Source organism: Lepisma saccharinum, chromosome 2, assembly GCF_977018435.1.
Source record: "Lepisma saccharinum chromosome 2, izLepSacc3.1, whole genome shotgun sequence".
NCBI lineage: Eukaryota > Metazoa > Arthropoda > Insecta > Zygentoma > Lepismatidae > Lepisma > Lepisma saccharinum.
Genome location: NC_139230.1, coordinates 14,476,106 through 14,548,194, shown reverse-complemented (window position 1 = coordinate 14,548,194; position 72,089 = coordinate 14,476,106). Strand labels below are relative to the sequence as shown.

General features: G+C 37.9%; 1 protein-coding gene across 1 annotated transcript; it reads right to left on the bottom strand.

The window, feature by feature from the left end:
* Positions 1–23,679: 23,679 nt before the first annotated feature.
* On the bottom strand, positions 23,680–70,412 carry LOC145983922 (V-type proton ATPase 21 kDa proteolipid subunit c''-like). The gene is made up of 7 exons (XM_083117075.1): positions 70,251–70,412; positions 60,201–60,249; positions 45,743–45,826; positions 44,725–44,872; positions 40,219–40,354; positions 33,745–33,860; positions 23,680–27,374 (listed from the first exon to the last, which is right to left on the bottom strand). Exons 1-7 carry the CDS (start codon positions 70,315–70,317, stop codon positions 27,342–27,344), a joined length of 633 nt encoding a protein of 210 aa, XP_082973201.1. The 5' UTR covers positions 70,318–70,412; the 3' UTR covers positions 23,680–27,341.
* Between the last annotated feature and the right edge of the window lie 1,677 nt (positions 70,413–72,089).

Sequence of the window (72,089 nt, the reverse complement as noted above, 5' to 3'; positions counted from 1 at the left end):
AGGGACATTCTCTTTCAGGTGAAAGTACAGTTGACAAGGGAAAGCCACCTTTTAGATTGCTCCAGAACTACTTTCCAATAGTCTGGAGGGGAGTATTTTTGTGTATATATATATATATATCATCCTTTGTGTACCTGGTTACATTTGTACTTGGTACAGAGTCTGAAGAAGACCTTGCTAGAAGGTTGAAATGTTATGTTTAGTTTATGTTTTATAATAAAATAAATTTCTGCCTTGGTCAGCATATTTAGTTTTTATATCATGGAAACAAGGCTTAATGGTGTTATAAATGGAACTTTGTTTACTAAAATTGCAGACAAAGATTTAGAATTAATAAGATTGGTTTATTTTACTTTGCATTTGTAATACTTTTGGCTAATCACAAAGATAAGGATGAGTGAATGAACCCTCACAAAGAACATGCATGCCCAGGCCGGAATTCGATCCCCTGATTCCTGGCATAGTAGCATGCTGTGCACGGAGGTCCGCCAGAGTTTCTAGGAAATAAATGCAACTATTAAATATTCAACGCCTGCCACCTTTACCACTTTTTTAAAAATAGAATTGTTGTTTATATCTAGTGTGGGACAGCCAAATTGTTTAACTATTAATTTAACATTGTACAGTATCTTGGAAAACGGTGTATGTAATAATGCTCTAATCTGACTCATCTTCACTCACTACCCTTCCTTTCACATACCATCGGACACTTTCACTTCACTAAAAAGAAAAACACTGAACAATTAGAGACACAGAGTCGAACACGGTATTCTCACCTTGCTTTGTTTATAATTTGCAACCCCAGCACAGCAGACAGTACATCAACAATCGGTGTTATTAACAACTAAAATATGATTATCTGCTAAATGAACTGTGGATCTACAATTTTTAAAATTCAATACAAGAAATTGAATTATATCTCCAAGTTAAATTCTTATACTGATAGATTTTTTACAAACATTAAAGTAAAAAATCCCCTGGTGAAGCAAATTCCCTTTGATATTTAGAAAATTCTTTTTTACAAAAGATTTCTTCAATATTGTCAATGTCAGTTGCAACACGTGTGTGCCTGTGTGTGTGAGAACAAGGGATGTCTCTTTTCTTAAGGAAGAAATCGATAACAAGAAAGTCTGGGTGGCTCTTCAGATGCATCTATCTAAATGGTTATATAAATTTGGGAAAATACCGTATTTACGTGTGTATAATGCGCACTCTAGTTTTGGATGGGTAAAAGTGACAAAAAATTATATCTCGTATATAATGCACAGTACAATCCAGTTTCAAGAAATGGTTTTCTTAGTTGTAGGTTGTAAATCTGTTGCTAAGCTGATGAAGAGTGAATGACGTCATACCTATTCAATTGCTCATTCCTTCTTTTTCAAAATATATACTTTTTCTTTCCGTGACTAATGTAACATTTATACGTAGCACATTCAGGACCTTCCAAATAGCAGTTAGAAGCACAAGATTTCTTCCATTAAGGAATTCGCACACTCCATGTGTGTCATATTTTTTGGCCAGTAATACATTTTAATTTTTATTATCTTTTTCCTTGTGTTTTCTTTCATCCAAAGTACAGTGCGTTCAATTTAAAAGCAGTATGGAGAACAAATATACAATATACAAAATATACAAGTAATATTCTTAAAGCAAATGTTGAAAATGATGACCTTGTTCTTGAATACACATGTTAACACGTTTTTCCAAATTTCTTGCATAATTATGGAGGACATCTACAGTTATACTCCTAATTTCCTCAGTGATGTGGTGCCTCAGCTCTTCTAAGGTGCGTGGATTCTGCCTGTATACTTTTTGCTTCAAAACCCCCCACAAGTAGTAGTCCGGACTTGAAAGATCTGGGGATCTGGTTGGCTACAGTCCCTTTGAAATAATCCTGAGTCCAAAGAAATCTCTTAACATAACCATAGTCTCATTGGAAGTATGCGGAGTTGCAACGTCCTGATGAAACCAGCTTTGACGTTCCTCTGGTTCCAACATTGCAACAAACTGCATTATAATGTTTTGGTAAATTTCACTATCTATTGTGTTTTTTTAAAAAAATGGACCCTACCACTCACCGCCTGGATATGGCACACCAGACACCAATTTTCTGAGGGCGGAGGGGGGAGTCCACGAAAAAATGGGGATTTTCAAAGCTCCATGTTCGATAATTTTGTAAAGACAAGTAATGTCATTCTCAATGAAGTCCAAGCATTGACAGTAGTGTACAATATTAGGGTAGTCAATTTGTTTTAATTCTTGAAAAACTTGAATTCGATATGGATATAATTTCGACATTTTCCTCACTGCTGTATGGGCTTATCCTACAGACATTTGCGTCTCCTGGCTTAGGCGTCGTAAAGGTTTGTGGGGAGATCTTGTCATTATTTCATTAACATTAGTCACTGCCTCTTGTGTTAGTACAGTCCTCCTACGTCGGTGTTTCACGTTACATACAGATCCTGTCTCATGGACAGTAACATAACATAACGGACGACAACAACAAAAACAAGACTCAAATATACCTTACGTACCGCTTTTAAATTGAACGCACTGTACCATAAAAATCAGAACGTTTCTTCATTTTATGATGAACTTATTTCAACTGCATTTCACATTAGTGTCGTTATCTTGTATGGAATACTGTTTCCATATGCAGAAACTGCAGGATTCAAGCTTTACGATATATAACATGATAGGGTTCCGTAAACATGAAAAATCAATGCAAGTGTCCCAAAATCATGGAATGACCCTGTATGGTTTCATGTTGGCTGTCTGAATTATTCCGTGCATAATATGCACCACAGCTTTCGGGGGCAAAAATTTTGGAAAAAAGTGCGCATTATACATGAGTAAATACGGTTTTACGTTCGTTCTTCCCAAGTATGCAGGAAAGTATCTTTCTCACGAATTACTTCTCAGAGTATTACAAATTGGTCAGTATTAGCCACTTCTTTATGAAGTTTGCAACTATGTCCACACTATGCAAAAGCTCTCACGTCGTGCTTCGAACATAGGGTCTCCGGTTTCATGGAGCAGTATGCAAAAAGCACTTGGTCATGGAGGCCCTTCATTGAAATAATATTTGCAACAGAAAACCTCATATTAGAGTATTTTAAGTTTAGGCAGATTAACAATTCACATCTACCAACAATAATTTCACCTGAATTGTGTGATTTTTGGTTCTGCCCTAACAATTGAATGTGCTCTTGCCATAATAGTTACACATTTCCGGTTTGCAAAACACAACCTTGACTCAGCTCGATATGTGCATTCTCTAGTCTCGGTTCTTTATTTTTTCTAGGATATATTACATTGCCTCTTGGTTATCCATGGTGATGAGGATGAATGAGCAACTGATGACATCGATGTGATGGGGCAAACATAGATACACCACTGCCTTAATGATGGTTTGAACTTAAGACCTCTGGCTTTGAAGCACGTTCACTCTGCCATGTGTGATTTTTCATCTCTAATCATTATTAATTTCAAGAGGTAGAAAACGACGATACTCAGTACTCAAGCAAATTGTATAAACAAACACATGCACGTCATGTATAAATATTTTGTGTGAACTGAACAATGTTGTGATCTCGCCACTCAGCATAAGGGGAGATGGGTTTCTTTATCAGCATCAGTTCCATCCAATCATCACTCATTCTCATGGTCGTGACTAGCCAAAAATAACAGAAAACCAACACTAAATAACAATAATACAAATAGAATACAGTGTACAAAGTCACAATTAGCACATTTTGTATTTTCATTTGCTATCTTTTATATTGTCACTTTTCTCTCATTTGTCTAATTGCAACCTTGAAGATTTCACCCCATCATTCACTATGGTTCTGTATGTGCAATTGAGTGAGAAACAATTCCAACCCTCCCCTGAAAAGTGATGATTATGAGAATATTATATGTATTTCATGAATGCATTTAATTTCAATCAAGCTGCATTGAATTAATTATTATAAGACATGCACACGAACATAGACCAACACAAAACATGGTTATTGTAACAATGTATAGTCACACCCGGCCATCTTCCATAAAAAGGATAATAATATCCATCACCATAGGTATATTTTGCATTTGATGATGAGACAATTCATACACTTCTAAGTGTTACAAGTAGACGTTGACTGGCTGATATTCCGGGAACACTTCCTATCACAGTGTACACAAATTTTAAGACTGAATGGTTACTAAAGTAATAGAAATGTGCATCCACATTTCCATTTATTATTCACTATTCGTAAATTTTGTGGTCACAGTAGTTTTGTAGTTTCGTGATTTTTCAGAACATTTTTATACCTCTCTAGGTTAATCGTGATGGCAAGGAAAAGTGTTGAATGGGTAAAAGATGTAAGCATGATGGAACAAACACAAAACCTATACATGCATTAGGTCTACAGCTAATTCAAACCTACGACCCTACCTACCTACGAAGCTACACTCTGCCACAAATGCTGCTATGCCAACAAAGTACAAGGGTTGCTCTGAAAGTAATGCCTCCAATTTCTTTTTCTCATTGCATGTAGGTGTAGGTGGTTGTTGGTGATACAATAGTGGAGGCTGAACCATCCTGAAAATATACCTGGTAGTTCATTGCTGTGCGACAGATGGCAGCACAGAGGCAACCCACAGATGTGAGGTGTGACTTGGATGTCTGTTTGAAGCAACGGTGTGGGATTGAATTCCTTCACGCAGAAAAAGTTGCACCTATTGATATCCATCGATGCTTGCTGCAGTTCTATGGAGATCAGACAGTAGATGTTAGCACATTTCAGCAGTGGGGAAAGTGAAGTGAAAGACTGACCACGTTCTGGTTAGCCATGCACAGCTGTCACACCAGGAAATGAGATGCGCCTTGAGCTTATCCATTCGAATTTGCAAATAACGACCAGGGAACTATGCATAGAGCTGAATATTGGCTTCTTTCAATCTTTTCAGCCAATGAAAGATGCATTCTGTGGGCAACATTTCCCAACAGATGAGGCCGTCATCATAGCTGTGAAACAGTGGACTAAATCGGTCGGTGGTGATTTTTACCAGCGTGACATACAGGCTCTTATTCATCACTGGCAAAAATGTGTAGAGTAGAGAAAGGTGGTGATTACATAGAAAAATTGTGTCTTGCAGCTGAAACTGTGCTTTATTCAATGGTGTATAGTGATCTTTTGTAACTGCTGTGGTTTGTCCGATAAAAAATTGGAGGCATTACTTTCGGAGCAACCCTCATAATTACTCTATTTTATTATCTTAATATTTGGTAAAGGCACATTTAGCCCTTCAGCTATTTTTTTTAAATGTTCAATTTCGATTATTTTCCTTCGCTTTTCTGTCACTATTGGCTAATCGCAGAGATGAGGATGAGTGATGATATGATGAACAATGAACACCCATGCCAAGGCCGAGATTGAAACCTGGGACTTGTTGTGTTGAAGTGCACTGTGCTATCCACTCTGCCATGGAGGCCAGAATCTTTTTAATGTATAGGAGAAATTTGTTCCTTGACATCGAACTATAACAGTTCATATGCGTTGATTTCACTAAGGGCAGGCAGTGCAGAGCATCACTTAGGGTCAGCCTATGCTCTAAGGCAGTGGTTCCCAAAGTGTGCACTGCGGCACCCCGAATTGTTCCAATATTTTCACTGAAATTATATGATTGTTCTAAATATGTGCTTATTTAGTACTTTTTACACATAACATGTTTCTGAATTTGAAATGTGTTTATTTTTTTAACTTAAGGCAAGCAACCTAACCACACTAACTGAGTGTTGCAAGTGTTAAATAGGCCTACATTCTGCCTTGGGCACCATGGGAAAATCTTGAAACACTAAGGGTGCCGTGAAACGAAAAATGTTTCGGAACCCCTGCTCTAAGCACATGATGATGATGGAAAATAATTCACATGACTATAGTGATGTATTAGCTATATCTGTGGAATATTGTCTTTCGATCAGAGAAATAAAAGTGAAAAACACAGCTAGACACTGATTGATCTGACTTGATTTTACTATGCTTATCTGCAACTTTCAAGTAATCACAAAGATTAGGAATAAAGGTGACGAAATTTGTTAAATGAGAATCACAAACAAATATGGATAAGATACAACACAAGCTCCATTGCATGAGTGTCCAGATGCCAGAGTCTTAGTCGTTAGTCTGCAAAATGTAGTTAAGGGACACAATAACAATCATTCATAGAATAGATTTGCATACCATTCTTTCTTTCTACAAGAAACGAGAGCAAATCTATTGTGCATTCTGTGACTTTATTTCCTCGTTACTTGACAGAAATCACTTGCCATCTAGCGCCATGAATGAATATGGCTTCAACAAGTTTTATCTTTCAAAATACTGAGGGATAAGGGTTAATAGATACTCCCAACACAACATCCAAAGAATACTGCCACATACACAGAATATAAAACATTTATATTTTCTTTTCTTCGACAAGAGTAGAGAAGAGGAAGGGGCTCCCTGTTGTTGCCTTGTACACAAAAGTGGACTTAAAACCCAAACTAAATAAAAAAAATTAGAATAGAAAAAAAAACCTCATGTCAGGAATTTTGGTATTTTTTTTATCCTTCCATATTTATTCATTGCTAACCTGGTTCATTCCCATCACAGCAATTAATTGATGCAATAAATATACGTGAAACTTAAAAAGAATGAGGTGTTCGTGCACACACGCACTCTCACAGACAGAGGAAGGAACACACAAAATTCTTCCATAAACTCCGCAGTTGATGTCTGATAACTCCAAGAGAAAACTTCCAGGAAACACGTTTATGTGAATATAGCCTATCTACATCTCATGTTCAGTGACTCAAGGTACGGGTAGCCTTATCTGCAATGATGTTCCTCCCCTTCACTCTCATCAAAATACTGGAGTAATGAAGTGTTTCCAACTCCCTTGTGAAATAGGGATTATTTTTCTTTGTAAGAGGTGAGGCCTTACATTTGAATTACCCTGTACATGTATATGGGTAAAGAGATTATAAAATTGGTTGGTTGATTTGAAAACCTGACCCCTTTCTCCCCCCCCCCCCCTATGAGAAGCTCCACACATCCCTGTCTTCCCTACATTGTTATAAAGTCCACTGTTTTTCCTTTGCATGTTGGAAATTGAAAAATTATTTTTCACTTATAAATAATTTATTTCATCTGTTTCAAATAATTTATTGTAAACTAATTTACACTGCCTATCCACAACTGTATAGTACAATATTTACAATTCATGGTTCAGTAATTTTATACACAATGTACAAAAATAACACAGTACCATATCCTTAAACAATATGGAATAATGTATTCTAACAAACTGAAAGTACAATGAAGCGTTCTGATAAAAAATCTACATGAACACCAAGTTCAAATGCCTGGGATCCAATACAACCTCAAGTTATACATACGCTACACTGTGCTACAGGGCTTTGAAATGCAATGCTCGCACATCACATGCAAGATATGGCCAACCAATGCGTGAATCCACTTGTTGAGAGATCATTACTCCCAGAGGAATGTGATAGGTTTTTAGTGGTGTGTCCATCCAACACTTCTGAATTCTGTCATAAAATGTGGGTGTTCACAGTAGACATGACACTAAAGTCAGTTGGAAATCTGTAATTTGATTAACATGTGTGGTGTGTGTATGTATGAGTAATTTATTACATTGTGTGCATCTTAAAATAGCTACAAGGCTTTGAAGTGCAATGCTTGCACATCACATGCAAAATACGCAACATAGAGCTTATTACTCCCAGAGGAAAGTGATAGGTTTTTAGTAGTGTGTCAATCCAACACTTCAGATCTGTTATAAAATGTGGGGGTTCGCAGTAGACTTGACACTAAAGGAAGAGTACTGTCAGTCGGAAATCTGCAATTTGATTAATATGTGTGGTGTGTGTGTGTGTGTGTGTATGTGTAATTTATTACATTGTGTGCATCTTAAAATAGCTACAAGGCTTTGAAGTGCAATGCATTCACATCACATGCAAAATACGCATCAGCGTCAGAGAGATCATTACTCCCAGAGGAACGTGATAGGTTTTTAGTAGTGTGTCAATCCAACACTTCAGATCTGTTATAAAATGTGGGGGTTCGCAATAGACTTGACACTAAAGGAAGAGTACTGTCAGTTGGAAATCTGCAATTTGATTAACATGTGTGGTGTGTGTGTGTGTGTATGTGTAATTTATTACATTGTGTGCATCTTAAAATAGCTACAAGGCTTTGAAGTGGAATGCATTCACATCACATGCAAAATACGCATCAGCGTCAGAGAGATCATTACTCCCAGAGGAACGTGATAGGTTTTTAGTAGTGTGTCAATCCAACACTTCAGATCTGTTATAAAATGTGGGGGTTCGCAATAGACTTGACACTAAAGGAAGAGTACTGTCAGTTGGAAATCTGCAATTTGATTAACATGTGTGGTGTGTGTGTGTGTGTATGTGTAATTTATTACATTGTGTGCATCTTAAAATAGCTACAAGGCTTTGAAGTGGAATGCATTCACATCACATGCAAAATACGCATCAGCGTCAGAGAGATCATTACTCCCAGAGGAACGTGATAGGTTTTTAGTAGTGTGTCAATCCAACACTTCAGATCTGTTATAAAATGTGGGGGTTCGCAATAGACTTGACACTAAAGGAAGAGTACTGTCAGTTGGAAATCTGCAATTTGATTAACATGTGTGGTGTGTGTGTATGTGTAATTTATTACATTGTGTGCATCTTAAAATAGCTACAAGGCTTTGAAGTGGAATGCATTCACATCACATGCAAAATACGCATCAGCGTCAGAGAGATCATTACTCCCAGAGGAACGTGATAGGTTTTTAGTAGTGTGTCAATCCAACACTTCAGATCTGTTATAAAATGTGGGTGTTCGCAGTAGACTTGACACTAAAGGAAGAGTACTGTCAGTCGGAAATCTGCAATTTGATTAATATGTGTGGTGTGTGTGTGTATGAGTAATTTATTACATTGTGTGCATCTTAAAATAGCTACAAGGCTTTGAAGTGGAATGCTTGCACATCCCATACAAAATACGCATCAGAGATATCATTGCTCCCAGAGGAACGTGATAGGTTTTTAGTAGTGTGTCAATCCAACACTTCAGATCTGTTATAAAATGTGGGGGTTCGCAATAGACTTGACACTAAAGGAAGAGTACTGTCAGTTGGAAATCTGCAATTTGATTAACATGTGTGGTGTGTGTGTGTGTGTATGTGTAATTTATTACATTGTGTGCATCTTAAAATAGCTACAAGGCTTTGAAGTGGAATGCATTCACATCACATGCAAAATACGCATCAGCGTCAGAGAGATCATTACTCCCAGAGGAACGTGATAGGTTTTTAGTAGTGTGTCAATCCAACACTTCAGATCTGTTATAAAATGTGGGGGTTCGCAATAGACTTGACACTAAAGGAAGAGTACTGTCAGTTGGAAATCTGCAATTTGATTAACATGTGTGGTGTGTGTGTGTGTGTATGTGTAATTTATTACATTGTGTGCATCTTAAAATAGCTACAAGGCTTTGAAGTGGAATGCATTCACATCACATGCAAAATACGCATCAGCGTCAGAGAGATCATTACTCCCAGAGGAACGTGATAGGTTTTTAGTAGTGTGTCAATCCAACACTTCAGATCTGTTATAAAATGTGGGGGTTCGCAATAGACTTGACACTAAAGGAAGAGTACTGTCAGTTGGAAATCTGCAATTTGATTAACATGTGTGGTGTGTGTGTGTGTGTATGTGTAATTTATTACATTGTGTGCATCTTAAAATAGCTACAAGGCTTTGAAGTGGAATGCATTCACATCACATGCAAAATACGCATCAGCGTCAGAGAGATCATTACTCCCAGAGGAACGTGATAGGTTTTTAGTAGTGTGTCAATCCAACACTTCAGATCTGTTATAAAATGTGGGGGTTCGCAATAGACTTGACACTAAAGGAAGAGTACTGTCAGTTGGAAATCTGCAATTTGATTAACATGTGTGGTGTGTGTGTGTGCGTATGTGTAATTTATTACATTGTGTGCATCTTAAAATAGCTACAAGGCTTTGAAGTGGAATGCATTCACATCACATGCAAAATACGCATCAGCGTCAGAGAGATCATTACTCCCAGAGGAACGTGATAGGTTTTTAGTAGTGTGTCAATCCAACACTTCAGATCTGTTATAAAATGTGGGGGTTCGCAATAGACTTGACACTAAAGGAAGAGTACTGTCAGTTGGAAATCTGCAATTTGATTAACATGTGTGGTGTGTGTGTGTGTAATTTATTACATTGTGTGCATCTTAAAATAGCTACAAGGCTTTGAAGTGGAATGCATTCACATCACATGCAAAATACGCATCAGCGTCAGAGAGATCATTACTCCCAGAGGAACGTGATAGGTTTTTAGTAGTGTGTCAATCCAACACTTCAGATCTGTTATAAAATGTGGGGGTTCGCAATAGACTTGACACTAAAGGAAGAGTACTGTCAGTTGGAAATCTGCAATTTGATTAACATGTGTGGTGTGTGTGTGTGTGTATGTGTAATTTATTACATTGTGTGCATCTTAAAATAGCTACAAGGCTTTGAAGTGGAATGCATTCACATCCCATACAAAATACGCATCAGAGATATCATTGCTCCCAGAGGAACGTGATAGGTTTTTAGTAGTGTGTCAATCCAACACTTCAGATCTGTTATAAAATGTGGGGGTTCGCAATAGACTTGACACTAAAGGAAGAGTACTGTCAGTTGGAAATCTGCAATTTGATTAACATGTGTGGTGTGTGTGTGTGTGTATGTGTAATTTATTACATTGTGTGCATCTTAAAATAGCTACAAGGCTTTGAAGTGGAATGCATTCACATCCCATACAAAATACGCATCAGAGATATCATTGCTCCCAGAGGAACGTGATAGGTTTTTAGTAGTGTGTCAATCCAACACTTCAGATCTGCTATAAAATGTGGGGGTTCGCAATAGACTTGACACTAAAGGAAGAGTACTGTCAGTTGGAAATCTGCAATTTGATTAACATGTGTGGTGTGTGTGTGTGTGTATGTGTAACTTATTACATTTTGTGAATCTTAAAATAGCTACAAGGCTTTGAAGTGGAATGCATTCACATCACATGCAAAATACGCATCAGCGTCAGAGAGATCATTACTCCCAGAGGAACGTGATAGGTTTTTAGTAGTGTGTCAATCCAACACTTCAGATCTGTTATAAAATGTGGGGGTTCGCAATAGACTTGACACTAAAGGAAGAGTACTGTCAGTTGGAAATCTGCAATTTGATTAACATGTGTGGTGTGTGTGTGTGTGTATGTGTAATTTATTACATTGTGTGCATCTTAAAATAGCTACAAGGCTTTGAAGTGGAATGCATTCACATCCCATACAAAATACGCATCAGAGATATCATTGCTCCCAGAGGAATGTGATAGGTTTTTAGTAGTGTGTCAATCCAACACTTCAGATCTGTTATAAAATGTGGGGGTTCGCAATAGACTTGACACTAAAGGAAGAGTACTGTCAGTTGGAAATCTGCAATTTGATTAACATGTGTGGTGTGGTGTGTGTGTGTGTGTGTGTGTATGTGTAACTTATTACATTGTGTGAATCTTAAAATAGCTACAAGGCTTTGAAGTGGAATGCATTCACATCACATGCAAAATACGCATCAGCGTCAGAGAGATCATTACTCCCAGAGGAACGTGATAGGTTTTTAGTAGTGTGTCAATCCAACACTTCAGATCTGTTATAAAATGTGGGGGTTCGCAATAGACTTGACACTAAAGGAAGAGTACTGTCAGTTGGAAATCTGCAATTTGATTAACATGTGTGGTGTGTGTGTGTGTGTATGTGTAATTTATTACATTGTGTGCATCTTAAAATAGCTACAAGGCTTTGAAGTGGAATGCATTCACATCACATGCAAAATACGCATCAGCGTCAGAGAGATCATTACTCCCAGAGGAACGTGATAGGTTTTTAGTAGTGTGTCAATCCAACACTTCAGATCTGTTATAAAATGTGGGGGTTCGCAATAGACTTGACACTAAAGGAAGAGTACTGTCAGTTGGAAATCTGCAATTTGATTAACATGTGTGGTGTGTGTGTGTGTGTGTATGTGTAATTTATTACATTGTGTGCATCTTAAAATAGCTACAAGGCTTTGAAGTGGAATGCATTCACATCACATGCAAAATACGCATCAGCGTCAGAGAGATCATTACTCCCAGAGGAACGTGATAGGTTTTTAGTAGTGTGTCAATCCAACACTTCAGATCTGTTATAAAATGTGGGGGTTCGCAATAGACTTGACACTAAAGGAAGAGTACTGTCAGTTGGAAATCTGCAATTTGATTAACATGTGTGGTGTGTGTGTGTGTGTATGTGTAATTTATTACATTGTGTGCATCTTAAAATAGCTACAAGGCTTTGAAGTGGAATGCATTCACATCCCATACAAAATACGCATCAGAGATATCATTGCTCCCAGAGGAACGTGATAGGTTTTTAGTAGTGTGTCAATCCAACACTTCAGATCTGTTATAAAATGTGGGGGTTCGCAGTAGATTTGACTCTAAAGGAAGAGTACCGTCAGTCGGAAATCTGCAATTTGATTAACATGTGTGGTGTGGTGTGTGTGTGTGTGTGTGTGTGTATGTGTAACTTATTACATTGTGTGAATCTTAAAATAGCTACAAGGCTTTGAAGTGGAATGCATTCACATCACATGCAAAATACGCATCAGCGTCAGAGAGATCATTACTCCCAGAGGAACGTGATAGGTTTTTAGTAGTGTGTCAATCCAACACTTCAGATCTGTTATAAAATGTGGGGGTTCGCAATAGACTTGACACTAAAGGAAGAGTACTGTCAGTTGGAAATCTGCAATTTGATTAACATGTGTGGTGTGTGTGTGTGTGTATGTGTAATTTATTACATTGTGTGCATCTTAAAATAGCTACAAGGCTTTGAAGTGGAATGCATTCACATCACGTGCAAAATACGCATCAGCGTCAGAGAGATCATTACTCCCAGAGGAACGTGATAGGTTTTTAGTAGTGTGTCAATCCAACACTTCAGATCTGTTATAAAATGTGGGGGTTCGCAATAGACTTGACACTAAAGGAAGAGTACTGTCAGTTGGAAATCTGCAATTTGATTAACATGTGTGGTGTGTGTGTGTGTGTATGTGTAATTTATTACATTGTGTGCATCTTAAAATAGCTACAAGGCTTTGAAGTGGAATGCATTCACATCACATGCAAAATACGCATCAGCGTCAGAGAGATCATTACTCCCAGAGGAACGTGATAGGTTTTTAGTAGTGTGTCAATCCAACACTTCAGATCTGTTATAAAATGTGGGGGTTCGCAGTAGATTTGACTCTAAAGGAAGAGTACCGTCAGTCGGAAATCTGCAATTTGATTAATATGTGTGGTGTGTGTGTGTGTGTGTGTGTGTATGTGTAACTTATTACATTGTGTGAATCTTAAAATAGCTACAAGGCTTTGAAGTGGAATGCATTCACATCACATGCAAAATACGCATCAGCGTCAGAGAGATCATTACTCCCAGAGGAACGTGATAGGTTTTTAGTAGTGTGTCAATCCAACACTTCAGATCTGTTATAAAATGTGGGGGTTCGCAGTAGATTTGACTCTAAAGGAAGAGTACTGTCAGTTGGAAATCTGCAATTTGATTAACATGTGTGGTGTGTGTGTGTGTGTGTGTGTATGTGTAACTTATTACATTGTGTGAATCTTAAAATAGCTACAAGGCTTTGAAGTGGAATGCATTCACATCACATGCAAAATACGCATCAGCGTCAGAGAGATCATTACTCCCAGAGGAACGTGATAGGTTTTTAGTAGTGTGTCAATCCAACACTTCAGATCTGTTATAAAATGTGGGGGTTCGCAATAGACTTGACACTAAAGGAAGAGTACTGTCAGTTGGAAATCTGCAATTTGATTAACATGTGTGGTGTGTGTGTGTGTGTATGTGTAATTTATTACATTGTGTGCATCTTAAAATAGCTACAAGGCTTTGAAGTGGAATGCATTCACATCACACGCAAAATACGCATCAGCGTCAGAGAGATCATTACTCCCAGAGGAACGTGATAGGTTTTTAGTAGTGTGTCAATCCAACACTTCAGATCTGTTATAAAATGTGGGGGTTCGCAATAGACTTGACACTAAAGGAAGAGTACTGTCAGTTGAAAATCTGCAATTTGATTAATATGTGTGGTGTGTGTGTGTGTGTGTGTATGTGTAATTTATTACATTGTGTGCATCTTAAAATAGCTACAAGGCTTTGAAGTGGAATGCTTGCACATCCCATACAAAATACGCATCAGAGATATCATTGCTCCCAGAGGAACGTGATAGGTTTTTAGTAGTGTGTCAATCCAACACTTCAGATCTGTTATAAAATGTGGGGGTTCGCAATAGACTTGACACTAAAGGAAGAGTACTGTCAGTTGGAAATCTGCAATTTGATTAACATGTGTGGTGTGTGTGTGTGTGTATGTGTAATTTATTACATTGTGTGCATCTTAAAATAGCTACAAGGCTTTGAAGTGGAATGCTTGCACATCCCATACAAAATACGCATCAGAGATATCATTGCTCCCAGAGGAACGTGATAGGTTTTTAGTAGTGTGTCAATCCAACACTTCAGATCTGTTATAAAATGTGGGGGTTCGCAATAGACTTGACACTAAAGGAAGAGTACTGTCAGTTGGAAATCTGCAATTTGATTAACATGTGTGGTGTGTGTGTGTGTTTATGTGTAATTTATTACATTGTGTGCATCTTAAAATAGCTACAAGGCTTTGAAGTGGAATGCTTGCACATCCCATACAAAATACACATCAGAGATATCATTGCTCCCAGAGGAACGTGATAGGTTTTTAGTAGTGTGTCCATCCAACACTTCAGATCTGTTATAAAATGTGGGTGTTCGCAGTAGACTTGACACTAAAGGAAGAGTACTGTCAGTCGGAAATCTGCAATTTGATTAATATGTGTGGTGTGTGTGTGTATGAGTAATTTATTACATTGTGTGCATCTTAAAATAGCTACAAGGCTTTGAAGTGCAATGCTTGCACATCACATGCAAAATACGCAACATAGAGCTTATTACTCCCAGGGGAACGTGATAGGTTTTTAGTAGTGTGTCAATCCAACACTTCAGATCTGTTATAAAATGTGGGGGTTCGCAGTAGATTTGACTCTAAAGGAAGAGTACTGTCAGTTGGAAATATGCAATTTGATTAACATGTGTGGTGTGTGTGTGTGTGTATGTGTAATTTATTACATTGTGTGCATCTTAAAATAGCTACAAGGCTTTGAAGTGCAATGCTTGCACATCACATGCAAAATACGCAACATAGAGCTTATTACTCCCAGAGGAACGTGATAGGTTTTTAGTAGTGTGTCAATCCAACACTTCAGATCTGTTATAAAATGTGGGGGTTCGCAGTAGATTTGACTCTAAAGGAAGAGTACTGTCAGTTGGAAATATGCAATTTGATTAACATGTGTGGTGTGTGTGTGTGTGTATGTGTAATTTATTACATTGTGTGCATCTTAAAATAGCTACAAGGCTTTGAAGTGCAATGCTTGCACATCACATGCAAAATACGCAACATAGAGCTTATTACTCCCAGAGGAACGTGATAGGTTTTTAGTAGTGTGTCAATCCAACACTTCAGATCTGTTATAAAATGTGGGGGTTCGCAGTAGATTTGACTCTAAAGGAAGAGTATTGTCAGTTGGAAATATGCAATTTGATTAACATGTGTGGTGTGTGTGTGTGTGTATGTGTAATTTATTACATTGCGTGCATCTTAAAATAGCTACAAGGCTTTGAAGTGCAATGCTTGCACATCACATGCAAAATACGCAACATAGAGCTTATTACTCCCAGAGGAACGTGATAGGTTTTTAGTAGTGTGTCAATCCAACACTTCAGATCTGTTATAAAATGTGGGGGTTCGGAATAGACTTGACACTAAAGGAAGAGTACTGTCAGTTGGAAATCTGCAATTTGATTAACATGTGTGGTGTGTGTGTGTGTGTATGTGTAATTTATTACATTGTGTGAATCTTAAAATAGCTACAAGGCTTTGAAGTGGAATGCTTGCACATCCCATACAAAATACGCATCAGAGATATCATTGCTCCCAGAGGAACGTGATAGGATTTTAGTAGTGTGTCCATCCAACACTTCAGATCTGTTATAAAATGTGGGTGTTCGCAGTAGACTTGACACTAAAGGAAGAGTACTGTCAGTCGGAAATCTGCAATTTGATTAATATGTGTGGTGTGTGTGTGTATGAGTAATTTATTACATTGTGTGCATCTTAAAATAGCTACAAGGCTTTGAAGTGCAATGCTTGCACATCACATGCAAAATACGCAACATAGAGCTTATTACTCCCAGAGGAACGTGATAGGTTTTTAGTAGTGTGTCAATCCAACACTTCAGATCTGTTATAAAATGTGGGGGTTCGCAATAGACTTGACACTAAAGGAAGAGTACTGTCAGTTGGAAATCTGCAATTTGATTAACATGTGTGGTGTGTGTGTGTGTGTATGTGTAATTTATTACATTGTGTGCATCTTAAAATAGCTACAAGGCTTTGAAGTGGAATGCATTCACATCCCATACAAAATACGCATCAGAGATATCATTGCTCCCAGAGGAACGTGATAGGTTTTTAGTAGTGTGTCAATCCAACACTTCAGATCTGTTATAAAATGTGGGGGTTCGCAGTAGATTTGACTCTAAAGGAAGAGTACCGTCAGTCGGAAATCTGCAATTTGATTAACATGTGTGGTGTGGTGTGTGTGTGTGTGTGTGTGTGTATGTGTAACTTATTACATTGTGTGAATCTTAAAATAGCTACAAGGCTTTGAAGTGGAATGCATTCACATCACATGCAAAATACGCATCAGCGTCAGAGAGATCATTACTCCCAGAGGAACGTGATAGGTTTTTAGTAGTGTGTCAATCCAACACTTCAGATCTGTTATAAAATGTGGGGGTTCGCAATAGACTTGACACTAAAGGAAGAGTACTGTCAGTTGGAAATCTGCAATTTGATTAACATGTGTGGTGTGTGTGTGTGTGTATGTGTAATTTATTACATTGTGTGCATCTTAAAATAGCTACAAGGCTTTGAAGTGGAATGCATTCACATCACATGCAAAATACGCATCAGCGTCAGAGAGATCATTACTCCCAGAGGAACGTGATAGGTTTTTAGTAGTGTGTCAATCCAACACTTCAGATCTGTTATAAAATGTGGGGGTTCGCAATAGACTTGACACTAAAGGAAGAGTACTGTCAGTTGGAAATCTGCAATTTGATTAACATGTGTGGTGTGTGTGTGTGTGTATGTGTAATTTATTACATTGTGTGCATCTTAAAATAGCTACAAGGCTTTGAAGTGGAATGCATTCACATCACATGCAAAATACGCATCAGCGTCAGAGAGATCATTACTCCCAGAGGAACGTGATAGGTTTTTAGTAGTGTGTCAATCCAACACTTCAGATCTGTTATAAAATGTGGGGGTTCGCAGTAGATTTGACTCTAAAGGAAGAGTACCGTCAGTCGGAAATCTGCAATTTGATTAATATGTGTGGTGTGTGTGTGTGTGTGTGTGTGTATGTGTAACTTATTACATTGTGTGAATCTTAAAATAGCTACAAGGCTTTGAAGTGGAATGCATTCACATCACATGCAAAATACGCATCAGCGTCAGAGAGATCATTACTCCCAGAGGAACGTGATAGGTTTTTAGTAGTGTGTCAATCCAACACTTCAGATCTGTTATAAAATGTGGGGGTTCGCAGTAGATTTGACTCTAAAGGAAGAGTACTGTCAGTTGGAAATCTGCAATTTGATTAACATGTGTGGTGTGTGTGTGTGTGTGTGTGTATGTGTAACTTATTACATTGTGTGAATCTTAAAATAGCTACAAAGCTTTGAAGTGGAATGCATTCACATCACATGCAAAATACGCATCAGCGTCAGAGAGATCATTACTCCCAGAGGAACGTGATAGGTTTTTAGTAGTGTGTCAATCCAACACTTCAGATCTGTTATAAAATGTGGGGGTTCGCAATAGACTTGACACTAAAGGAAGAGTACTGTCAGTTGGAAATCTGCAATTTGATTAACATGTGTGGTGTGTGTGTGTGTGTATGTGTAATTTATTACATTGTGTGCATCTTAAAATAGCTACAAGGCTTTGAAGTGGAATGCATTCACATCACACGCAAAATACGCATCAGCGTCAGAGAGATCATTACTCCCAGAGGAACGTGATAGGTTTTTAGTAGTGTGTCAATCCAACACTTCAGATCTGTTATAAAATGTGGGGGTTCGCAATAGACTTGACACTAAAGGAAGAGTACTGTCAGTTGAAAATCTGCAATTTGATTAATATGTGTGGTGTGTGTGTGTGTGTGTGTATGTGTAATTTATTACATTGTGTGCATCTTAAAATAGCTACAAGGCTTTGAAGTGGAATGCTTGCACATCCCATACAAAATACGCATCAGAGATATCATTGCTCCCAGAGGAACGTGATAGGTTTTTAGTAGTGTGTCAATCCAACACTTCAGATCTGTTATAAAATGTGGGGGTTCGCAATAGACTTGACACTAAAGGAAGAGTACTGTCAGTTGGAAATCTGCAATTTGATTAACATGTGTGGTGTGTGTGTGTGTGTATGTGTAATTTATTACATTGTGTGCATCTTAAAATAGCTACAAGGCTTTGAAGTGGAATGCTTGCACATCCCATACAAAATACGCATCAGAGATATCATTGCTCCCAGAGGAACGTGATAGGTTTTTAGTAGTGTGTCAATCCAACACTTCAGATCTGTTATAAAATGTGGGGGTTCGCAATAGACTTGACACTAAAGGAAGAGTACTGTCAGTTGGAAATCTGCAATTTGATTAACATGTGTGGTGTGTGTGTGTGTTTATGTGTAATTTATTACATTGTGTGCATCTTAAAATAGCTACAAGGCTTTGAAGTGGAATGCTTGCACATCCCATACAAAATACACATCAGAGATATCATTGCTCCCAGAGGAACGTGATAGGTTTTTAGTAGTGTGTCCATCCAACACTTCAGATCTGTTATAAAATGTGGGTGTTCGCAGTAGACTTGACACTAAAGGAAGAGTACTGTCAGTCGGAAATCTGCAATTTGATTAATATGTGTGGTGTGTGTGTGTATGAGTAATTTATTACATTGTGTGCATCTTAAAATAGCTACAAGGCTTTGAAGTGCAATGCTTGCACATCACATGCAAAATACGCAACATAGAGCTTATTACTCCCAGGGGAACGTGATAGGTTTTTAGTAGTGTGTCAATCCAACACTTCAGATCTGTTATAAAATGTGGGGGTTCGCAGTAGATTTGACTCTAAAGGAAGAGTACTGTCAGTTGGAAATATGCAATTTGATTAACATGTGTGGTGTGTGTGTGTGTGTATGTGTAATTTATTACATTGTGTGCATCTTAAAATAGCTACAAGGCTTTGAAGTGCAATGCTTGCACATCACATGCAAAATACGCAACATAGAGCTTATTACTCCCAGAGGAACGTGATAGGTTTTTAGTAGTGTGTCAATCCAACACTTCAGATCTGTTATAAAATGTGGGGGTTCGCAGTAGATTTGACTCTAAAGGAAGAGTATTGTCAGTTGGAAATATGCAATTTGATTAACATGTGTGGTGTGTGTGTGTGTGTATGTGTAATTTATTACATTGCGTGCATCTTAAAATAGCTACAAGGCTTTGAAGTGCAATGCTTGCACATCACATGCAAAATACGCAACATAGAGCTTATTACTCCCAGAGGAACGTGATAGGTTTTTAGTAGTGTGTCAATCCAACACTTCAGATCTGTTATAAAATGTGGGGGTTCGGAATAGACTTGACACTAAAGGAAGAGTACTGTCAGTTGGAAATCTGCAATTTGATTAACATGTGTGGTGTGTGTGTGTGTGTATGTGTAATTTATTACATTGTGTGAATCTTAAAATAGCTACAAGGCTTTGAAGTGGAATGCTTGCACATCCCATACAAAATATGCATCAGAGATATCATTGCTCCCAGAGGAACGTGATAGGATTTTAGTAGTGTGTCCATCCAACACTTCAGATCTGTTATAAAATGTGGGTGTTCGCAGTAGACTTGACACTAAAGGAAGAGTACTGTCAGTCGGAAATCTGCAATTTGATTAATATGTGTGGTGTGTGTGTGTATGAGTAATTTATTACATTGTGTGCATCTTAAAATAGCTACAAGGCTTTGAAGTGCAATGCTTGCACATCACATGCAAAATACGCAACATAGAGCTTATTACTCCCAGAGGAACGTGATAGGTTTTTAGTAGTGTGTCAATCCAACACTTCAGATCTGTTATAAAATGTGGGGGTTCGCAATAGACTTGACACTAAAGGAAGAGTACTGTCAGTTGGAAATCTGCAATTTGATTAACATGTGTGGTGTGTGTGTGTGTGTATGTGTAATTTATTACATTGTGTGCATCTTAAAATAGCTACAAGGCTTTGAAGTGGAATGCTTGCACATCCCATACAAAATACGCATCAGAGATATCATTGCTCCCAGAGGAACGTGATAGGTTTTTAGTAGTGTGTCCATCCAACACTTCAGATCTGTTATAAAATGTGGGTGTTCGCAGTAGACTTGACACTAAAGGAAGAGTACTGTCAGTCGGAAATCTGCAATTTGATTAATATGTGTGGTGTGTGTGTGTATGAGTAATTTATTACATTGTGTGCATCTTAAAATAGCTACAAGGCTTTGAAGTGCAATGCTTGCACATCACATGCAAAATACGCAACATAGAGCTTATTACTCCCAGAGGAACGTGATAGGTTTTTAGTAGTGTGTCAATCCAACACTTCAGATCTGTTATAAAATGTGGGGGTTCGCAGTAGATTTGACTCTAAAGGAAGAGTACTGTCAGTTGGAAATATGCAATTTGATTAACATGTGTGGTGTGTGTGTATGTGTAATTTATTACATTGTGTGCATCTTAAAATAGCTACAAGGCTTTGAAGTGGAATGCATTCACATCACATGCAAAATACGCATCAGCGTAAGAGAGATCATTACTCCCAGAGGAACGTGATAGGTTTTTAGTAGTGTGTCCATCCAACACTTCAGATCTGTTATAAAATGTGGGTGTTCGCAGTAGACTTGACACTAAAGGAAGAGTACTGTCAGTCGGAAATCTGCAATTTGATTAATATGTGTGGTGTGTGTGTGTATGAGTAATTTATTACATTGTGTGCATCTTAAAATAGCTACAAGGCTTTGAAGTGCAATGCTTGCACATCACATGCAAAATACGCAACATAGAGCTTATTACTCCCAGAGGAACGTGATAGGTTTTTAGTAGTGTGTCAATCCAACACTTCAGATCTGTTATAAAATGTGGGGGTTCGCAGTAGATTTGACTCTAAAGGAAGAGTACTGTCAGTTGGAATTATGCAATTTGATTAACATGTGTGGTGTGTGTGTATGTGTAATTTATTACATTGTGTGCATCTTAAAATAGCTACAAGGCTTTGAAGTGGAATGCATTCACATCACATGCAAAATACGCATCAGCGTAAGAGAGATCATTACTCCCAGAGGAACGTGATAGGTTTTTAGTAGTGTGTCAATCCAACACTTCAGATCTGTTATAAAATGTGGGGGTTCGCAATAGACTTGACACTAAAGGAAGAGTACTGTCAGTTGGAAATCTGCAATTTGATTAATATGTGTGGTGTGTGTGTGTATGAGTAATTTATTACATTGTGTGCATCTTAAAATAGCTACAAGGCTTTGAAGTGCAATGCTTGCACATCACATGCAAAATACGCAACATAGAGCTTATTACTCCCAGAGGAACGTGATAGGTTTTTAGTAGTGTGTCAATCCAACACTTCAGATCTGTTATAAAATGTGGGGGTTCGCAGTAGATTTGACTCTAAAGGAAGAGTACTGTCAGTTGGAAATATGCAATTTGATTAACATGTGTGGTGTATGTGTGTGTGTATGTGTAATTTATTACATTGTGTGCATCTTAAAATAGCTACAAGGCTTTGAAGTGGAATGCATTCACATCACATGCAAAATACGCATCAGCGTAAGAGAGATCATTACTCCCAGAGGAACGTGATAGGTTTTTAGTAGTGTGTCAATCCAACACTTCAGATCTGTTATAAAATGTGGGGGTTCGCAATAGACTTGACACTAAAGGAAGAGTACTGTCAGTTGGAAATCTGCAATTTGATTAATATGTGTGGTGTGTGTGTGTGTGTGTGTGTATGTGTAATTTATTACATTGTGTGCATCTTAAAATAGCTACAAGGCTTTGAAGTGGAATGCTTGCACATCCCATACAAAATACGCATCAGAGATATCATTGCTCCCAGAGGAACGTGATAGGTTTTTAGTAGTGTGTCCATCCAACACTTCAGATCTGTTATAAAATGTGGGTGTTAGCAGTAGACTTGACTCTAAAGGAAGAGTACTGTCAGTCGGAAATCTGCAATTTGATTAATATGTGTGGTGTGTGTGTGTATGAGTAATTTATTACATTGTGTGCATCTTAAAATAGCTACAAGGCTTTGAAGTGCAATGCTTGCACATCACATGCAAAATACGCAACATAGAGCTTATTACTCCCAGAGGAACGTGATAGGTTTTTAGTAGTGTGTCAATCCAACACTTCAGATCTGTTATAAAATGTGGGGGTTCGCAATAGACTTGACACTAAAGGAAGAGTACTGTCAGTTGGAAATCTGCAATTTGATTAATATGTGTGGTGTGTGTGTGTGTGTGTGTGTATGTGTAATTTATTACATTGTGTGCATCTTAAAATAGCTACAAGGCTTTGAAGTGGAATGCATTCACATCACATGCAAAATACGCATCAGCGTCAGAGAGATCATTACTCCCAGAGGAACGTGATAGGTTTTTAGTAGTGTGTCAATCCAACACTTCAGATCTGTTATAAAATGATGGGGGTTCGCAATAGACTTGACACTAAAGGAAGAGTACTGTCAGTTGGAAATCTGCAATTTGATTAATATGTGTGGTGTGTGTGTGTGTGTGTGTATGAGTAATTTATTACATTGTGTGCATCTTAAAATAGCTACAAGGCTTTGAAGTGGAATGCTTGCACATCCCATACAAAATACGCATCAGAGATATCATTGCTCCCAGAGGAACGTGATAGGTTTTTAGTAGTGTGTCCATCCAACACTTCAGATCTGTTATAAAATGTGGGTGTTCACAGTAGACTTGACACTAAAGGAAGAGTACTGTCAGTCGGAAATCTGCAATTTGATTAATATGTGTGGTGTGTGTGTGTGTGTGTGTGTGTATGTGTAACTTATTACATTGTGTGAATCTTAAAATAGCTACAAGGCTTTGAAGAGCAATGCTTTCACATCACATGCAAAATACGCATCAGCGTAAGAGAGATCATTACTCCCAGAGGAACGTGATAGGTTTTTAGTAGTGTGTCAATCCAACACTTCAGATCTGTTATAAAATGTGGGGGTTCGCAATAGACTTGACACTAAAGGAAGAGTACTGTCAGTTGGAAATCTGCAATTTGATTAACATGTGTGGTGTGTGTGTGTATGTGTAATTTATTACATTGTGTGCATCTTAAAATAGCTACAAGGCTTTGAAGAGCAATGCTTTCACATCACATGCAAAATACGCATCAGCGTCAGAGAGATCATTACTCCCAGAGGAACGTGATAGGTTTTTAGTAGTGTGTCAATCCAACACTTCAGATCTGTTATAAAATGTGGGGGTTCGCAGTAGATTTGACTCTAAAGGAAGAGTACTGTCAGTTGGAAATATGCAATTTGATTAATATGTGTGGTGTGTGTGTGTGTGTGTGTATGTGTAATTTATTACATTGTGTGCATCTTAAAATAGCTACAAGGCTTTGAAGTGGAATGCTTGCACATCCCATACAAAATACGCATCAGAGATATCATTGCTCCCAGAGGAACGTGATAGGTTTTTAGTAGTGTGTCCATCCAACACTTCAGATCTGTTATAAAATGTGGGTGTTCACAGTAGACTTGACACTAAAGGAAGAGTACTGTCAGTCGGAAATCTGCAATTTGATTAATATGTGTGGTGTGTGTGTGTATGTGTAATTTATTACATTGTGTGCATCTTAAATTAGCTACAAGGCTTTGATGTGCAATGCTTGCACATCACATGCAAAATACGCATCAGAGATATCATTACTCCCAGAGGAACGTGATAGATTTTTAGTAGTGTGTCCATCCAACACTTCAGAATTATGTTATTGAGAATTATAAGAGTGGTTTATGGAGAGAACTACTGATACACATACTGTGGGTGTCACAGTGGACTTCACAGTACAGGAAGGGTAGTGCCTGTTGGATGTAATAACATGTGAACTGAAGTAGAAGGTACCTTTTTTTGTGAACTACTGACCAGTGTCTTTCAGTTCGATATGTGCAGTTTGCTCATTCTGTTCTGTGTGTGCTTCATTATACTTATTTGGTTATTTTTATGACTTTCGAAGACTGATGATATGACGTCAAATCACACATGAGACTATGATTTGTTTGGAATGCAATGTTTGGAAGTAATGTACATTATTTTGTTTTACTTATAAAATAAATTAATACTGAATGTTTGAGATGGAATGTTCACTTACATAAAATCCCTGTAATACTACTAGTGGTTCTCACTTTCAAAAATTGATAGGAAGGATAAATGTATTGAAGAGAACCATTTATTTTTAGAAGATTTTCAGCAACTATACATACATGTACATCATATTTTGTTCACGTCAATGGACAGGTTACCATTCTATATCACAAAAATGTTCGTTAAACAAAGTGCCCAGGCCAATGTATTAATAAGTATAAAACAATAGACAAACAGTTTACAGTAAGAACACATCAACATTTTCTTTATATACTGAAAATTTTTGTGCCATACCACACATCATTATAAAGCTATTGAACCTACAACTACAATTCTCAAGTTTTCAAAGAATTTCTCCTGGCAAATACTTCTACCAATATTCAAACCTGTTTCATTTGAATAATGAACATTCTGACAAATATGCTATTAGGCGAATCTTACTTACATTGAAAGTCTTAGACTATTGTTCAATTATCCCGTACATGAAATTAGGGAATCACCAACATGTGTGATTATGGTTCCTATAGATCCTGCCAGGAATTTGGAAGAGGAGATTCAGTACCCTGCAAGATCTACTCCAGCTCTTGTAATGTCCTTCCTTAAGCCACTGCACTACTGATCATAATACTTTCTATTACTTTTACACCTCTGACAGTTATCTGACAAATCAAATGTTAAACATACCTTATCCTTAATACACGCAAAACAAGTACTCACTTTAACCATGGATAAAGTATGCAGTCTGGCAGGAATATGGGGGCACAGGAATACATTGTACAGTCATGGACACTTATCAGTTGCAGTGATCTCGCTGACTTTTAATAGGATTAACACATCATAAGTGTCCACGACTGTACCTCCCCATATTTTTTGGAGAGGGATACAGTAATCTTATCTTTCCAAATTGTACATGCTTCTGAATTCATACTCTGAGCTTATTTAAAAAGAAGGGAAATTTAGGCTGAGGAATTTGAAATTCAGAATATGGTCCCTAAGCTTCGCCTGTTCCCAAGTTATATCGATATTTTGAAAATTGAAATTAAGTAAATTTAAAAAATACCAAAGATAGCAGAGTTGAGGAGGGAGGTGGAGAGGTTGAAGATCAATTGTGTTCTGGTCCTTATCTCTAGTCTCACCATGCATTTGCAATTTTTTTTTTACAATAAGCATAGGCTGCTTTGTAAATAGATCTATATATAAAATGTATAAATATATAGTCTTTGAGCAAAAGCTACTGCAGTCACCTGGTTATCATTATTAATGAAGACAGTTCTATACAGGTTATTCAAGCAATGTTTGCAAATTTATATCAATTGGATTGGTAGAGTAACCTGTACTTCAAATATTGAATGTGAACTTTCTAACCCTCTCTTTCCCAATTTTAGATATTTTACTGTGCCACCGAAAACAAGAACCTGTTTCAGATATACTGATGATCAAAATTTCCAGCCTTTGAAACATGAATACTTCTTCCTATTTGCTGATGCGCCTTTGTCACATTATTCACATAAACAGATTCATGTAATACTTTTCATGATTAACAATTGTATTTGCAGCTAGTGCAAATTGTCGGTATGATGTTACAGCAGTAGCAGTATCACTGTTTTATTTACCTTTATTTCTTGCTTTGTGGATATCAATAGCACTGTCAAAGAATTGAACATTCATAGGTGGCAATACAGATTTTAATGGAGGTCTTGTCATCTATCAAGCTATTTCAGTTCAGTAAAGAATGGCTGATGCATTCAGCAATTACAGTATATGTGATACTAATAGCATTTTTATTTTATTGAGTTGACAGCACTGAAAATCTAGTGGATGACATATCACCACAATTCCTGCTTTACTAGGCTTAAACAGAGTGGAAATTAAAGAACACAATTTGTTTCCACTGCAACAAAAAAAAAAAAAAAAAAAAATTACAAGGTGTACATATCATCACTTGCCTTTAAGAGAAAACAGGGCAAAATGTTTAAATTATGAAAAATAATTATGAGTATTGAGATAAAATACAAATACTAAACAAAAAATACCTCACTGGTTCAATACATTTTTGTTAAATATAATATCAAATATGCAAGATCTATAATCCAGGCTAAGGTGGAACCTTATTTAAAGTTTACCTTATTCATTAAATTCATCAAACATCAACTGTGACATGATGATCAGGTACTGGATATTATTCATTATAGGCAGTTCCAAATAATCCAGAAAAACATGGAAATAACTTGCAGGAAAATTCCAAGTCAATTATAAAAGTGACTAATTTCTATCATGTCCTTTGTGAATGAAGGCTTTTGGGTGAAGAAAACTTAACAGGAGACAGCCTACTCATTAGCACAAGTATAAATGAAACAAAGTCTTCAATTATTCTACTCTTAAAAGTAAAGATATTAATATAAATACAGATCATCACCAATTCTCAAGCTCCTTCAAAAAGATTCACTTGTAACACACTAACCATCACCAATTTATAGTCATTTATGCTTCATTGACTTTCCTCTACAATCTATACAATTCTAGCAACTAGTAGGAATTTAGGCTTTGTCTCCCATCTTCACCTTTGAAGTCTGAAATTAAATAAGAGGAGAAAAACAACATACAACACACAGCAAATGACACAAGCATACAAACATAAGAAATTGAAATAAATCTGACATAAAAATTAAACAACATAATAGCACTACTTTCTGCAATTCTTAGAATGTTATGATACTTTTTAACATACTGTAACTTGGATAATGATCAGAGATATATGTTTTGAGTTCTGCATGAGTCTAGAGATATATAATTAGCAATTAGTAAAGTTAATTCCATTGTTACTATTTGAGGGGGATGTCCAAAAAAATGGTGATTTTTTTATAGATTTATTTTCATTGGTTTTGAAAACATTGCTTCTTTCTCAATTTTGGTGTTTCAAAACACACTTTCGGCAATAGAAGTATGACCTTCTGACATTCCTGGTGCCAAAAGCATGGGTGGGGGCAGCAGGAGGGGGAAGGGAGAGAGGCACCTCTCCCAGGCCCACTCGAGGTACCATGTCCGGTAGGAGGTACATGGCAGCCAGGCAGGGTCAAGGTAAGATAACAAATTATTTTTTGTAGCTTCAGAATTTTTTCTTCTATATTGAAAAATATTCCTTTTCTCAGACAGTATTACAAATTAAGTGTGTAAATTTTTTCCACATCAACGGCAAACAAACCAGGCATTACGCGGGTACCTTTTGGAAATTCACATACTGGCGTAGCCTGCATGGGGGTCCGATGAATTTTGAATTTCATGTAAAAGAATAGTTACTTCCTTTTTTTCTTCTTCTTCTAACTGATTTTGGAATTTTTTTTTTTTTCCCATCAGGATTATAGCCCAAAGTATAGTGAACAAAACAAGGTGGAGATTCACTTCCTATCATAGCCTGCATGGGGGTTCGATGAATTTCAAATTTCATGCAAAAAAATTGTTACTTTCCCTTTTTTCTTCTTTTTCTAACTGATTATGGAAAAAAATCATCAGAATTATAGCCCAAAGTATACTCAACAAAACGAGGTACCTCTTAGTCCCAGAAATATAAATTTTCATTTAGAAGCAAGCAGAATTTCAAATTTCACACTGAAAACATGCTTGACGTTAGTGCAAATACCTGGAAAATCAGCCTCGGCGTCTAAGGGTTAAGAAGAGGAAGTAACTGACTAGCTCTGGTCTAGAAAGACTAACAGATTTCCAATTTGTGTAGCTTTCTATTCCAGAAACAATTGTGTGGTAGATTGCAATTGAAAGTGATATAGCATATGGCAGATCCCATCTGGAAACTTGCATCTTCTGAGAGTTGGAATTACCACATTTGCTACCGTATAAGACACCTTATTTTTCACACACATTTGTGAAGAAAAAGTTCTATCACTGATTTTATAATTAATTTACAGTGTTTCAAATATAAAGTGATATCTAGGTCTACTTTAAACAAATAGCGTACCTCATCTAGGAAAGAATACATTTGAATCTTCTTCTTCACACCCCGCAAGAAAGCAAGAAAGATATTGCCTAATTCAGAACAGAGAAAGTTTCCAGAAATGAAGGTAATCAAAAATTGGGTATCGACATATAAGACACATTGTTTTTCAGACCCCTTTTTAAAGGATAAAAGTGCATCTTATAGCCCGGCAAATATGGTATGTGCTTTGCTGGGCACTGGTATTCTTTCCCTTTTGTGTTCTCTCACATGCAGCCAACCTAAACAATTAACACCTAACTGCTGACAACCAACAAGAGATTAAGGACTTGAGGTATAAACCCTATTGCTACATCCCTAACAAAATGAAAGAAAGGGCTCCAAAAAGAATGATAATGATCCTTAATATAAAAGCAATTTTTTTACTCTATATCTGAATATATATATTTGTAAATGGAAATTAGTAGGGATGGAACAAATATTACTTTATCAGTATCAGGTCAATGTGGGTATATCCGTATAACATTATATAAGTTGCCAATAACTTTATCAACAAACTATCTTATACACAACCTGTATTTGTTGTTGCCTTGACACCCAGTGGAGACACATTGCACAGTGGTTCAGATCCCACTTTAAACAGTAGGTTCAGCTGTGATTAGCCTATCTGTGCATTAACACATTGGGGTCTCACGACGGGCATAGACCGCAGTGCACTTAAAGTCAATGTGGACGAACAACGGGCATAGCCCATCCTGCAGTATGTAATCGCTTTGCCGATTGAACTACGGGCTATGTTCGTACTTCGTCTCATGTGCGTGTTCATTCAAGCCCCTCTGTTGAAATTCCGACCTCTAGGTGACTCATGTGCTATTTTTATCTCGCACCTGCAACTGTTTGTTGTCGGGTTGATGAACCTTGCATTGTTTAGAATGGCGTCCTTAGATCCAGACTGCATAGCGAAAATTCTGCATGAGGATTCCGCCTCAGAGTTTGAAGTTAGCGACGATTTTGATGATGCAGATGAATTTGAAGATTTGGAAGGTAGGTTATATTCGTAATAATTAATTGTTGACAATATAAACAGTGTTGCAAACTCTAGTATTTTATGAATGAAGTGAGAAGAGGTAATTTTTTTTGGGTCTATTCATCTTGCCTCTTGCTTGATTCTCCTACATGCACTGATGTATTTTTAGTTTTTTCATTTATTATTTTGTATAGTGCATGTCAAATGAAAATTTATTTTATTTATTTATTTGTTTAATTTTTACAGGTGACGCAGAACCAACTGATACATCGTCTGGTCCTGTCCCGCAGCCACTTTTTCATACAAAAGCTAATTACCTGTAATTTGTAATTATTTTTTGTTATGTGCACAAGAAGTATTCTCATGCAAGATTCAAAATATGTATTGATAGTTTATGTAGTTAATTATTGAAATTTCCAGATTACGAACTTAAAATATATCTATATTAACATTTGTTACAATGTTGTACTTTTCATTTTTCACAAAACATTGCTGAAAAAAATATTCAAAAATGTCTGAAAATGAAAAGAAAATTTAACAAATTTTTGTTAAGTGAAAAGAGGAAGTTTTGTCGATTTAAGAAATGTGTGATAAATAAAAACAAATTAAAAATATTTTTTCTAAGATTTTTTGAAAAACAACCAAAAACCACTGACCAGAGGTAAAAATGCTGTATTATGAGGCCAGACCTGAATGTGTTAAGTGGGCTTAACACAGCAACTCAAACAATCTGTATTTGAGTTCACAATTCTGAAATTTTATTGTTCTTAAGAATACAGAGGCTGTTCAGAGTATATTTGACCAAACGCGATTCCTTCTCCCTGCACTCAGAATGAACTCGCCCAACCTTGGTTGGGAATGTTTGTCAGTGTAGTGTGTGAGCTGTAAAAGAGTGGTTGTGTTTTCTCACTGTATAAATGTTTTACATTCACTGACTCTGTAAAATATTGTAGATCATTAATATGAAGTTTCTAATGAAAGATTCATCAGCCACGTAAGCTTTTGGTTTCTTCCTTATGCACACATCTCCTCAGCATGGCACAAGGATGAGAAGGAAACCAGGCAAATTTTCACTCATCTTAATGCTTTGCACCCTTCTATCCCCAAGAGATAGAAAAAAAAAAAGGATAGTCTGCACTCCAGACAGATATGATGGTAACTATTACATTTACACGACTTAGCTCCAAAGATTCTAATAGAAAATTTTATCAACCTACTTGAGTTTAGTTCCATGTCAGATGGTACATTTAAAATTATTTTAATAAATTCCAAAATAGGTCAAAATTCCAGACCAAAGAATGATTTTTTTTTTCAATACTGACAGAACAACCACCCAATGAGATGCAATCTCATCTCATTTCTCCTTTCATGTGAAAGGACCTTGCATTTTTTAACCTTGAAAAGGTATTAGAACACTTATCTTGTAATTAAATTCACTATGCAAATTAAACTGATTACTGGTAAACATTCATGTTTTCCTGCTGCATTAAAATGAAGGATATGTTTGGTTCATCTAACTTGCACAATAATAGTTAACCTGAAATTTACTAATAGGAAGTAACACATTCAGCATCTGTAATGTCTACAGTGTTACCTCATAGTACAGAGTGTCTATAAAAGAACCCTGGGGTATTGAAGCTAAATATTTTATTAGAAACTGAAACTCAGGAAAAAGTAAATACATGTTTTTGAAGGTAATGTTATCAAGTTTTGTTTACAATTTAGTAAATTTCAATGTGTGCCCAGGGCCTCCTGATGGCGCAGTGGTAGCGTCGTCGCCTTGTAATCAAGGGGTCCCGGGTTCGATACCCGGTGGAGGCACAAGTGGTTCGGATCCCACTTTAAACTGTAGGTCCAGTCCCAATTAGCCTTACTGTGCATAGAGTGGACTTAAAACAACAAATCAATCAATCAATCAATGTGTGCCCCTTTTATAACACGGCACACATCCAAACGATAATAGACTTCTTGCCACATCCTGGCCAGCATATCTGGGGTGATGGTTGCCACTGAAGCAATAATTCTTTGCCTTAGATGGTTGACATCTTGAATTTTCTCCACATAAACCATGTTCTTCACATGATCCCCATAGGAAAAAAGTGTAAGGGAGTAAGGTCCAGACTTCTTGGAGGCCATGGAATAGGCCCTTTCCTTCCAATTCACCTGTTGCCTAAACAATTGTTGAGTGCTTCTCGCACACGCAAGCTGAAGTGGGGCGGAGCTCCATCTTGCTGATAGTACAAGAAGAGCCCCTTCTCTGTCTCAATATCACCCAACTGAGGAAAAACAGAGCTCTAGCATGTCACAGTACACATCACCATTCATGGTTCTTTCGGCAAAAATGAAGGGTCCAATAACACGGTCATGGATAAGACTGCACCAAACGTTCAACTTGGGCATGTCACGTTGATGCGCAATGAACTCATGAGGCGGCTGTGAGTCCCAAATGCGACAATTGCATCGGTTAACAGTACCACAAACATGAAAAGTGGCCTCATTGGTAAAAATAACATTGTTTAGAAAATCATTGTTTTCTTCAACCTTGTTCAGCATAGAAACAGCAAACTGTGATCTCTTAGTCTTGTGTGTAGGCTTAATTTCATGCAAAAGTTGTACCTTGTAAGCTGTTCGATGAAGCCTTTTGTACACCACTTTATGAACAGTCGATCTTGGTATCCCCAACTGAAGACTGCGTCGTGTCAAGTATTTTTTTGGGTCTTTGTACGCATGAAGTGCAAATTCTTTCCACGTACTCTTCAGAAACACGTGGCCTCCCTGGCGACTATTGTTTCAGAACACTTCCAGTTTCTTTAAACACCTTAAGCCATTGATGAATGGTTTTGTCCAAAGGCGCAACACCACCATACTCCCATGAACAGTTCCCCTGTGCAGTAATAACAGCCATATCACATTGCACCTTCTGTTGTAGTGTTGCCATTGCACTGAAGTGCACTGACTGGGTTCGGCTCAGCTTGGCCACTTCAAGGTCAACACTGCGCAGCATTGCCAACCTTTGTTGGAACAAACTCCAAATGGTGTGAATAAAACTTGATGAGCTACTGATTTCCAAATAATTAACTAACCTGAGTTACCTAATTCTGTTTGCACGCTATGATTGTTTAAAATCCCGGAGTTTTTTTATAGACACACTGTATATTTTGATTCTGAAATTCAGTAGACACACAAACACACACTGTAGTGAAATAAATTCAGCTTTCATCATTTCAAGGCTGAAATATTCAATCATTTCTTTTTAACACATACACATATATAATGCTGCCCAGGAAATTCTTTTTACCATGGAAGAAGACCATGCTAATATTGACAATGATGATGAGTTTTTCTCAGGATGTCAACCAATGTGATTTCAGGATAGGCTTCCGATCTTTCCGGAGCTGTCATTCTCATCTTCAGGGATTGAAGCCTATCCAGAAATCACCTGGTTCATATCCCAAGAAACCCTCTTCATCATTCGCTGTCAGGAAAGCTTCAAGAAATATTTTGCATGCAAATATTATTCCGTTCTGCACAAAAATCCCATAATTGGTACTGTCTGTTGGAAATCACAGATAAGCTAAGAATGGTTATTATTATTTTTTTCTTTTCACATTATAATCACACTATTAAAGTAAATCAAACAATTATATGATCATAGACAATATTAATTACAACTTGCACTTTAAAAATTCCATCGTAAAGCAACTCTTTCATTATTTTAAAAAGATATGAACTGTTTGCATCCAGCATTTTCCTTGTTCCTGAATTCAAAATCAAAAATATTCTGTGATCATATCAGAAACATGGCATTGAATCTATCCAATTTCTATAAAATGTAACCATTTTGCTACTACTGACTTCCCTAATTTCTAATCACCATAATCATTGGTTTTCAAAATCTGTTTCAACTTCGAAGCATTTAAAAACAAAATTTTCAACGTAAACATTGAATAATGTTAAAAATACATACCATATAAATCCCAACAATAAGTCCAAATAAACCAATAGCACTGCCAAAGATCTCAACTATTAGAATTTTGACGAAGAGGTTTGCATTGGCAGCATCTGCCAAAGCTGCTCCGGAACCTGTAATAGAAATATCTCTATGTAACATGGATGGAGTAGATAAATAGAATTAAATATGTAAGAAAATGGTGCAATTATGCACGTTACATGGGGGATTCACAAATCCATAAGATTATCAGGTATCAGGGTGAGTAGTATTCAGTTTTTCTATCCAGGTCAGGCAAATTACAGTCCACGGAGATAGTTTTATATGCAATTTATTTATACTCTTCTCCCCTTTTCTGTATATGCAAGGTACGAGTACAGATTTGGTGCATAATGCTCTAGGTTGACTTTGGCTCTACTCCAAGAAATGCACTTTCAAGGACTTTCATTCTATGAGTGCACTATTTATCATAGCGCTAACCCACCCCCCAACGTTATCAAGTCTTCTAGTGTGCGAAAATATAGCTTACACTCTCTGACCGTATATAACAGAGAAACTATTAAAGTTAACGTAATTGGACTTTTTGTATTTGAAGCTGCAGTGTCTAAGTTGAGTGAGTGTGAGCATGTCTAGGTATTCTGTGGTTTTTATTTCCTTCACAGCCCACCAGGCTGTAGGGATTAGTGTCCACAGAATGGCAGAGGTAAGCAATTTTTCTTTGGAGCAACGTTAAGTATTGAATATTCACCCAAATCTCCCCAATTTCACTGTTAGGTTTGTACCTCTGGAGAATGGTGAACAATGATGCATACGCCATAAAGCCACAAACACTGGAGGACATGTGACATGCGAGTGAGGCTACCTGCGAAAACCATATCTGTTTGTTGATCTGTCCATATGATCTATATCATTGCAGAAAATGTAATTCTTCCAATGATCATCTGTAACATTAAGGTATGCGACATCAAAAAAGCTCATACTTACTGCTATTAGTGTTTTTGTATTAACATTCAAAGAGTGAAAACACTATTTTTGGATGCTCTGTATGCTCCAATTTCTATGTGCTTCAGAACCTCTTTCATACATACATTTAAATTACATGAAGAATTCAAAACATTCCTAGGTATATTTAAAAAGGAAGAACTTCATGCAGCTATTACAAAAGGCAAGTGCTTCCACAATGGATTCACAGAATTCTTCTATCTGAGAAGGTTGGCAGAATGTCACATTATGAACAGAACACAATTCCATGAACCTTGCCTTAAGTTTGATGAATTTAGATTGTTTTACTTCTCTATTCTTCCACGTTTGGCTAATTGCAAAGATGAAGATGAGTGATGATGTAATTAAATTGATGGATACTCAAAAATAGCACCCACGCCCAGGCTGGGATTTGAACCAGGGACCTCTGGCATCATAGTGTCCTCTGCTAACCACTCTGACCTCACCTCTGAGGTATGCACAATATTGATGGACAGCTTAGAGAGTTCAAAAACATTAAAACGTGCGCTGATCAGAGACAGATACCAGCAACAGTTCAAGTCACGAAAAACTGCCCATACTTTTACCGTGAAAATTGCAGAGTGCAGGGAATTTTGAATTTATATTATTTTGGTAGATTTATGTTACACTGGCAGACTGATTACTGGAAACCAGATCTTAGGCAAAATGCCTATACTTGTTTGCTACAGATGTCATAAAAATGACAATATAAATGCAAGTCAGGGTATTAGGGGTTCATACACAAAAGTTTATGTTGGCTATTTCTGCATATTTTCTGTATGATGTCTATTTACTCAATTTGCAGAATTAACTTTGCATTCTATTAAAACTAGTCCAATATACCAGTGGTATCGATAAGTATAAGTTCAAATTTTTACACCGATACCATTGTTTTTGAGTCACTAGAACCAAAATCATGAGCAACATTAGTCTGTTTCAAAAGTTCATTCACCATTCTTTGTGACAGGTTGGAAGGCCAGCACAAGTTCCCCATGTAGTTTTTCCGAGAAATGCTGGACAAATCCCCATCCTCCTGGGAGCAGATGATTGACAAGATTAAAGCCAGGGCAAAGTGAAAGGTGCACCAAAACTTCTAGAAGGCATGCAACTATGGTAAAAGCTATGTGGAAATAAAAGAAATCATCCATTTCAAATTCCTGATGCAAACTCGTGGGGGTTAGAAAGATGGGCACTTTTAAAACTGGCATTACCATCATGCTGGGCTGTTTCCAGGCCAGATGTTTGTAGAGTTCTTGGGAAAGATGGATTAAGGTAGCTGTGGAATTTATTTTGTTTTATCTACATTCAAGTGGAGAGGAAGCAATTTCTTCTTTGCAAGTCTTTCATGTAACTGTTGGTATTGGTCAACACAACAGCGACTTGTTTTTATTACAAATGACAGAATGAAGGACAGCATAGCATAAACAGAACTGGCCAGATGAGCATTATTTTAATAACTGTATATAAACACATATATTTACATCACTTTTCCTCCTCTTTAGGTTAACCCAAATAACAGGAATGAAGGAATGTGTTGTGATGAGTTAGTGTGACTCAGTAACTAGCCTTTGTTATCTTAAACTCAAATTATGCAGGTATCTGTATTGGTGGAAATCTGTGAGAGTATTTGTATCCGTTAAAATTGGTATCAGCTCAGCCTTAGTTCTAAGTCAACTTTATGCACAGAAAGGCTAATCAGGACTAGACCTACAGTTTAAAGTGAGATCTGAACCACTGGTGTCAAATCGGAACCCCTGAATTTGGTTCCACATCTACATATGTATGCTGTTCTAATTAGTGTGATTTAAAGATGTATTTTACTTGGTAGCAAGTTTTTAGAGCACCTTTCTGCATGTCTACTTTGATTTTTTTTAAGTGTGCTTAACATCCGGTCTCTACTGATTACAGTGGTATAGTTTCAACAGAATGGTTACATATTGGGCTGTATGAATAAAACCAAGTGCCTACTCATTTCTCAACTCACTGAGAGCATCTACTCCATACCAGATGGATGAAGAAGGTTGAGATCTTGCAAAAACAAGGAGCACCAGCTCCAGTTATGACTATGCACTCACATTTTGATGTGAATAAAAATAGCACATTCTTAGTAAGAGTATTTATGCATGAATGTACTGGGGGTGCAAAAGTAGGTAGGTATGCAGTTGTTACTTGCACATTGTACAGGAATGTATTAATGCTGAAGGCAAACAATTTGAATATGGAATAGATAGTTGTTGTCATTAATATGTATTCCTCATGGTTATTTAATAAAACTATTATACAGAGTGGGGCAAATATCAGATTACATGGAAATACAAATATGTGCATACACGCACATGGTTGATATTCAATGGTTACAGTTATAGTACATACATGTTCAATATGCACACCCTCTGCTTCAATTTGATGCTCCCAGTTGCTTAAAACGTCTACTAAGCCTCGCGTCAGGTTAAGTTTGCAGCAGGTTTTTGCATAGGTAGATCCAAACGTGCGTGCAGTATATAGTTCCGTTGAGACGGGTTCCTTTCCGGCACAACTGCATACTTGCAAGAAAACAGTTATTTAATGTGTAATATACAGACAAAATGATACATCCATTAGCAGGTATGGACTTGATCAGTTGCAATCACTCTGCAGATGAACTTGGATCCGCAGATTTGCCAACTGGGTAGTCGGTTGTGTTAAAGGAACACACTAGCTCAAGAGTGAGTCGAGTCAGACTGAATACGTTGCAAAGCACGTGGAATCAGTGATATCAGTGTTGCACATCCCGCTATTTTAACCCTATTTTTTTCATGATTCATTGCTAATCGTGCGATACAGTGGAGAGAATGGCTGAATCGAGGTCACCTGTTGAGTGCCCGGCTTTGCCTGAGTGTTATTTTGAGCCATCATCTGAAGTAAAAAGCTTCAAAGTCAAACAAGTTGTCTTAAATACATATTCCTTCTTACGGCAACAAGACCAAAATAAAACAGGGTATGAGGTGATTTGCCATCAATGTGCGAACGAAGATTTGCAGTTGAGTTTAGGAGTAGGAAACGATTGTTTGTTGTTTGATGACAAAAGAATCGCTGCAGTATTAAAATATATCACCATGAAAAGAAACATGTTCATTCTTTGGACGAAACATGCATCAATACGGGGCCGTACATTGATTCAAGCGTGCAAAACTGCCGCCAGGGCTGAAACAACTGACTGGGGAGGGGGAGGCTTATTGTTTCACACACGGGTGGCAATCAAGGCTTTATTGAAGATGCTGTTCCATGCAAAGAAAGGGAAGGGTGATTATCACCAAGAAATAGACATACCAACATTTGGCTTCTGGTTTAGTGATCAGGGGTGCCCACAGGGGGGATTCGTGATGTGCCTGCGTCATGGGAATTTTTTGGGGGGAACAACATTTTATAGTTTAACTAACATATTCTATATATCTTCACACAAAAATTGGGAGATCTTTTGCTTTTAACTTAGTGAATTTTTGTTATGGTTATTATGTAGTTTTTCTACCTACCTGTGGGTGATGGTGATCGCGGCGATGGAGTTGAAATGAACCACCACCTCTTATGACTTTAGAATCGATTTGGAAGGAGGGAATGCTGTTCGCAAGAATACAAGGTTAGTCAATCAGACAAACTGTTAAGAATAAGGTTCAGTACACCAACAGTGGCAGTGCAGTTTTGTAACATTTATGCTAGCAAACATGAAAGTGAACCGGGTGCCTTTCCATTGTTGGCTTCTCGGCCAGTGGTAAACAATGTCTGGTGTTTTCTTTGTGGTATTTCAGAGTCTGTTCAGAACTTCCGACATGCGGACTTCAGTGTTAAGTGTTGGATGATTTCAGGAACGATTGGTTTCGCTGCAGTGGCGGCGATTAGGGTTGAAGTTGCCCCCTCACTTTTTGCCACCTTTGCCCACGCACTATGCTAAACCTTATCTACAAAGGGAAGTGAACTGTCCTTGCCCCTCAGTTTTGGAACTCTTACGTATTTCAGAAAATTTAATGTTTTAAAAAATGAAATCAAATTATTGACATTCAAACAAAAATCAATTACTGCATATCCAAACTATATTTGTGTGTGTGTGGGGGGGGGGGAATTTGATGAATGACTTTGGGGGGATGGGCACCCCTGTGAAGTGATTCATAAATTGAAACCAAACAAAGTAATAGTAGCAGACAATTCAGTACATTGTATATATCACGAATAACAAATCATGCTTTTTTGTAGTATAAACTTGAAGAGCATGTATCTTATAATAACGTATGTATTGCGAACGAACAACAAAAATTTTCATAAATATATTTATTTCTAAACGAGAAACAATAACTTGTCATTTAATTCAAGAGGGGCCTGTCGTTTACTTTTACCTTTGTTGTTTTTATTTTGTGCGTGCTCTACATATAAACACATGTCCTCATGTTTCGAAGATATTTCGCGATTTATATTAAATAAGGACACGTTTATTACATAACCTATGCGCAGAAAGTACTTTAAAAAATTGTATGGTTCAGGAGACAAAAAGAAGCAAAAATGCATTCCGGTTGACATTCAAGTACGGATTTTGATGTGTTAAGGGGTTGGCAATACTGCCGATTCTCTCATTGTCTGTGAAACGAAGAGCTCGGTGGTTCAGGCTTTTATGCCCCCCCCCCCCCACAAGTAAAAATCCAGGAGTGTTAGGTCTGGTGACCGTGGTTGAAATTCACCTATGTAACCTAACTTTTGCCTCACCTTGTATTGCATTAAAAGTTACTTGTTGCTCTCACTTTTCGTAACTGTACACCTACTTTTGCACCTGTCTGCATATCGGTCAAATCATGTATTAATTTGTTTCTATGAGAATTCAATGAGTTGGAAACTATACAAGGGAGAATTTTATTCATAAAAAAATGATGGACTATATGCATGTCTTGATTGACTGAAATGAAAATTTTGGGTGCATCAGCACTTGGGCTATTTGCAACCATAGCATTATACAGGGCCACGCCCCTTACAATAATTAAAATCAACAATTGCCTCTAAGTACTAAAATCTCTCTAGCTATTAAAAGCTGAGGCTCTAACAGGCCAGTCAGCACATATAAGAACAAGACACAGCCCTGCAGAGAATTATACTGGCCATAGGTCCACATGCCAGAGCCTCCTTGCCCTCCAACTTTGGTGTACTATGTGGAATGCTCACTTCTTGAGCATCTACCCTCATCAGAGATCCTCAGCACTTACACATTTTTATTAAAGTGACCCATTAGCATTTATAAATATACTGAATACAAATTGTTACAATGTTCAAGCATCAGTACCATTGAAAACAGTGGCGTACCCAGGATTTTTTTTAAAAAGAGGAGACAAAATCAGGGGGGAATATGACCCAACCAACCTCCCTTGGGCACGCCACTGATTGGGACTTCAGCAAGGGTCATGACACTAACTGAGATTGCTTGCCGCATAATGTGTATCAAATATAAATTTTACAAATCCTTTTGTTACTTACCTACAATTCCTACAGCAAGACCACAAAACAGGTTAACCAGGCCCACACTCACGCCAGCTCCAAACAAAACATACCCTGCCATCCAATTCTGATTCCTTACACTTATTCTTGATCGAACTTCCGATTCAGTGAATTCCTAAAAAGAAGTAAATATCAAATCTATCATGATGATAGAGATGTTGATGACAAACACAAGCATTAATCATGTTACAAGTGTCTACAAGTAGCAGATTCTCTAGTAATACTAGTAGAAATGATGCCACAGAAGTAGTCTGATTTTATTCAAAATCATGTGCTCCAGTATCAAAATTTATCATGTTGGTTATTAGAGGCACATATTTATGGTAAATAAAAGATTAAGATTTAAGTACAAAGGTAAAGTTCCCCGTGCATATAGCACCATGCCATGAAGGCACATTTAGGGTAAGTGTGGGTAGGGCCCCACATATTCACAATCTCTGCCATTTTGGAGGTGATGTGACCAGCACCATGCTCTGACCCCCTATATCTCCAGGGTCCCCCCCGTATCAATCGATTTGAGGCTGGGTGAGAACCAGAGCTGTTTTATGCAGAGACAAGGCCAGTAAATTTTCGACCTTAGATCACACATCCCGGGAATTGAACCTGGAACTCCCGCATCGAAGTTGGATGTCCTACCAAGTAGACCATCGCGACACTAAATTTAGTACAAGATTGGGCACATTTCGGGATCAAAAGCACTATATAAATTAGGATTCTGGTGTTAAAATGGTGAATATAACCCTAAATTTGATTTAAAAACTTACTTATTATACAAAATAAACTTTCCCCTTCTAATAGCACATTTGTCAGAGTATTAATGTTTTAGAGTATATTTTGCATTTTGCAGTTCGTTTTGCATCATTTCATGATAAAACATGGTAGGAAAATGCACCCTCACACCTCCAAAAAACATGAAAAATAAACATTAGAGTGTGATATTTAACACTTCCGTTTTCTTGGTCAAAAATGAAATATGCATGCCCCCGCCCCCTGGGGGTGGGTTGGGGGCAACTATGAAATTTGAAATGGAAACCTCCATTTTGTATTGTAGAATCTGATTCTAAGTATGAAAATAACCAGGTTTCGGTACTACATTTCCCATAACCCAGGAAAAACGACGTGGACGTAGTAGTATTTTGTTCCCATCGGGGTGCTTGTTGTAGGTGAGTTCCCTCACCTCTCACCATCAGGGTGCTTGTTGTAGGTGAGTCTCCTCACCTCTCACCATCAGGGTGCTTGTTGTAGGTGAGTCTCCTCACCTCTCACCATTCGGTGTTCTCGCCAACCTCAATTCATTTCCTGCTCAAATTGGTATCCCACCTTTTCTTTGCACAGTCCCAACCGAAGATACACACCATTGGAAACATTCTGTAACATCTCCAGACTAATTACATTTGGCAGTGTACGAATTCTGTCTTTCAATTCCTCAACATCATTGGGTTTGGTTTCAAAAACTTTGCTTTTCAAGTATCCTCAGTAGAAATCAAGAGGTGGCAAATCAATTGACCTCGGTGGCCACTCTATGGTGCCCCTTCTACCAATCCACCTGTCAGGGAAAACGTCGTTCAGCACATTGCGAACAATTAAAGCAAAATGAACTTGAGCTCCATCTTGTTGATACCAAACATTCGCGAATGCATCCCCAACGATGGTTTGTATTTCAGGTATTATCTCATTGGTCAACAAATTTACGTACTTTTCAGATGTCAAATTGCCATCAATGAAGTATGGCCCGATAATACGATTACACAATATTCCAGCCCAAACGTTAACTTCTTGCGGGTACTGTGTACGATGCTCCCTCATCCAGTGGGGATTCTCTGTGGCCCAATACCTCATGTTATGCCGGTTGACAGGTCCGCTAACTCAAAGGTAGCTTCATCGGAGAAACAAGTCCACAACAGAAATAGATTATTTCTGTCGAATCGTAGCATCATTTCCTCACAGTATTCAAGTCTATGATCATAGTCGTCTCCGATGAGTTCTTGCACTAGTTTTATTTTGTACGGATGATACAGATGCGACTTTACAATTCTAAGGATAGAGGTTTTACTTACTTCGGTTTGTTGAGCTACTTTTAGACTCGGAGTATGGGCATTTTCTTGAAAATGCATTAGAACTTCCAAAGATTTCTCATCCTTTGTAGCAGTTTTAGGTCTTACACATTGTGGTTCATCCCTGATTGCTCCAGTTCTTTCGAAGAGATCAACGGTTCAATAAACAGTAGATTTTGAAATAGGTACACGATTCGGGAACGTATCGTTGAATAAATGCACAACGTCTCTGTATGATCGTTCCCTATCACCAAACCCCCGCATCATGAGAACTATTATCCTTTCCCTCTCTGACAATGCCATCATTGACAGAATACGAACAGTAATGGATTTTCTATTCTTTCGTAGACCAATTAATACTCGAGTATGATTCTCCTCCCCCCCCCCTTTCCTGAGTTGCAAAGAATGCACACAGGGTTACTGAAACTAAATTTGACCGCCCACTTTCACATTCTGTAAGATCTCACCTCTTACACAACGATCACCTTAAGCACTTTACCTTCACCATGGTAGAATACAGGCAGCTCCTCACGCCGAACCAACCTGGTGGCACGATGACTAAGCCCACTGTGTGTGTATCGTTGTTGGTTGGGAACTGCTCATGCAGCAAACTGTCGACGCACATCAAGGTAATCGCATGCCCACATAGTGTCACCAGAGGCAGACCAGTCGACTTCGAGTGGCCCTATGGGAGCGCAGAAGAAAAACAAATCGGGCCGTGACGTAAACAATTCAGACGTTTATGCTTTTCGACTTTGGGAACGAAGAAAAGGCGGTGGTGAGTGGGTAATTAAGTTCTGGTCATCACAGAGGCGAGGGACTCACCTAAAACAAGCACCCCGATGGGAACAAAATAACACTAGGTCCACATCGTTGTTCCTGGGTTACGCGAAATGTAGTACAGAAACCCAGTTATTTTCTTACGTAGAATGAGATTCTACAATACAAAATGGGGGTTTCCATTTCAAATTTCACAGGGGGCGGGGGTGGGAAATCAATTGTGATATCATTGAATAGCTTTCTTTCACTTATTAACACATATTTTTTCGTTTTCCGATTCGATGTGTATTTCTCATGATATTTGATCATTCTGGGATTTTTGGACCACCCGGTATATAACATATTATTTAAATGCATTACATAATCAATTCATCAATTTATTGCAAACTGAAAACAATATTAATTTAATAGGGTGCCGCATTCTCTTTTATAACGTTTTAATTTAGATTGTTCACCTCTCCCTAGCTACGGTTCTTAACTTTTACGAAAAAAAAAATTAAGAAAAATGAAATGTCATTTTACTTGCATAAAATCTGAAATCAAGAATGGCAATTTCCTCTCTCTACCTCCCCCCCCCCACCACCCCCTGGAAGTGCCCTTGGCCATCTGGAAGAAAAAATACAGAAATACATGAACACTAATTCCATCTTGAGTATCATTTTGTCCTGCTGCTCTTAGATTCTGCTCGACTTCCTTTTTTTTTACTTCAATGTTTGTCCCCCCACCCCAAATTGATTTTCAACCAAGGTTGGGGGGGGGGGATGCCACCTGTGGTTGCATCATCTTCCATCTGCCCCAGATCCCAGATGCTGCGGTGTCAGGACAAAACGTGAAGTGCACAGCAACTTCATCTTTGTTAAAATACCTTTCTGCAGCACTATCCCCATGAATAAACTAACATTTCTTCACAAACTTGGGCCTCTTTGGCAAACCCTGAAATGGTACTTTACTAAACATGTTATGTGTATCATATAGAACGTACTAACAGGTAAACTATCCATCACGATATAATCCGTGCACGTGAAGTAATTTCCTGAGCATGAAATGATGATATCTTGAAAGCACCTGAAATTTTTGTTCCAGTATCACTTGGAGAAAAGAGGAACAAGTAGATGGACAATAAAACAGTTTAACAACAATGCCAAAATAATAACTCTCTGAACTGTAGGCAAATATCGAAAAACATAAACAGGCCACTTAACACTAGAATGGCGGGAGGGATCAAAATGAGCCCCACCTTCACTGTTTCTTTAATAACTATCCAGATATTATTATTTTTTCCTATAAATTTTGGGACTTTCATAGTTCTTTGTCCTTTTTGAAATATATATTGAAATCTACAAAATATAATTTATTTCTGTGAAATTTCATTTTGTAATCCTAGAACAGCGGGAGGGGCCAATTTGACCCCTGCAAAGTTTCATTTCTGCATGCTACTATAATACGTAAAGCACAGAAAATAATATACATTAAATATATGTTCCCATTCTTTTTCAAGGCTTGGCTGTTGTATACAATAACAGCGGTCTCACTACAATAGCTAACATTCTGGTGCTCAATGTGACTATGACACTAAGAGTTACTGTTTTCAACACAGTTTTGAATAGGGGTGGGGCACTGCACCTGCCTACATATTAAGGAACAAACTTACCTCCAAAATGCCTGATAGAACAATTGCCGTTATAAGACCATAGATTGCGACAGCTTCACAGAAGATAACAGAAATGAGATTCTTTGTCTTGATCCGAGGAGTTTTCACGCCTCCGCCCACAATGCTAACTCCAGTTGTATGGATTCCCCTACAAAAAATATTTTTAGCTATTAATTAGGGCTGTACTGTTAAATACTAAAGTATCAGAATTGATATTGGTTCAAATGTAATCATTAATACACACCAATACTTTTCCTGTCTGGGTTTTTCTCGAGCAATACTTTTGAGGAATGTGTAATTTTCTTTAATTTTGACAAAACATTGCATTGTAAAAGTTAATTTCTTAGTTAAATGATTACTACTTTAATATTTTAATTATCCCTTACATAATTATTCTAATAGTTTACAACAAATAAATACATATATTCTGAACACAACTCTGTATTAAACTTAGCTCATGCCACATCATACTATTAAAAAACATGCTCACCTAGGCATATCGAATTGTTATGTCCATTATTCATTTCACCAAGGTCATGTGGCTTCTTTCGGGATATTAAAACAGGAGTTCTTAAAAACCAGTATTCATAGGAAAACAAGATACAGAGGAACATCAATTTTACGTTTTTCTGGGACAAAATTTAAAAAACAAATTAAAATGTGGGAAAATTTTATAACATCTTGTTGCAACCATCAACATTGAATATACATTGCAATGAAAATGTAAAATCTGTTAACATAAAATTGGGGTTCCACTGTACATCCCATACGCATAGAGAAAAGGTCTAAAAATTATGCTACATTTAGAATATTGTTAATTGAAAGACCAATTTTACCAACAACATGCAGGCTTAGCAATGGTGAAACCCTTCATCCTCTTTCTTAGTTAAATTAACAATGAAATTTTCCAAACCACAATCATCAGTACAAGCATCAAAGGCAATTGCAACATTAATATCTCTATGTAAATATAAAACTTAATCCCAACCTAATTCTTGTGTGTACTTAATGTACTTACATGGCAGCTCCCACTACAGACAATGCCACAGCAAGTCCAATTCCTGTAACAGCCCACATGTATGGTGATGTGTCTGTGAGGAACCTATGTATGGAAAAAACACATTAATTTCTAATGAACATATTTTGGTAACACTAATTAAAATACAAAAATTTTCGGAATTATGGCACATAAAAGTATGCTACAAGTGCTATAAAGACCCAAGTTCCTTTTGTTTTATTGAGATTACATCATGCTATGAATGCAATTCTAACATGGTTCGATTTCGATTTACACCTGTTAACACACACTGCGGAGTTTTAAAGATTTTTTTAAATATATGTTTTCGTAGTTAGGTTAGGCAGGCCAGGTTTGGTCCTCTTAGCATTACAATCAAGTCCCTAAATGCATTCTACAAAGGTTCCAATTTACTTCTACATTAATTCCCACTAGTCTACGATACTTACAATCGCTTGTCAATGGAAAATACATTGTCCATGGGAAACGTGCATGCTTGCATAAGCCAATTTTTTTTTTCAACATTAATAACTTTTTCAAAATTAAAATGGTGCTAATTAGTTTAAGGAAGGTTCATATATTGTGTGACAATGATTTCCAAAATTCTACAATAATTAGTCTTTCTGCTAGGAGAATTGAAAAAACATCATAAAACAATTAGAACCCTTACCGCTATAAATACTAGATGTTTATGACAACCACTCTAACTTGGTTTTACAAGATACAGTTTAGTCACTTAAATTTGGAATGACCACACTAATATTTATAATTAGAATGAGTATGACCAAGAATTAGCCTCGATTTATTTAACGCAGTAAAGTACCACAACAATTGGTATACTGTGATATGTGCTGCATACTAAACTATCTGAATTAATATTACTTTCATTAAAACACTTACTTTAGGTAAGTATGGTATCATGAGTCATATATAAATATTATCAAGACAATTTTAATATATCTGCTTGAATTGTAAAAAAGTGAGTTACGAACAAACAAGTATAATTCATAAATCCTGTCAAAGGTATTTACATAAACAGATATATAGTATTTCAGATTGTACAATGAATGAAAACTTACGCTGGATGCATCCCAACTCAAGATCGATGTCGTACATCAAACATGGTACCAATTAGTGAATATTACATACAAGTTTACATATGTCAATGGACAATATGAAAGTGACAATCAGCATACAACAATCAATACCAAAAAACAGATTTTCTGGATGTCAAAGTTCAATGTAGTAATATCATTTTAAATTAAATTCCAAAACCTATATTATGCTTTCCATAATCTCAATGTTTAGTAGTGATACACCAAATGAAGAACATCGACACTAGTAATGTATGTAACATCAATATTGTTGCACTTTCTCATCTTCCAAAGTCAACCAGATACGAAATTCCTAAGTTTTCACAAATAGACAAGAGTTGTGCGCTGACGATTGCTCATATTTCTTATATTATCAAGTTCGTCATTCCCATGCAAGAAATCTCATGTATACAAAAAGATGATACTTTTCCATACCTGCATTTGTGAAAACTCGATGAAAATAATATGGCCTAATCCTCGAAGGTTAAGAATGTATCATTTCTAATTATTACGGTCTTTCACATGTTTATTACATTACATGTGACCTAAAAAGTGCCAAGAGCAAAGCCAGAGAGAACAAAATCATTCAAGTCTCTCTGCAGTTGAACATGGCTAATACAAGGTGGCGCAGAGGAAAACTGGAAATGTTGTGTCTAGAATTAGCAACACTGTACCGCCAGCATTTGTTCAGGACTAATGTGACATCATTGACAAGACTTTGCATCTAGTAATGATGGTGCAGAACGTGTGTTCACTGTGAAAGTGTTTTATAAGAACAGTGATAGTGTGACTACAGCGAAAAGGGTATTTAGGCAGAATTACCAGATAGGACATCATGGTTGGGTCCCATCGGCTCACACAATTACAACCTGGGTGTGTAATTTCGAAGAAACTTGTTCAGCCTTGAAGAAGTAGTCCCCATGTGGAATTCGAACAGTATGTACCCCAGAGAATATGGAACCAGTTCACGTTGCCATTGAGAGGAGCCCTTGCCACTCCCTTCGACAACATGCATCAGAGCTACAGTTCAGTCAAAGAAATGTACAAAGAATAATGCATGCATTAGTTCCACTCCTATAAGTTACAGATTGTGCACCAATTGCGTAAGGGTTTTTGCGAACTGGTGATGGCTAAGGTTAACGAGGACACCAATTTCCTTAACAATTTGTGGATGTCAGATGAAGCCCATTTCCACTTTAGCGGCTACATTAACAAGAATAATTTTCATTACTGTGCAAAGGAAACTCTTTGTCAGCTTCCCGAGCATCGATTATATAGCACCAAGGTTACAGAATGGTGTACAGTATCATGTCATGATGTCATCAGCTCTTATTTTTTGAAAGTGAGGTGGGCATTGCAATGACAGTGACATTGTCTCGGTATGTTGCTATGCTTGAAACATTCTTTACATGATGCACATCTTGACGTCTAAAACATGTGATTTCAGCAGGATGGAGCCACATCACATACTGCTTGACAGTCGATGAAAGCCATTCACGCAAATTGTTTGCAAGGCAGGTCATTTCATGTAATGGTAATATTGCACGGCTCCAAGATTCCCTGATCTTGGTGTTTCAGATTTCTTTCTGTGGGGACATCTCCAAAGCAAAATGTACAGCACACGTCCTGCAAGTACCGCTGAACTGAAACAGAAGAAGAAATCACTGCCATTCCTCGAGACATGATAGGCCTACACCGATCATTCCAGAGTTTCCACAGCAGACTATCAGAATGTGTAAGCCAAGATGGAACACATCTTTCCGATGTCATCTTCAAGAAGAAAATTGACATATAAGTGCCATAGTTAATGCATTTCAATCATGCATATCTGTACATGCATTAAATGTATTTTTTTCCTGTGCTTATTCGTGCATTTACGTCCATCAAAAGTTTCCCGTTTCCCTGTGCTACCCTGTACCTACTTGGAAGCAGAACCTTAGAGCCAATGGCAAGAGGATTTTGTACCCGTATTTCCATAAGTGCACACTAGTATCAATATATACATATATAATTTTTCTTCTACATTTATTATTATTATCGAACATTCAGCACGTCTCCAAATCCCCATCAGTTTCAGAGAAGCCAAGGAAAGATCATTTGCCTTGCCCACAAAAGGTGAAGGCTATATTTACGCTTTCTCTCCCAGAAGCCCCTTTGTCTCCCCAACGTAAAATATTTCCATTCTTCCCTGCAACCAACCCCCTCCTCCACGCCAGCCAATATAAACTGGACATGGACAAAAAACCCTAACCCAACGGTGAATTTTGGCAGTTCAGTGTGCGTCTATAAGCTAGACAGAAGAGTCGGTGTTGGGAATTCAAGTGAAGAATCGGTGATGAGAATTCAGGTGACAAGTGTGTGTCTAGAACTTGTGCCGGAGAATCTGTTGTCGAGAAGTTGCGAATCTGTGTTGAGAATTTAAGGTGACAACTGTGTGTCTAGGAATAGTACAGAAAAGTCTGTCATGAAGAGTCTGTGTTAGGAAGCCAGTGTCCATCAGTGCCCAGAGTATTGCACATAACATTTAAGTTACGATGAACGGGATAGTTTTCGTCACAAGATAAACTATATCTTTTTACATATAAAAGTATATATGTAACTGGTCAGTGCACAGAAGACACATGTGAACTGCAGGGTGGCTACAAACAAGCAGAAATGAAATTCCCTGACATTTCCAGGTTTTCCAGGACAAAATTTACATTTTTCCCTGACAATTACAAACTAAACTAAATCGATGTTTTTGCAAATGGAAATAATAAGATGTTTTTGCAAATGGAAATAATAAGATGTTTTTGCAAATGGAAATAATAAGATGTTTTTGCAAATAGAAATAATAAACTCATACAGATCCACGTATAGTTTTCTTAAGTACCAATATTATCCTCTATGAAATTGACTTAATTTCTCTATTCTCTATGATTTGAATTCAAACTGCAAAATAGTGAATTTGGAAAATTATTACAATTCACAAGCTAGGGAAGAATTACGGAATTTTGTCATACGCAGTAAGTTTAAAGTCCTCCTCCGAAGCCGAGCGGGTTAAGGCATTCACTCGTCTTGAGATCGTTCGCTGCGGGACGGCGTAGGTTTGAATCTGGCTCTGGTCGGAATTTATTCGGTCTACGTATAGGGCCGGTGGCAACCCACCATCGTGAGGAAATTGGGGAGCTCTGAGTGAGTGAGCGTAATTCGGTCACGGAGACCTACTATAACGACTGGGGATACGTCGGGCTGACCCCCCGACTATTCCAATACTGGTTGAAGATCTCCACGCTTAGACGTGACGAAGGAAAACGTGGGAGGGAGACCGGCAGCCGGTAGGTATGCCTAGGTCCTTCATGGGCTGTTGCGAAACGGATTTAGTAAGTTTAAAATAAAATACTTGATTATTTTTAAAGTTACGACTAAATGAGATAAGAGTGAAGAGTGATTGATTAAGAAATACAATTTGTAATTTATCAGTCTCCTTATGCATTCTCGGTATTATATGTTGATATTTCCACTGAGGTTTGGAACCCTCTGCTTGCAAGAACCATGAGTGCGGACTCATTTTTCAATGCATAAAGATACTTCTCTCTTCTCTGTAAAGCAAACAACTTAACTCTTGCATATAAGTGAAACAATTGAATCAAACAAAATAAAGTGTCATATTTCCTTAGATTATCAATGGGATTTCTGCTTCAGTACAGTATATCCAAGTAAAGTACTGTGAAACTGACAACATGCAGTTATACCATAAATGCTGACGCAAGGAATTTATAGAATGTCATTGTATAGGTATCTGATTTAGCTAACCACACATTAAAACAGGAACACACTAATAATAAAAGTTTGTGAAATTTCATATACGAGGGGCATCCTGAAAAAAGGTCCAATAGTGCTTATACGCAGCACTAGTGGTCAGAGATAGACACACACACATGCAGGCAGGAAGAAGTGGCATGTAGCTGTAATCTGGTACAGTTGCAATGCAGCCATTTTAGGACAGTTCTAGGTTAAAGATTGCAGCACTCATACAGTCTCCCACCGACTGAGATGTATCCTACATTGCACGCTCGGAATTTGGCACAGAGCCACCAGCAATCGTGTGAGGTGTGCAGACCGGACGTCATGAGTGAAAGGATGGTCAGACGATGGTGCAGACAATTCACGGAACGCCAATCGAATGTGCACAACCCCATACAGCTGAGTACACGCGGGCCCTTTGCATCACTTCAGGTGAGAGATCTTGGACCACTCCCTGTACAGCCCTGGCCTTCAATGTACCGACTTTCATCTCTTTGTTTAACTGAAGAGGTTTCTGGCAGGACAAGGATTTGACAGCTACACTGCGGTAGAGATAGTTCCAGTCTTTGCTGTCAGACACATATACCATGGGCAAACAAAATTTAGTGCCATGCTACGACAAATGCCAGAACAACGACGGTGATTATGCCGAAAATTAGGTTAGGACTCACTGTTACTAATGCAATAAATTACAACTGATATTCATGTTTTATTTATGCCTAATCGGTAGGGACCTTGATATTTTGTTATTTTTTAAAAATTAATGATTTTCTTATTTTTTATTTTTTACTATACGGTGTTATTTTTACCAAAATTCACATTTTCATTTTAGCACATTTTCTGGCAAATATCTGAAATTATACCTTTATGGTGTTTTTAAACTACTGTTTCAAATTGTAAGTTACATGGCTTACGCCTCTTCGTGAGATTTTGATATCTTGAAAGTTATTTTCCATACCCCCTTTTTAATTTTAAGGTAAGGATTTTAGATAAAGGAATTTTCTCCGTATATACTGCAGGGTGCATAATAACCATAAGTGGCGACGCACCCAAAAAATTAAAATCAATCAATCTCATGTGACAGATACCGATATATTATGGCACCAAAAATTGGCATTATCTTTTTTTGACTTGTTAGTGTTACGTTTCCCAAAATTCGCGTTTTTGTTTTAGAACATTTATCTGCCAAATATACCGAAACTTAATACTCCATTGTGCTTTTAAACTATTATTTTGAATTGTAGGTCACATGGTCTACGTATTTTCGTGACAGTTGATATGTTGGAACAGATTTTTGAGGAAGTAAAAGTTAAGTGCTCCCCTGAACTTTTCAATGAAGGTGTATAGGGGTGTGGAGTTAGGGCCCCACACTTTCTTGATCACGGTTGAAGGAGGGGGTGATGTGATCAGCACCACGCTCCTAGCTACCGTTATTCCTCAAAGTTTCCTCAAGGTACCAGCTTCGTATGATGCTGGGTGGGTGCCGGAGCAGTTTGAATAGGTGGAAAACATCCCGATTCTCCCACCAGGGGATCGACCCCGGGTCTCTTGCATAGTAGTCAGACGCCCTAACAACTGAGCTCCATTATTACTCGCTCAACATATGCCGATGGTGCGCACTTAGCTTGGTAATTCAAAACATATCTCGTGCGACAAATACGAAGATGTGGCTCCCGTGTGACTGTAGATACGCACTCGATCTCCTGTTAGAACCCTGCCACTTTGCTCTCTGATGCAAATGGTTTTGATACAAGTTGAAAAAATTGCGGGAAACACATGATTTAATGTGGCTGTCGGAATTATTCCATGTACGTGTAACTCTCTAGTTTACTCTTGAGTAAAATGTTGGAAAACTTGCATGTTCTATGTACACAAACATGGCCTAGGAAAGACAAGAATGTTGGATTTCATGGAATTTTTCGTTGTTTTAGGACATTTCTTTAAAAAAAATCGCTAAAAACGCAAATTCGCATTATTTCAATTTTTCGAACGGGCGAAAAATGTGTCCAGGCATCTCTGCACATTCATAAACTAACTTCGCAGCAATTACCATTTTTCACGGTTTTGGCGTTTACAAAAAATCAATGTCCCTACTAATTGGAAATTACTTTCTGGGCACCCCTCGTATAAATCAGTAGATGGAAAGTGAAAATTAGCAGGGCTGGCAGAGAAAAGTCAATTCTTGAAGAAAGTGATTTGCTTTGATGATTGAATGATTCGACTAAATATGATATTAAAATATGTACGTATTTATTATTAGTACTTTATTTCATAATATTGGACATTAACTTTACTCAGTGACAGATTAATTACCATCTTTTACGAGTTTAAACAGACAGGACAGAGAGTGGCGTTAATTTCATTGCAATATATATCCCGTTTGGTTGGATTCTTCTTGATATCTAAGAATAGTGCAATGTCATTGTAAACGTATGTTAACTTGTGCTAAACCAGTAATACGTCAGGCGCTACGACGCTAGGGGGCCCGGGTTCGAATCCTGGCCTGGGAATGGATATTTGTAAGTGTCCATTCATCAATTTCATCATATCATCCCTCATTCCCATCTTCGCAAATTAGCCAAAGGTGGCACAAAAAGCGAAGTAAAATAAAACAAATCAAATCAAAATCAAGTAATACGTCAGGATGATGAAAGAAAACCTTCGTAAGCACTGCTACATTAAATAAGGTGAAGTGAGCCAGAAGAGTAATAAAATTCCAGCAGCATATTTGCAGTCTAAAGCTCTTCTTGTTTATGCATGCCATTTTTGTTGGATGTTGCAGTCCATGCAATTTCTGTCGCATGTTGTAGTGAGATACCTTGTCGGGTGGCGATATTCGACAAAAATCGTATGTATCAATGGAACCTATTTGTTTGCATGTTCCTTCAGTTTGCCCAACAAAATGCCAACTGTCGGACGGCACCACCCGCTCTTATCCCCTCCATCTGTTGACAAGTTCCCTTACTACTCCCATACGCACAAGAAAAAATGATAAATCAATGCACTTTCCACGTAATATTTAGAGGCTTAACCTTTACTCCACCGATGATACCGGTATCATCAGAGTAAGGTCGTACTGGCCCGATGATACCATATGGTATCATGGTGCTGATTACGAAATGAATGTTCTTTTTGGACCTTCATACTCTTATGTTTGGGTGGAAACTCTGACACAGGTCTGGAGCAAGCCTGGGAAATTCACATTGATGGCCAACCTCCCCCCCCCCTCTCCGCAACATATCCATGCCACATTTCCAAACAGAGTTTCACATTTTGGCTCATTATTTAACTTGTATGGCACCCAGGAACATGAAACATGTTTCAGTCTCTTTGGAAACTTCCATTCTTTGAAGGGAATACTAAGGTTTGCGCATTCTTCCCAAAATAGCGGGAGAAGATGGGGCAAACTCCAGATTTGTATGTTTTTTTTCATTGAAATTCGGGGGACTTGCCTCCCCCCAAGCCCCCTTCCTCGGTCTGGTGTTCTGAATTGTACACGGTTGTATGCGCTGATGTTTTAGCTGCAAAACAAAACTTATCCGAAGTAGATTGCTCCCATAGTGCCCGACTTATAACAATTTTCCTCCAAAGAGTGTTCGAATTTAAAATTCCCGCCGAGAAGCCCGGGCGAGAGAAACATATATATATATATATATCCTCTCTCTCTCCTGCCATCACTGGTTTCTGGCGCCATAGTTGTGTTGCGCATAAAAGGGGCCTAAAAGTTTAGGCTGAAACTTATGAACGAGATTTCCTGTTCCCGTGCAGAGTTCCATAACGAAATCTTGGGGAAAAAAAAGAAAAAATATCAATGAAGACAAAATTCCCTGACATTTCCCTGACTTTTTTTGACACCTCAAATTCACTGACTTTTCCCGGTTTTCCAGGTTTTCCAGGTCTGTCGCCACCCTGGAACTGTGACGTTATATATGTAGGAATCGTCACCGGAGGGCAGTGTGATTGACACCACAGACAGTTGGGACAACCAGGTTCCCTAATGACAGACAACGGAGACAGCATACACAGCACCAGGACATCAGTGTAAGTGTGACCGGAATTGAAATTAAGGTGTGGACTTGCAATTCTCATATCATGTAGAGATTCTTAACATAATACATATTCACATATCACAGTCCATCAATCAAATCGCTATAATTTCATATGCAACCCCATCCTTTTCCCCCCATCTCAATAATATTTTCTATTTGATTATGTGCACCCTGCAGGTACAGCCGGGTATCGAACCCTGGACGGCTTGGTCCCCAACCGCCTATTGTTAGGCTTCAACCAAGCAGCCCAGGGGGAAAAGAGCTAGCCTGTACAGCCACAATTTGCTGTCTGCTTGAATGATTCAAATGCTCAATTATACAGTGCTGATCATGGTCAAGTCTCCCGTGAAGCAGTGGCTAGCATGTGGGGCAGTGCGAGAGAGTCTGCCAGCATATACGAGGTGGTATCAAAAAGTTTCAAGACTAGTTCTGTAACACGCAAACAGATGGTAGGGCAAGGCTGCACGCACAGGCACAGGGAGCACCAACCAACCTTCATAAGTCAGTGTGCCAAGAGACATCATCCTGTGTACATCATGAGCTGTGCAGCTGGTGCTCTTCTGACCATGTGCGTTACCATGTCTGCGATTTCATCATGGACAGCAAGTTAGAACAATGAGCGAACGTGAAATTCTGTGTGAAACTGGGCAAATCCGCCACAGAGATGCTAGACATGAATCGGCAAGTGTACGGCGATGCTGCAAGAGTGGAAGAACATCATGAGAGATCAGGACAACCTTCAACGAGCACAACACCTGAAAATGTCAAAACCATTTGGCAACTTGTGCATAAGGATCGTCGGAGAACAATCCACAACATTGCTGCCATTGTCGGTGTGTCATACGGAACAGTGCAGGCAATCCTCATGTGTGATTTGAAGATGCGTCGTGTTGCTGCCAAGTTCATCCCCAGGAGCAGAAGGAACACTGCATCCAAGTCTGTCAAGAACTCTGTCAGTGTGCCGTGGATGACCCGTCCTTCATGTCGAGGATCATTACTGGTGACGAAACTTGGGTGTACAGGTACGACCCTGAGACAAAGCAACAGTCTTCACAGTGGAAGAGCCCAGCATCTACACAACCGAAAAAGGCGAGGCAGGTCCGCAGCTCAACCAAGTGCATGCTCATCGTCTTTTTCGATATTCGCAGCATTGTGCATCACGATAAGGCATCTGAGGGAGGACATTCGGCGAAAGCAACCGGATCTGTGGGGCGCGAAAAACTGGCTGATCCACGACGACAATGCACCCTGTCACCGTGCTTTCCTCACGCGTTAGTTTCTCACCAGAAACAAGATGATCACACTTCCGCACCCACCCTCCTCAACAGAATTTATCTCCTGCGGACTTCGCCATCTTCCCGAAGCTGAAGATCCAGCTGAAAAGTTGCCGTTTTGACACCATTGCGGAGATCCAGCACGAATCGCAGAAGATGCTTGACACGCTTTGCAAAGAAGACTTCCAGGATGCATTCCAGCAGTGGCAGAAATGCTGGGAGTGCTGTATTGCTGTACAAGGTGACTATTTTGAAGGTGATTGTGTGTAAACATAGATAAATAAAGTACTTTCTTGTAAACAGAACTAGTCTCGAAACTTTTTGATACCACCTCGTAGATCCACAGATGTGTGCTGACATTGGCACTGGATACATCAGTGCTTCAGTATCCAGATAGCTGATGTCCAGTTTGCATGTGTTTGTGAAGTGTTAAGGTGTTAGCAAGTGTTTTCAATTCTTTTGTTCTCGTTTACATATTACTGGTGCTTTTCTGCAGTATAAGCCACACTATATGTACAATTTAAAACAACAAATCTTTATGTATGATTCTTATGTCATTACGAATTATTGTAAGGGAGTTAGAATGTTTTGCACAGAGACACAGTTTGAAAACTTGTGAACAAATTTAGGGAAACAGGGTATATTCTTGATAAGAAGCGAAGGGTGAAACAACATGTGTTTACTGAGGGGAAACTAGACTATGACAGAGCACGATTGGAACATACTCCTCAAAAATCCCTTTGGTGCCTTGCATAAGAAACAGACATTTCCATGATGTCTGCATGCTTTAAACATCAGGAGAGAAATTGAAGCAATTTCGTAAGAGGAACTGATACGTGTTAGTGAAAATTTCCTATAAATATGCTGTAAGTGTGTGGATGCAGTAGGAAAACATTTCCAACACCTACAATGTACATGCACATTTTAATTGTAACTGTTAATGTAATTGTATGAGCTTATTTCATTACATAGCAGTTATGTGGATGCTGCATACAGTAAGCTTGCAGACAAGCTCACACTGCCCTGCATGCTAGCCGCCACTCCAAGGGCGGCAACTTGACCATGAAAAGTACTGTACATTGCTGCATGCTTTAGTCTATGACCCTGTGAATAATATCTATGGTGGCAGAATACTGTAGTTTAAAAAATGCATAAATATAAATAACATTTTGAAGCAGCAGACTATATTGTCTTAAATGTTTTCTTAAAATATTTTTCTGTGTATTAGGGTGTCAAATGAAAGTCTTGGAAGTCTGACAAAAATTATAGGACAGGCTGGGTACAGTTCAAATTTGCATAAAGTATCAGGGGTTATTTACACATCTCCAAGGATGCAAAAGTTAGACAATCCCTGAAACTCATTTCGACCTCTGCATGAACTAGACAAAAAACAAAATCAAATTAATGTTTGCAGTTGACTTGCCCTTGTTTCTTCATGTATCTTAGTTAATTCTGATAACAACATTGAAGTTCGGTATTTTCATATTTCTAGTAATCTTAGTAAGAAATTAATGTGTAAGGCAAGTGATGAAGATTTGCCAAGCATAATACTCATAATATATATATTTATATATACAGGGTGTCTCACTTAACATTGCGACCTGAAATATTTCGTGAAGAACAACTAATATTGAAAAACTGCTTTTGCAGATATATAGGTATGAGAGGGGTTCATGAAATTAGTGGACACAATATGTTCAGGTACGTAAGGAAGCACAATTTTCAACACAAACTTAGTTCTTCTTAACAGAAACCCCATTTTATTTTCAGCTCAATGGCGTTTGTTACATTGAAATACGTCAAGTAGTTCTCAAGTAACTGTAACCTGAAATTGACGCTTGAAACAAACATTCTCACAAGTTGATTAGTGTGTCGTAACATGCATATCCCCCTTTTGATGGCATTCGTGTATCATAACAAACATGTTACTCTTTTGCATACTATGCGTTGTGGTTAGGAAAGTTGTTACATTCCAACAACTGCGGGTTACAATAAAATGTATAGTTTATACATAAGTAAACTCTGACAAATTATCTAAAATGTTCTGATACATCTTTCTGAGTTAGTGCATTAACATCTTTCTAATTTTTAATTGGCGTTCATTTATTTAAGTCATAATTTTTAGTACATTGGAACAATCAACTCTTCTCGTTTGGTCATGACTAGAGACCGGATGTTAGGCAAAATGCCTATTCTTTCCTGTTAGAGATATGATGAAAACGAATGTTGCGAAGGCCAGGGGGGAGGGATTAGCTTCATTTAAAGGCAATTTAATTTTGCCTATTTCATACGATATTGCCTATATTATTTCATAAATGCCAGATATTGCCTATTTTAGGCATTTTCTTTAAAACTGGGACATGACTGAACTCTGTACATACAATTTCCTGTTCCCAGGATTAGTTTCCGATGCTTCCAAGAAATTTAAAAATAACAGTTAGCGAGTTATTGCAGCTAATAAGGACTTGGACAAATTAAGGGCAATTCAACAAGTTCTGAAAGGTGAAAATATACAAACTGAGTTAGATCCACATGTTTTCGCGTGCTTTAAATATGCTCCGGTAACATTTGTGGAGGTTGAAAGATATTTTTCAATTCTAAAAAATGTGTTGTCCGATCGCAGACATAACTTGTCGGTTGATCACCTGAAGAAATACCTTGTTGTGATGTGCAACCACAATTAGTGTTTCTTATTCAGAGACTGCCAAACCGTACAGTACAAACTTGAAATGCATTTAAACAGTTTCTTAGTTCGAACTGCTGTGTGGAATATATAGTGTAAATTGTTTAACTGAAATAACCCTGTGTGCAGTGATAAAGTGTATATTTAAATAATTTGCGTACTGGTTGGAAGTAGCCAACAATTTCTTTTGTCAGACTATTGTGTGTAGCCATTATACAATGGAAAATTTTGGGCTGACGTGACTCCTGTTTGCAGTGGTTTATTAAGTACAATATTGGACTGCTGTCTCTAATGATGAGTTCCTGGTTTATTTTAAGCAACTATAAAGAATGTACAGGTATGTTTCTATATTTTTTAAACACCTATTTCTTTTTGTATGTCTCTCTTCATTATTTTGAGTTAAATTTCATTGCCTTTTTTATTGCCTATTTGTATTTTAATGCCTATTTTGAAAATTATAAGTGCTTATTTGCCTGCCTATTTTATATGTTTTTAATGCCTAAACATCCGGTCTCTAGTCATGACAAATCTTTAAGTTTTCAACTTTGAAACTTTGCAGCTCATACATTTTTTCCTTCAAATTGATTTATCAAATTTATCAAATAATGCAAGGGGGTAACAAAGTACACTAATTAACAAGACGTTTGTGATAGTGTACGTAGGTCAGAACTGTTGCTGACAAATTGTATTTTCAGACTGAAAATGCTGGGATGATACTTATCTGTGGCGAGTATAGGAAAAATGCAGTACAAGCATGCAGCTGTATGTGCAACAGCATTTGTGCTCGGCTCTGCGACAGGCATAGTGAAGGATGCGCCTCCACGCTCAACTTCAATTTACAATTACTTGAGAACTACTTGACATATTTCAATGTAACAAAAGCCATTCTTAATGATTTTTTCCGTACGTTCAAATGAGCTGAAAACAAAATGGGGTTTCCATTAAAGAAAAAAACAAGTTTGTGTTGAAAATCGTACTTCCTTACGTAGTTGAATGTATTGTGTCCACTAATTTCATGAGCCCCTCTCATACCTATACATTTGCGAAAGCAGTTTTTCAATATTTGTTGTTGTTCACCAAATATTGTAGGTCGCAATGTTAGATGAGACACCCTGTATATATACATATATATATCCAAATAAAAGCTACCACGAATCGTGTTAAGATAAACTTACGCATTTTGAAATGTGATCTTAAAACGTTGAACTTTTTAATTAATACAAGATTGGAAAGAACTCTCTTGCACCAGATTGGTCTTCCTAAGGAACTGCTAACAGCATGAATAAGTATGCAATGCATTTAATATATAGCTGAATACCATATTCTGCAATTATAAAATTAATGTTTATTGTTCTGATTTAACTATACACGTGAAAAAAAAACACAAACATTAAAAAACATATGCAGTACTCATTATTTTAAAAAAAAAGGTAATGAAGATTTCCATAAGAAAACTCCTAATATTACACACAAAAAAAGGTAGACTGAATTTGAAAATTCAGGTGCCGTAGAGATCTGTATTTATCTCCTGTTTATTTGTGAAGCGGATTAAAATCAAAATTGTAAATTACTTACCAAGCAAAACTAACTCTTTCTCCTTTCCCAGTCAACACATAATAGAGGACTGAAAAATAAAATTTAATAATGAGATAAATGACTTCTTGAACCATTAAAATACAAAATTTAATTTTCATTATATAATTCATATAATTTTCATCATATTCAAGCATACAGAAATATTATGTGAAACTATCAATTTTATTAAAAATATGTGAATTACCACGAAGTTCTATGCAAGTGTTCCAAATGATTTTATTACCTGAAATTAAAATTTTGATTTTGAATAATCTTCCACCTGTGGTTATACAATTATTGCTACCATGGAAACACTGTACTGTTGAAGGTTTATATTTAAGTTTATTTTCACATGCTTACACAAAAATCTGTATGTGTGGAATGAACTTCACATTGTTTCATTGTGCCACATATACCAGTAATTATGTAACTCATTATTTCAGATTCCTGTGAAATTCCATAAGATTGTCTGCAACAGTTGCAGAATCCCTGAAAAGTGAAAACTGAAGTGACTAATTTTGGGTACAGGCAAGGTCCAATTACTTGGCATCTGAACACAGAACATCCCTACTTTTGGGGGTAACGAGGGGTTTAGGCCAAATCACACAGAACTAGATTTCCTAGCGGAATGCCCTAGTTGGCACTAGATTGGTACCACGCTTGAAATAATGGCTGCTAGACAGACAAGTGTTCTAATTGCAAATTGATTCTCTGCTTGATGTTGTGGTCACAACCAATCTGTGTGAAGGTTTGGACATGTGAAGTTTAGCAAGGAAAAGCATAGTTTGTATGTGCTTTCTGAGTGTAAGTTGTATTTCTTTTTCCTGCATGATAAAAAAAGTAACAGAAATTAGGTGCATTTGTGTTTATTAATATTTTGGAATTTATCCATAGCAATGAGATTTGTACACAAGAGACATGATTATACAAAAATGAAAATCTTTATTATTACCAGTGTATTAAATGTTTGACATGGCTCAGTCGGTAATGCATCTGACTACCATGCTAAAGGTCACGGGTTCGATCCCCGGCTGGCTCAAATCTGGGAACTTTTCTAACATTGGAAGCAGCCCCGGCATCCACCCAGCGTCGAATGACATGGGTACCTGCGTGAAATCCTGGGGGGGGGGGGGGTAAGGGCGGTCAGGTACATGATGTTGATCACATCATCCCCACTCACGACCGGATCAAGAAAGTGTGGGGCATTACCCCCACACCCCCTATACGCCTTCATGGCATGGTGCTAAGCACAGGGGAACAATTTACCTTTTTCTTATATTTAGTTGAACAAACTATATAAATATTTTTTTATGAATGTATCCTGCCTATATCATGTAGGAATACACACCTGAGTTCATTACAAAGCACGTTTGTATACATGTTGATTACTACTGGTGGTTTCAGGATTCGCGAACAAGAGGTATGATAAGCAAAACAGCACCCCCCCTCCCCCGTACTTATACAGAATGAAAATTGATTACACAGTTTCACACCGTCTTTTATACAGGGTGACTTGTAATTAGATGTATTCCCTGAAAGGGGTTAAAGTAGAGACAATTTGCAATACATTTGACCATATGATACCCCGTCCAAAAATTAGTAGTTTGAGATAATCGAATTTCTATTGTTTTTTTTTAAAAAATGACAATTTTCCACATAAAAAGATGAATTGAGAAAAAACTGCTCATTGTATGGAACTTATTTCAGCGTTTTCTGATAGCTAACAAATAAGTGATTCATTGAAAAAAAAGTTTTTCCCAAATAGCAATCACATGCAAGTAACAGGTGGGTCTAAACTTACAAGTGATGATAAAAAAATGCACTCTTAGTTTACTTGGCTTCGTATTAATAACAAAAATGGTATGACACGAAGCGTACAAATTACTTTAATTACTTCCTTGTGTCATCTGCTATCAAACAAGGTACAAATGTTGCTAACATTCATATTTGTGTACAAGAAATAATACTTCATTCATCTTCATATGAATGGAATCAATGAACAATACAATTAAAGAACATTACATGTCTTGCTCAAAGTGGGCACCTCCATTACGAATGCAGGCACGCAGGTTTTTACGGACATCTGTTCTCTTAACTCATGATGTGATTGTGTCCTTGATGTGTTGACCAGCTTTTAAGATCCTCTCCCTGAGTTCTTCTTAAGAGTTTACCAGTGTCTTGTAAACTAATTCTTTCATGTGGCTCCAAATGTAAAAGTTGCAAGACGTCAAATCGGGGGATCAAGACGGCCAGGGAATCGGGCCACCTCGGCCAATCCATTTCTTTGGGTAATTTTCATCCAGCCACTGTGGCACGCCCAGGCAGAAGTATGGATGGGCGTCATCAACAATCATTTGATCGAGCCATTTTTCCTGCCACAAATCTTAAATGGCATCACTTATGAACATGTTTTGAGGAACGGGATGGCAATGTTGTTGGAGGATGTGGCTCTAGCTACAAGACATGACATGGCATGATTTATCAGCATGATGACTGCCCAGCTCGATACCCACGCCTTGCGACTTTGCAAACATGCAGCATAGCACTTTCACGGTGTCCTTGAATTTATGCATAATTCCAAGTTTCCGTTATTTTGAACCATTGTTGTATGGAAAAGTGTATGTTGTGATTACGTAATAGTATTTTCAGATTTTGATGTAATTCTTACATTTAAAGCACAACCCTCATAAATTGATGCACAGAATTGGAAGTATTTACTTACACACTAATATTAGTCAATATTTTGAACAGCTTTTAATTAATAAGTGCCATTATCAAACAAGGGTATCGGTGAAATAGGTAAGAGAATCAGCATGGGTGTGGATATCCGTTCAACTCTAATAATTATGAAATGTTTTATTACTTATTCTGCCCCACAGAAAAAATGCTGCTTTGTAACATCCACATTTACAATTCCAGCCCTCCGAAATAAAATCCTGTTTACTCCAGTGGTACTATAGCATGTTATGATGCGTCTGTCTCCATTAAGCGGGACTTTTCCTTCCTGATAGACATCACGGACATTCTGATAATTCCCAGAGCAGCTGCTGTTCTTCCAATCACTTTGTTAAACGGAATCAAAGGGCCATTATTATCACTTTCATTTTCAAAATAATCTCGCACTGCAAGTACTAATTCACGAGGCTGGCCATGGAGAGGAATACCATGCCCGACAACTTTTTTTTTCTTCGGATTTCGCCAGTGTATTCGCGTTAGGCTAATCATCATTCAGTATAAAAATCACAGATACGAAAAAAAACACAATAACCCCGAACTTTAGCTGTCAGCCATACACTTGGCAATGCAGAATACCACGAGAATTTCCCCTCTCCAAGGCAACAGGTCAAAGCCGATTGGTTCAGCAGTTCACGTGACCCTCCCTAACTTTCGACAGAAAAGACAAAAGTACAATTTCCAAGTCCATTCTTTGAGCGGGAGCATTTTAGACAAGATGAAGCAAGTAATCACTATGCCTCTGAAGTATATATTAAGGCGAAGAGGGACAATTACGCACCAGTTGTGCATTTATTTCAATATCGTCGGATTGGGCACTGCTATTTAAAAAAGGGATTAGTATGGAAGAGAGTATGAATTTCTCTCCGTGTTGCAAGTGGAAACTGTTTTTCAAGTTGATTAGTAAGATAGACACGATGTTTGAAAAATATGATCAATAAGTATTTACAGAATCCCATGAATTCCTTATGGGAAATCAACTTCAACTCCAAGTTACGGCTAATCAAATGGGAGTTTCGACTTTTCCTACTACTATGACATAGTTCAACGTGTCCTTTTTCTGTCCATGTACTTTTCTACATCATTGGACGTTTGATATTCCCGAGAGAACGAATAAAATAATGGTCCCATAAGCGTAATGCATTTCTCCTTGCCTCTTACGGCCATCCTGGCAGTGTTGCCAAATCTGATGTGCCTAAAAGAGCTAAATTCCACCATTAATAGAGCTAATGATGACTTTCAAGGAGCTAGATTAACGAAGGCTGCATAAAGTGCCTCCTAGGGTAATTTTAGGTGTCAGAGGGGTGGGGCACTGCTTTTACTATTAGCTTAATTTATAGCTTAAAATAATTTATTCTTAATTTCCAGCGCCTAGATTGGTGGCATCATAGTGGGGCAAGGGGCGTGTACCACAGTTCACAGCCAAACAAGTGCACGAAATAGCCAGATCTGGCTCCGAAAGAGCGAAGTTGGCCAGCTGCCGCAGCGAGAAAGATCTAGGAGAAATTGTCCCTCTCCTCCTTAACACACATTAATGGAAATCAAATCATATAAAAAATGTACCATGATTAATTCGGAATTAAACAATTGGAACTCTGGCCAAATATGCCCACTATCTGTGCAAAATAAAGTGATGAACTCTTAACTGTGAAGAAATTATGCCTGGCTGTGTAAACATCTCTAGACACAGAAATACATGATGTGGAAAGTAGATCTACACAAAAAATGTAAACATTCCACAAGTATCACACATAGACATCTAGCAAATTAATATTAAGCAGCACAATCGATCAAAATATCATGACATATGACACAGGCCTAATTATCTTTGCAAGAAAGAAAATTAGCATAATAGGAATAAAAAACTATTTAATTTACTTCACACCATAAAAAAAAGGTAAAGTGCTCCCCTGTGCATAGCACCACGCCATAAAGGCATATAGGGGGTATGGGGGTAACACCCCACACTTTCTTGATCCGGTCGAGAGTGGGGGTGATGTGATCAGCATCACGCCCCTGACCGCCTTTACCCCCCAGGGTTTCCCCCAGGTACCCATGTTATTCGATGCTGGGTGGGCGCCGGGGCCGCTTCCATCCTTAGAAAAGTTCCCGGATTTGAACCGGCCGGGGATCGAACCCGGGACCTTTAGCATGGTAGTCAGACGCGTTACCGACTGAGCCACCACGGCCAATCACACCATAAAGCATAAACATTTATAAAAGAGAAACTCTCGCCATTATTTTTCATTCACATGAAAAGGGGAGCTTGAAAGACTCTCCCAACCAACCCTTACTTTATCCTATCAGTTTGAAGGAGCCTCCAAGTGAAATTTTTAAGGTTGAAATTCTGCATGTAAACATGAAAAATATCACATGCTTTCACCCCAGGTAAACTTTAAATTGTTATTCCTATGAAGATTGTGAAAATTAGTTTGGCTCAAATTCTGATTGTTTAATTCGGATTTTATAATGGTACACAGGAATTTTTTTCATGGTACTATTCATGTCTGTCAACAAATACTTTGAAGTTTTAGCGATTGCTTGCTATATGATTGCTTGAGAATGTTTTTTCACTTCCGTATTCCCCTATACACTATGTTGCCATTTGTCACCGGACACCCTACAAAAAGTGCTTGGGATCGTCTGTACACATCATACAACCTATAAAAGGCGTTGCTGGTTGAGAATACACTCATACCAGCTACAGCAGTCAATATGGACAGACGACACGAACTGCGTGAGGCGGAAAGAGGTATGATCATTGGAGCCCACAGGTTTGGGCATTTGACCCGTGAGATTTCCAACAAAGTTCAGATACCCTGGTCAACAGTGAGTGATGTTATCGTGAAGAAGAAGTGAGAGGGGTTCATGACATGTCGACCCAGACCCAGTAAACCGAAAGTATTAACAGTTGGTGACCATCTATGGTTGAAACGTGTGGTGAATTCAAACCGGAAGGCATCATTACAGATGGTGGCACAGGAGTTTTGATCGGCTTCCAGTAGTGCTGCAAGTGATCGTGCTGTCCGCCGGGAGATCATCACACTTGTTTTTCATGGTCGTGCAGCACTTCACAAGCCGCATATCACAGCCTGCAATGCGACCCGTCAGTTACAGTGGTGCAAGGAATGCCGCCAATGGACTCTCAAACAATGGAAATCAGTCCTATGGAGTGATGAATCGCACTACCAGATGTGGCGGTCCGATGGATGTGTGTGGGTGTGCCATATGCCCGGTCAACACTGTTGACAGGACTGTATCGTACCCACAGTGAAATTCGGCAGAGGTGGCATCATGGTGTTGTCCTGCTTTTCGTGGTATGGTATTGGTCCTCTTGTTTTAGTTCGGGGAAATATGAATGCCGATGCGTACTAAAAAGTTCTGGCCGTTTATGCGCTACTGACATTGTGGGAACAATTCGGTATTGGTCCATACCTGTTTCAGCATGGCAATGATCCATGTCATACGGCAGGCATTATCAACACGTGGTCCGAGGACATGGGTGTGCAAAAACTTGATTGGCCAGCCCAAAGTCCAGATACCAACCCCATTGAACACCTTTGGTACGAGTTGGAGCGCCGCTTGAGAGCAAGGCCATGCCACCCAAAAAACACCACTGAGCTGTTTGCCGCTTTGCAGGAGGAATGGGGCAAGATTCCCGTCGACACATATTGCAAATTGGTGGAAACTCTTCCTCGAAGGGTTGCGGACGTCATTGCGGTGAAAGGTGGCCCTACATGATACTGATGTGGTGCTGCTACCAGATTAACGTACTGGTATGGGGTGTTCGGTGATGAATGGCAACATAGTGTATGATTCCTCTCTTGCAACCAGCAATTTGTTTGCTGTCTTCTTAGTTACATACTGCTGCTGCCAATGCTATCATGTGTGTGGTGCAAAGGGGTTTCATAGTTAGGTTTGGCAAGTCAGGTCTAGGGTCCTCAGTATTCAAATATTGTCTTTAAATGCTTTTGTGGTTAGGTTGGGTGGGCCAGGTTTAGGGCTCTTAGCATTACAATAATTTCTCTAAAAGCATTCAACATCTCATCATGTTGGTGCTGGTCTAAAGCATGCCACGCCCTTGAGCCTCATGTCGGAAGTAGTCTGTGGAATGCCTTGTCGATGGGAAGCAGGGATATTTGTGTAAGGTACCTTTTGATTATTCTTTACTCCAATAAACAGAACTTCAAACAGTGCTAAATTATTTCAGAAAGCTTCAAATTTACTTTCAAAATAATTTCCACTATTCTATGATACTTTTTCCCCTTGTCAATGGGAAGCATGGATGCTTGCATCAGATACATTTTACATATTCTTTTTTTCACCAATAAATTGCACTTTTCGGAAATTCAAACAGTGGTTATTACTTTCAGCAAGGTTCAAATTTACTGTAACAATCACTTCTACAATTTTGCAATACTTCCTCTTTCACATATGAAACTTTCATTAAAATTATTAAACATCTGGAACCGCTATGTTTGTTTTCTTGGAGCAAATTAAGAATATAGAGAATGTCTCCAATTTCGTTAATTTTTGGTATACTAACTAAATTTGGCCTCCTAATCACGAATTTGGGTAACAGTTTAGTATATCGGGAAACACATTAAAATTGGATATTTTGTGTTTCGCATGGTTCGTACTTACCAATTGTGTATTGCGGAACTATTTCAAAGTGCCATTATGCTTTTTACACAAAAACAAACACAATTTTTCACATACAGAGTGATTTCTTTGATTCCATTCCTCGCTTCCGTAACACACAATATGGCTGCCACATCTTGACTCACGTCGTGGTAAGTAGTGTTTCCAACCTTCTTCACCGAAAAATACCTATCGTATTCGTCAATGGTGGAAATTGTACATTATGCACGGGTAGCTGACAGATAGCGCCATGAACAATTATGCACGGTAGCTGACGGATAGCCCCACGAACCATTTCTTATAAGGTTAGGATAGGTTAGGCAAGCATAGTGGGGGAAAAAAAAGTGGGTTGGAAACACTGACAGGGGGTTACGTCATGAAACGTATGCTGCATCCGCTTTAGGTACAGGAGGCAAACAAAAACCATGGCAATTGTGTGTCAGTGAAATATATCTCTTGAAAAATACATGATTTCCCATCAAATATATTCCACGATGAAAGAAAATACATCGACGAACATTGTAAACCTTAGACAAATTCATTTCTGTAAGTATTTTCTTCTGTAAAAATGATATACTAAACTGTTACCCGAATTTGTTGTTAAAATGCGGGAGGCATGTCTGGAAATTGGGAAAAAAGCCGATATAAGTTAAGAATTTTTTTTTTAAAGCTTATCGCATTGTTTTACGAACAAAATTTTAACTAAGCTTGTCTCGGGGGGGATAAAGAAGTGGAACCATAAAATGAGAGAGAGGAGAAAACTAAAAGAGAGGAGAGAACGTCTAACCTAACCTTACCATAAATGGTTCGTGGGGCTATCCGTGCATGGTTCATGGCAACATATATCCTATACATACCGGTAAGTGTACAATTTTTTTCATGTGACCCCCACATTTTAACAACAGATTCGCGATTAGAAGGCCAAATTTAGTTAGTATACCAAAAATTAACGAAATTGGAGACATTCTCTGTATTCTTAATTCTTACAGTTTTCTCTACCAGCACCTCCCAAATGTCAGAACTGGAAATTCATGATTCAAAATTAATTATTGTATTCAAACTAAAAACTTCGGTTAATATGTGATAACGCCCGGACACCTTTCACTCATTTATTTCCTTAATTTTACCACTGGTACTTACCTATTTTGCCTTGCGGAACATTCTTTAAGGTGAAGTTATGCCTTTTTCCATAAAATACTGCCAACTTTTCATATTACGATTGATTATTTGTCTTACTTGTTCCGCTTCTGTAATAGACAATATGGCGTGCACTCGTAATGGATCATCGCGCGTCATGATGCGCCAGCTTGTGTTTTCTCGATTTTCAGTGCGCAAGCAGTGTTTCAAACCTTCATGACGGAAAATTACGTACTATTTCGATTTTTTTTTCATGTTTACCTCCACAAACCATGCATGTTAGCCGCAAAAACCATCCATGGGTAGCCCCACAAACCATTGATGTTAGCCGCACAAACCATTGACGTTAGCCCCAAAAACCATCCACGGATAGCCCCACAAACCAGTCACACAGGGTTAGGTTAGGTTCCATTAGCACTCATTTCCCCCCTAAATTCATCGAAAAAAGAAGGCACGTTTGGAAACGCTGCAGAGATCGCGTGACTTTCAACGCTCTCGCAATCTGCACGCACACAATGGAAACAATTGCATAATGTGGCAGGTAATGACAATTTCTTACGTAAAAAGTGATTAATTCTTGTTCGGCAGCATTAAACTACGAAGTTTTTACTTTCCGTGAAAGAAAATACCTCCAAGAATGTCCAGAATGCTAAAGAAACTCATTTCAGTAAGTACTTTCTCCTGTAAATTTGAAGAAATCCGTCCGGGCCATATCACATATTTACCAAACTTTCAAATTTCACACATCTCTCCACGTAAAATGTAAAAGCTATATGAGGGGATAAATTGTACATTAATTTCTACCAGGTTTAACTCTGAGTATGCCCAATGTAATTCTGAATTTTAAATTGAGAGCTGAAATGTTTCTAGTGTACTGAAATTCAATACAATAAAAAAAACTATGGCTTTCTAAAGTACAGAACCACTAAGGTAATGGACATGGGACATAGTGCTGCTAGTATATGAAATCAGGGTGGGGTCTCCACTAACCATTCAAAAATTAGTTGCAATCATACACTTATAGCAAGGCGTTTCTTAATAAAATTCTCCTGTCTGGGAATAAGCAAGAACAATCTTTACATGGGTAATATTTCTAAGAATTAAATTATGCCTTTCCAATCCTACAATTACACCGGCAGCACTATGCACAATGATAAAATTCAACGCCCATCAAATTATTTCCCCTCTTCCGAAAGGTAAATTGGGGCAAAATGTAGTGCACTTTTTCCACAAAATAACAAAACACGTGAAAATTGTTCTTAATCAAAACAGCCTTAAAATCGTAAGAAAATATCACCAAGAACTTCAAATTAAGCATTACATCCTTGTTGAAAACTGCGCTAATCTCACAAGGTCAACTATTTACTATCATATATAATTAACTTTATGCATGGATCTAATTGTGTAAAGACATGTGTGTATGCATGTATTATATCTTATCTTATAACTAATCACATACGGCAACAATAAAAGTAATAACATTCAACAACCAAACAATATTTTTTTTCAGTGAAATATTCAAAAAATAATTATACGTACTAATGACAGTTAAAGCGGATGATGCCAGCAGGAAAAATATATATGATAATTGAGAGCGCATCTGCATTTTTAAAGCGATGATATTTTCTTCAGAGATTATACGAAGACAGACACACACTTCACGTAAGACTAGGACGTATGTCTTGTGCTCTCCTTATGTGATAATAATCATGTGATGTTTCACTAGAGTCGATAATCGTAAAATCGACGATTCGATATATTGCTGGATCCAAACTCGTTGCTTATGGTTGAATCCTATTTGGCAGCAATGGCGTATGTCTCAGCCAGAAGGAGGTCGGGAAACTTATCATATGCCATGGGTCCCCTCCGAAATGCAGAATTAACTTACTTGCTCGCAGATTGCCATCAATTGGAAAATATCCCTCATCTCATACCTTTATAGCTAGGCAGTATGTCATAAATGTAGTGTAACGTATCAATGGGGCTGTTCATTGCCAAACTTTTCCGGTGGCGGCGCCACCCCTGTTGTGTCCTAAAAGATTTTCGTTTGTCATTTGGTTGCCCTAAGCTTAAAATTGGAGCGCGATGGGATGGCTATTCAAACGTTATCTTCAATGAAGGTAAGAATTTCTCGTGTACATCGATAATAAAAATGGGTTTAGCAAAGCTTTAAGATTATGCAGCCAGTCATAAGTTTCCGAAAATTACATTCTCCTGACCAATTAATATATTAAAGCGCAACGGCACGGTTGCGCAAACGGGCTAAATATTGGGTGCGTTCCGAAAGTCTTAACGAAACGAACGCATTCAACGAAAATAACTGGGCTCGTGAATCTGGTGAAACCAGTTATTTTACGGACTTATGGGACACTCTAGGCGAAAGCGCAGGCGCAGCGTTTTGTTTAGAGAAAGTTTCCGCATGGCGTCAGCGGAAGGAATGTCCTTATGGCAAAAATAAACTCCATTATGGCCACTGTTACTCATTTTAATCACATTCTAAGAACGGTCAAGGCAGGCATACTTATCTTGTGCATGTTGCTTCATATCGCTATCTGTTAAAATTATAATACATTTTCCGAAGTAGTGCAGTTTGAATCCATCAGCACGCGCTTTGTCTGGAAGGAGCAGACGATTTTCAAACCAGCATCCTGGCCCGTGCGTTTGGTGAATCTCGTTCTTGCACGAGACGCACGGAATGCGACTTTTGGGACAGCATAATGAAACTCACGAAACGCACGGAAGCACTTATGGAACGGCCAGTTACCATAACTCGTTTAACGCGTTAAACTCGTGCGACTTTCGGAACGGGCCCATAGTGTGTTTATGCATAAAAAGCACTAAACCTGACGTCATTTAGGTCGTCCTTAGCTGCCATAGGTTGAAAATACAAAAAAATATTTATTACACTACGCTTTGTTTTATTTCTTGTTGCGAGTATGTGTAATTCATGACCATTTACCATTAATATTAGTTCTACACGTGATATTTAGAATGTAACTTCCCAATAAATATTTTCAAGGGGACCCAGGCCTTTTTCATATTGAAATACACCTGTTACGTTTTGTGAAGTTTTTCTTATATATTGAAATTTTGTGAACATTTCAGTCGAACCAGTTATTTTACAATGTGTTACGAATTAACTTGACTGAAGTTAAAGATGCTATTAAAAGGCTAAAGAATAACAAAGCACCTGGCATTGATTTAATACCAGCTGAGCTAATTAAATATGGTGGAAATTCATTAATATGTCAAATTCATAAATTAATTTGTTTAATATGGAATAAAGAAGAAATCTCTCAACAACATATAAAATATTATCTAACATTATTTTAACAAGACTAACCCCATATGCTAATGAAATTATAGGTGATTATCAAT

Bases quoted from the DNA above. Each gene is read 5' to 3' on its own strand.
- LOC145983922 (XM_083117075.1), bottom strand. From the start codon at position 70,317: ATGCAGATGCGCTCTCAATTATCATATATATTTTTCCTGCTGGCATCA. The intron at 60,250-70,250 runs GTACGTATAATT...TTTATTTTTCAG, and splicing joins ATCCGCTTTAACTGTCATTA to TCCTCTATTATGTGTTGACT. The intron at 45,827-60,200 runs GTAAGTAATTTA...TTCCATACATAG, and splicing joins GAAAGAGTTAGTTTTGCTTG to GTTCCTCACAGACACATCAC.